The 72,089-nt window shown below is 41.1% G+C and overlaps 1 protein-coding gene and 1 pseudogene across 1 annotated transcript; one reads left to right on the top strand and one right to left on the bottom strand.

Annotated features, from left to right (window-relative positions):
• Positions 1–44,442: 44,442 nt before the first annotated feature.
• LOC114309265 (uncharacterized) lies at positions 44,443–45,030 on the bottom strand. The gene has a single exon (XM_028254974.2). The coding sequence runs from the start codon at positions 45,028–45,030 to the stop codon at positions 44,443–44,445; it is 588 nt and encodes a 195-aa protein (XP_028110775.2).
• Positions 45,031–48,938: 3,908 nt separating this feature from the next.
• LOC114309266 (DEAD-box ATP-dependent RNA helicase 35-like) lies at positions 48,939–61,050 on the top strand (annotated as a pseudogene).
• The last annotated feature ends 11,039 nt before the right edge of the window (positions 61,051–72,089 follow it).

Raw genomic sequence — 72,089 nt, 5'->3', positions numbered from 1 at the left:
TTCCCAACGTGCTGAAATTGTGCGAGGAAAGAAACACTCTAACCACGCTGAAATCATGAGAAGAGGTTCGAAGAAAAGCAATCAGGAGGGCACTTAGGCGCAACCTCAGATAAATTCCAAACACACTGAAATCGTGTGAGGAAAGGAACACTCTAACTACGCTGAAATTGTGAGAAGAGGTCTGAAAACAACCGCTCAGGTGCATTCCACGCAACTTGAGATAAATTCCAAACATACTGAAATCATGTGAGGAACGGAACACTCTAACCACGCTAAAACCATGAGAAGAGGTCCGATAACAACCACTCAAGTGCGTTCCATGCAACTTGGGATAAATTCCGAACACACTGAAATCCTGTGAGGAAAGGAGCACTCTAACCGTGCTAAAATTGTGAGAAGAGGTCCGACAACAAACCAATCAGGGGCGCACTCTCCGCAACCTGAGAAAAGCCTCAGGGGACAACAATCTTAAACGTTACTCAGCGTAAAAGGATAAATGATACAAGATAACACAAGATGCAAATATATGTAATAAGGGCGATGATATGATACGTGTGTAGACCTCCCCGAACGTCCCGGGAGGATGAGTCTCGTTCTGTTCGTATGGGCTCACTACAGTTCAGACTCTCAAAATGTCACGGTTCTTAATCTGAACCAAAGAGTACAAATCTGGCAAATCGTTTTTGAAAACAAATTTTTTGTAAGAAGTGCCAGACATGGACTGCTTTGCCAGATATAGAGCCGCCACCTAAATATTTTATTTTGGAAAATTTAGGAAACCCAAACTCATTTACCTAAGGCCACATGTCCATCATCACCAAAGTTGCCTCGGCTCGGGAACTTGGGTACGATTGGGGAAGGTCAGCTATGAGCACCCCCGCTTGCCCGATCCGAAGATCGGCCTCTACTAACCATGATATCAAGTTTTGAAAACATTATGCGTTCTTATTCCGGTTATTAGCCTAGATTTACTATGTGATGCACACAGCATATAAGTATAGACTGGGTCACCTGAATTGGAACAAAACATTTCATGTTTGTTTTGAAAACTATTTGCTACCCATGGGTAGGCTTAAAATGCAGATTTTGCCACCTTTGGGTGGCCTTAAAACTCACAGTCGATGCATTATTCCAATTCAGATAATCCAACCTTCACCCACAGGCATTCAGGCAGATATATCATATAACCACATAGCCTTATGGTAAAGCATGCTATCATGGCAACACTCACACGCATGCAAGGAAGCTAAAGCATAAAAGCTTACCGAGTACTCCAAGCCAAAACAAAAAACTAGTTAGTAATCATGCATGACCCTAGTTTATGTTAAAATGGCTAATGCAACGCATGAAAAATGCAACTAGAAATAGGCTCGGCTATTCTAAGAATGACATGTGAGATGCTACAACTAACACGTATTCAACTTAGAATTGAAATACAATGCAGTTAATATGATGCGCCGAGCCTGGTGCATGCAAAACGAATGAATGTATGCAAACATGCTATTATAAGTATGCTAATTGAAACACGCCATAAACTAACCATCGAAAGTTAGTAAATAAAAGGGAAGAAAGACGTGGGATTGGAAGACATACACACACTCACGCACACTTATTACACAATTGCCCTCACTCAGAGGGTCCGAATAAATAATACAGTCCGAATAAATAATTAACTACTCTAGCTAATTAAATATTACAAAACCCCTAATTAATTAACAAATTAATTACAAAGGGAGGCTGCCACAGCCCTGCCTCAAAATGCTTGGAAGATGCATGCTCGATTCTCCTCGCCTGGAAATCCGTACCATGCCACTGTTGCCTCTATTTATACTGTTCTGCACTTCTAAGACTTGCACAAATCCCAAGGTTGCTTCATGACCACCCCTTGATCAGCATGGGATGCCACCGGCCAAGGCATAAAATCACCGGCCATTGATAGATGGTCATCGACCATTTATGAAGCCATCGGCCAGATACTTTTGGTCAGTCGGCACTTCATATAGTCGGTCGGCCAAAACTCCCTACAGAATCTTGTTTTGACAGCAGCAGAGGGCAGACAGTGCATGGCATAGAATTTTTGAAGCAATGTGTGCGTGGCCACTCTCCCAGTCATGCTATGGGCTCAAGGGAGTGCGGCCCTTGGTACTCGGGCCACCAATCACGCATTCTGATACATGATGGCCAAAGATACCAAGCTTGCCAATCGATGTAAATGCATGCAACAAAACACATGAATGCCAACAACCTATCATGTTGAGATCAAGGGCATCGGCGACCGAGGAGTGAGGCGCGTTACGTCACTTCAAGTACGAACGCATCCCATTCCTCAGATTTGGTTTGACACCCCAAACCAAACCTAATGCACTGCATGTATGTCATATATAATGCAAAATGATACAACTTAATGCAATGCAATATGAGCATGCTAGCCTAATACAATGCAATACTACGAAGACATGCGAGCTAATCTAATGTCACATTAGTATGCCAAGTATGCAACAAGGTCATGTGATGCCATTAGCTAAGCAATATGCAAAAATCCAAACACGATATAATGCAGGCATGCAACTAATGTAAAGCAATATACATCATGCCAAGTATGCAATTATGTACAAGGGTGGCCTTAAACTGAAATGGGAGGCCTCAGCCATGCCCCAAAACAGTGGTCAAAGATGGTGCAAAAGAGCACCAATTATGCATGCAAGCATGCACACAACAAGGTTCATCATCTAAGCATGGAAGGGGACAACTCTACGCATACTTGAAGGCGATATACATGGACGTTAAACACTCATGTTAAACTCTGAAAAGCATGCGAAGAATGATGCCAAAACATGCTAGGGAATGGGTGCGAAATAGAAGGCATTCAAGGCTACAAAAGAGAGCATTGCTCAACACCTATCCCAAGAAAACATGGTATGGACTATGCAATCAAAAATAGAGTTACAATGCACCAAAATAAGTCCCAAAACCCACTGTTATGGCAGCTCAAATGACTCAAACACATAGGCATGCACAAAAGCCCAAACATGGAGCATGAGACCACACCTTTTCAAGGCATTGAAAGGAGAACAAATGTAAGCATGTAAGTATAAAACATGGACTGAAATGACATAATAAGTGATTCCAAATCACTGAAATAGCCAAGGTAATGCATGCTAATGACTCACACACCCGATGTCAACATGCTAGAATGCAAAAGGACTATACAAAGCATGAAAGGTATGACCAAATCAATACCTAACAGACCTCAAGCGTGATGAAACATGACCAAAAGCTTCACAAAGCTAGGCAAAAACATGAGAGCATGGTAGGCTAAATGCGTGATGCACTTTTAGGCAAAATAAGGGAATACAAAGTAAGTATATTAAGCATGCAAGGGGCCATTAATCTGACCAAAAATAGAGATATAATATGGCCAAATAACACCCAAAAACCTCTGAAATGAAGCCAAAAGCAACTAAGCATACATGCTACCCTTATGAGCCAAAAATACAAACAAAAGAGAGACAAAGGTAGAGGGGTGTCCCTCCCCTATGCAGGACTTCAAGACCACTTCTTCACCACCGAAAATACACTGGATTTCAGTGGTGAGAAGGTCAATACACAAAAGTCCCCAAAGCTTAACAAAGAGAGCACAAAAAGGGCCAAACAAGGCCTAAGGGGGAGAGGTCGACCCCCAACACCAAAGTGACCTTAATGAAGTATCTTAAGCATGAAAATACAAGACTTTTTTCAGTTATACACAAAGCTTAAATCAGTATGAAAGATAGGTTAAAGACAAGTGCAATATTGGGGAAAATAAAACAAAAGTGTTACCCTTGAAGAACACTTCAAGAACAGCAAGTGCAACCACCTTCTTTTGGTCAAAATCATCTCAAAACTTGAAGAACAAACCCTCAACACCTCCAAAGTCAAAGTATGGTGTAATACTATGTGTTCTAGTGCAAAACTAAGAACAAACTACACTTTTAGGCCCTCAAACACACACAAATCAAGAGAGAGAGGGAGATATATAGAGAGAGAGAGTGATATATATCAGAGATATATGTAATTAGGTCTGGTTTTGCTGAACCTCTTAAATGGAGAAGAGAGGTCTCCTTATATAGACAAGGCAATGGTGCTAAGCTTCTTAGAGAAGCTAATATAAAAGGGTCAAGGGGGTCAAGCTTCCAAGGGAAGCTAACCCAAAGGTCCAAGCTTCTTGAGGAAGCTAAGACAAAGGGTCAAGCTTCCTCAAGAAGCTAGACCAAAAGAGGTCAAGCTTCCATGAGAAGCTTGAGTAAAAGGGTGCAAAGGTTCAAAATAGCCACACACGTGTATGGGGGGGAGGGTCCGTGTACTCCAGTTGGCACAACTGGCTTGCACCATGCCTGAAAAAGGAAAAAAGGAGGTACCGGCCAGAAAAAGAGACAATTGGCCAAGTAAATGGTCTACTATAAATGGTCGGCTTGCTATTTTGCTGGCCGGCCGGCTAAATTGGTGGCCGGTACATGGCTTCCAAGGCCAAAAAGTGGTCGGTGGATGTCTACATTGAAGCCCCAAAAGTTAGTTTTCCATTGGCACAAACCTTACACTAAAATTCCTCCTGTGCAAAAAGTTATGCCCGTTTTGGTGAAGCCGCGCAGATTCGATCCAACCGGATTGATCCCCTACTTCAACCAACAATATCTCCCCCACCCGGACTTGGCTTTAGGAGATTCTTGAGCGCAAAATGAAGCCCCGGAAGTAAGATTTCCAATGGTGGTCGCCTCATAGCTAAAATCCAAGTGTGCAAGTGAATAAGCCCGATTCAGCGAGGGCTGTTCGACTCTCTCTCCTACCTGGATCCTTGCCGAACTTCTTCTCCAACTTGGTTTCTCCCCTCTTCTCCTCTTTTCTTCAATTTCAAACCGCTAAGCAAGGTGTTTTGAAAGAATTTTCAAAAATTTCATCTCTCTTTCATTTATTTCCACTTTGTCCTTGCTCGGTTTACCGAAAAGCGCAACATTTTCCAAAATGCGAGCCTCGGAACATCGCAGAAACTTTATTTCAAAAATGTTTTGAAAGAGAGGGTTTTAATGTCTAAAAATCATTCAAAATAGTTCTGGTCCAAAAGGAGTGTGAAGTTGGGATTTGGCTCTTTCCTTGCCGAAGAGATTGAACCTTTGCCCTGCACATCTTTCATCACCAAACAAACCATCAGTAGCGCCCAAGTCTTAAGGGCGGTGAAAAATGGGGTGCCTACGACATGTTACAAGTAATGTAGTGCATGATGCTTAGACAAAATGCAATAAACAAACAAAGTGGCGCTTTAGAAAGCACCTCATGGGGCGAGTGGCGATGAACCGCTCTACTCTTACGGGGAGCTCCCCTTTGTCTTCTTCGAACTCTTACTTTCAACTCACAATTCAATGGTCCTAAAATGCTGACAAGGGGGAACCTCTACATGTAGAAGCCACGGATGCCTCTTGTTTTCTTGATCATACTCACAACTTTCCCTATTCTCCAACGGGGTGACAGACTAGGTTGGTTCAGTATCCAGAATTGAAGCGCATACACGCTACCTCAACCAACGGGGCTTCCATACAGATTTCAAGCCAGGGATACAACCCTGGGTATTTAAACCAGACTTTAGTCACAGAAATTCCAAACCTTTGTGTTCTAGGCATCGCCATTCGAACTGTAGTTTCCACCGTCACAGTTGGTCTCCTAGGAACTCATTGCAAACACAGCCAAGATGCCTCTGGTAGGGAATGGTACTTGGGGAGAACACTACTGATCACCATTCTAGCTTGAAGTAGGCTTGAGCTTGAGCTTGAGCTTGAAGTAGAGGTACACTCATACTTCGAAGCATTGACAAGGCCTGAAAAGGTATATACGGAATGCAATCTCGGAACTTTCTAAAGTTGAAACAAACTCAGATGCTCTGATTTTCCTCTTTTCTTTTGCTTTGTAGTCTGGAACGTATATAGCTTCAGATAGGTCCTGGTTTTATTGGTCTCACATGACCTGGGTTGAACCCTGCAGCTTATGAACGAAAGAATCTTACTTTGCACATATGTGGAGAACGACACAGCACTCTGAGTACAAAATGATTTATTTTTGAAATTGAAATTAAGAAACGAGTTCATAACTGGGTATTCAGCCTACGACTGAACACAGCACACCACGACTCAACAAAGGAAAACGAAGGTGAAACAACCTAAACACATCTATTGACACTCGAAACGACTCAAAACAAGAATTGAGACAAACAAAATCACAACAAAACACAGCACTGTAGACACCCCATTTTTGACCGTCCTCAAGACTTGGACGTCACCGTTTGAACACTCGGTGATCATCCATGTTTGTGTTCGTTTGGAGTTCCCGGAGGTCTCGGCTGGCGCGCCTTGCCTCAGGATCTCCGAACTCGACCGTTTAGTGTCTGGTTTCACACCAAACACTTGTGTTTTGCCTTGGAGGGGCAGGGAATGCCTTGTGAGGCATCCTCACACACCACCGGCAGTGGCTAGAGGCCACCGGCTGGTTTTTGCTGCCATCGACACTATTTGTTGCCAGTCGGCACATTTTGTTGCCGGTCGGCACTCTTTTTTGCCAAAATGGCATTTTTGGCCGGCCGACTACTGTGCATCTGCTTTTGCAGATATTTTAAGACAACTGTCTTGCTCTTTGCTCCCCTCCATACACGTGTATGGAGGGATCTCCCTCTTATGAAGCTTGTCTTGTAAGCTTTACAAGACAAGAAGTTCTATAAAGAGAGGGGCTCTCTCTTGTTGCAAAGGTTAGAGACTTGAGATATTTTAGAGAGCTTAGACAGCCATTTTTAGGGTTTGAGTTCTAGGGTTAGGGTTTGATACACTTTCTATCTCTCTTTTTACCCTTGTGTGTGTTAATTTGTGTTTTAGTCCATACTATTGCACACAAACACCTAGTGTTTCACCTTCACTTAGCTACTGAGGTTCTAAGAGGTTGGTTTTGAGGTTTTGGTGTTGGATTCAAGCCAAGGAGGGCCATTGGAGCACCATTGTTGAAGAGGTCTTCAAGGGTAAGAATCTTACCCCTTTTTACCTTTTTTTTGCATTGTATTTTTACCTGTCTTAAATTCGTTTTTGAGCTTGGTGTATAATACAAAAGAGTTCTGTTTTTTAGTCCTCTTGATTGTTTATTAAGAGTGTTTTGTGGTTTGGAGGTGTTTGAGCCCTCTTAGGCCTTGAAAGGCCTCATTTTGTGCTATTTTGTGCTAGTTTCGGGACTTTGGTGTTTAGGCCTCTTCACCACTGAAATCTTGAGGGATTTCAGTGGTGGAGATGGTGCCTTGAAGTCTCCAAAAGGAGAGGGCCACCCCCTCTCCTTGTTGTCCTTAAAATGGACCATTTTGGCCTCTTGAGAGAGCATCATGTTAAAGTGTGTATTGACCATGTCTTGGCTACTTTCCATGCTTAATATGTTGTAATATAACTCTGTTTTTTGTTGGTTTTGGTACCCCATGCATGCTTAGCATACCTACCATGTAATGCCATGATATTGCCTCAATGTGCCTTAGGTTGTTAGCCCTTGTTGGAGCATGTTTTAGGCTTAGTCTTGTGAAGATTTTGTGCATATTTTGCCATGTTCTAAGTCTTTCCTAGGTTGTTTAGGTCAAATTTGGCATGCTTAATATAGCCCCTTTGCATTCCGGCTTGTTGGCCTTAAGTGTGTGAGTGTGTAGCATGACATTCTTGCATTGATTTGGTGATTTGGAACCATCCACCATGTCATTTCAGTCCTATTTGCATGCCTATATGTTTACCTTGGATGCATCTTTAATGCTTTGAAAGCTTGTCTTGCATGCTCCTTGTTTTGGTGATTATGCATGCCTTTGAATTTAGGTCATTTGGATGCCATCTAAGTGGTCTTTAGGCCTTGTCTTAATATGCTAAAACTCTGTTTTTAGTCATTTAGTCCATGCCATGTTTGGTCTTGCTAAGTGTAGTTCAATACGCTATTGGTTTGCTTTGAGCACTTGGGCTATTTGTTGCATGTTTGGCTTGAATTTGTTGCTTGGTTTGGCACCATCCTAACATGATTTTCAATGCTTATGTTGCATGCTAATTGTCCATGATACCCTTCTTTCAAATGTGTTTGAGAGTCGTCCAATTTGTGCCTAAGTGTTGACCTTTCAACATGTGTATGTGTGCATGTGTATTCGGTCCCTCATTATAGCACTTTGGCCATTGTTTTAGGCCTATTTTGAGTTGCCTAAATCATGTATAAGTCCATCTTTTCATTGGTTGGTATTGCCTCATGTTTGCTTGTATGCTTGCATAAGTACCTTGCCATGCCATGTTGCATCCTTAGCTTGCATGCCTAGGTTGCATTGCATATTGCATGCATGCCTTGTTCCTGGACTCGGTGATAGGAATTGGGCCTTAGTTTGTTTGTATGGTTTGCATTTCATTTGACATGAAAGTTGCACACTTGGTCACTTGGGCCATCATGCATGGAAATGCGTGATTGGTGGTCCGAGAATTGAGACACGTGTCCCTTTGAGTCACAACCATGATAAGGGACATGATTGGTGCATATATGCTTTGAATTGTGCTGCCATCCTTTGCCTTGCCCTCTGTTGCTGTCAATTGCAGATTCTGCAGGAACACTCTGCCGACCGGCAGTATATATTGCCGACCGGAAATTCCTTCTCTGCCGATAGCTTCACTAATGGCCGGTGGCCACATCCCACTGCCGGTGGCAATTCTATTCAGCCGGTGGTGTTCCCCGATGTCCAAGGAAGCAGTTCTGAGGTTTTGACAGCCTCCAGAGGAGTGAAGGAAGGAAAACAGAGGCAGCCTATGCATGGCGGCGCATTTCCCGAGGCGGTTTATCTGTTTTCTTAGCTTAATTTAATTTGCTTAGCTGATTAGGCAATTTGTAATATTTAATTAGCTCGCGTAGTTAATTAATTTATATTATTTATTTAGTCCCTCCGAGCGAGGGCAAATCTGTAATAAGTGTGGGTGAGTGGTGTGTATGTCTTCCGATCCCCGCTTCTTTCTTCCCTTTTATTTACCTGCTTATGATGGTAGATTAGGGCATGTTTAAATTAGCATACCTTATGCAATGCATGCGTGCATTCATACATTTGCTTTGCATGCACCGGGCTCGGTACATCACGCTAACTGCATCTGTATTTCAAATTCCAAACTGAATACATGTTAGTTGTGCATTTTCATATGTCATTCATAGACTAGCCGAGCCCATTCTAATGACATTTTGTATGCGATGCATTAGGCATTTAACATGGACTTGGATGATGCATTGATTACTAACACGTTCCTGTTTTTAGCTCGGAGTACTATGTAGTATTTATGCTTTAGCATCTCGCATGCGTGTGAATGTTGCCATGACAGTATGTTTGCCATGCGGCTAAATGCTTACGTGTTATTACTGTTTGAATGCCTGTGGGTGAAGGTTAGATTGTTTAAGTTGGAAAAACTCATTGAAATTCGTATTTTAGCCTACTTGCGAGTAGCAATTTCCAAAGCGCTTTTCAAAACAAACGGATATGCAATGCTTGTTTCCAAATTAGGCAATCTAGTCTATACTTGTTTGCTGCGCACACAACATAGTAATTATAGGCTAATAATTGGAATAAGAACACATAACGTTTTCAAAATCGGATATCATGGTTAGTAGAGGCCGGTCTTCGGACTGGGCGAAAGGGGGTGCTCATAGCTGACCTTCCCCGATCGTACCCAAGCTCCCGAGCCGAGACAACTCCGGTGATGACGGACATGTGGCCTTCGGCACCGAGTCAGGGTTTCCTAAATTCCCCCAAAAATAAAATATTTAGGTGGCGACTCTGTATCTGGCAAAGCAGTCCATGTTTGGCACTTCTTTCCTAAAATCTGTTTTCTCAAAATGATTTGCCAGATTTGGACTCTTTGGTTCAGATTAAGAACCGTGACACAAATCGAGTCCAAACTGTAATAGCGAGGGCCCCTCGCGGGCGCGTCTACAAGCACTCGAATATGTTACAAAGGCGAGAGACCTCTCGGTTCACAGGGAGCCCACAACTTCTCCAGGTAATGTTTTCCACCCTTTCTCATTTGTGATTCTCACATCACTTTGGCACTCAATCTTTTTTTCTCTAAAAAGCCCTTTTCTCACTTTTTCTCTCAACGCACATCTCTCTATTCTTCAATCTCTCTTATTTTTCATCGTTTCCCTGGGTGGTTGATGGATAAACAGGAAGTTGTGGGCTCTTGCCCCTGGTATTCTGCCAGATTCTCCTTCTTTCGCTCACAGCTAGTGAGCTTTCCCACAAAGGGGTTGTGATGTGACAGGACGTGCAGTAGATCCACAACTGACATCGGTTAATGATGCCCTTGGCCAGTTTGTATGTAATCAGACCTGTCCAGATGAGGGAGTGGAATACCCTGCTCCATTTTCAATTCATGCTTCAATCGGCTTAATACCTCGCTACTCGGAGGATGAGAGAGCCTTCGGCCCTTTGTTGTTAGCTTCAGTTGTGCCCTTTCTAGCGAATACGGCGCCCTTTCAAGCAAATATGGTGCCCTTTCTGGAAAATATGGTGCCCTTTCTGGCAAGTATGTTGACAACGGGGGCAAAGACAGAAAACCTAACTCAACTATGCCCCTAGTTCATCATTTTGACCATTTTTTGTTTTTAGCTTTCTACTAAAACAATTTTGACCAACATGAGAGTTAGATTAACATACTTGTTCGATTTTGTGATTCAAAATCATACAAGTCAGGTTATGAGCACTGAAAATTTTTCTTTTTTGGGTCCAAGAAATGGTCCAGTTTTGGAAAAATGGAATAATTTTTTAGAGAATTAGTCAACTTCATTAAAAATTCTCAAAAACTGTTTTTGCAAATGGCCATTGCTCGACTAACATAGAATTTACTCTTGAGATGCACAACCTCAGATCTAAACTTGAATTGTCTTGTAGCTGAATATTTCTCACAGAATAGGACAACCTAGTCTGAATGCAGATGATCATGAAGATAAGCCACTTCACATGGACAAGATAGCCGAGTTGAACAAGGATAAGCCAATCAACATGGATGAGCCAAGCAGGCTGAAAAGGATTGGGGCCGAACTTCAGGATGAAGTTGCCTACGTATCCCAAACATGGGAATCAGGCCTGACATAGTTCCGGGTGAGGTTCACTCAGGTATTAACACTCTTCTTTTACGCTCTAACTTTTGCCAAAGCCGCCCTTCCAGGTTTTCAACATTGCGAGATCTATTTTTCTTTTCTTTTCATTTCTTTTTCTTCTTTTCTTTTCTTTTTCTTTTCATTTTTGTTCTTTTTCTTCTCTTTTTCTTGCTCTAACTTTTGCCTGAGTCACCCTTCCGGGTTTTCAGCCGAACGAGCCTCTCAAGGATAAAGAGATTTAGTTTGTCCATGTTGATCGATTTTGAGATCTCGAAGCCATCTGCATCTAGGAGAATGGATGTTGTTCATTGATGATGTAAGAGTCCATCCAATCGGGTCTAAATTTTCCCCTAGTATTGCAGATAGGAACTCGATTGTCCTTCAGTAATAATTTTTTTTTCTTTTCTCCATTCTGGGATTTGGCATTCGTGCCGATCTTCATTGACTTGCGAAATGACCCATTTTTTTAAATCTTTGAGCACATCTGACATTTTTGCCCCTAGTTCAAGGGCTACTTCTGATCTAGCTTTGTAAGCTTCCTCTGATGACATCTGATCTTCTTGATTTGACATTTTTGCCCCTAGTTCAAGGGCAGCTTCCGATCCAGCCATACAAGCCTTACATTGTTATTGCCCGTTGAACATTCTGAATCAAAGTTCAAGGTTTGAAAAAAAAAGGGTCGAGTTTCGAGGCCGAGACTGCACAGTCTCAAGATCAATTCCACGCATGTCTTTACAGGACCACGAAAAACTTTTTTTGAAATCTTTTAAGAAAGCAACTAGTCGCTGAGGTCGAAGACAATGTAGAACCAATCCGGATTAAGCCAGGATCCTTCTCAGTACTCACATTAACAAACATGATCTCATTCATTAAGAGCTTAGCATGCCTCTTTTTCTCTCAATTGATCAAATTTAACAAATCTCGAGGAATTCCTCCCTCTTTGTGTGACGCCCCGAATCTATACTATTGGTTGCAGTCAAGGGAGAGTCACAAATGAGTCCTATGGTCAATAACCAAGTAAGATCCCAGATCGCCGGAGGAGCCAAATTAGCCTCCCTTCTAAGTCTAGCTTTCTTAGGCAGTGCACTACCCTTTTGACAGATCTTAAATGGTATTGACACAAGGTCTCATAAGCAACGATAAGGTTCATACATATATATATATATATAATATATATATTAGAATATAAGTACATAACAACTACGAATATCCTTAATTTCAAAAGCTTGTTTCATTATATTACATCCCAAAAGAAAATTTAAATCTTCATATGAGCTTTACAAAATATCAAAAGGGAAATTTCTAACTTTTCTAAGATAGCCAAAAATCTTCGAAGGTTTTAGGCTCGTCGTCTCCAGTTATAAGCTCCTCTTCGGCACCTGGCATGATACGCCGTGAGCTTTGAATGCCCAGTAAACACACACACACCCTGTCCCTTTTTCCCCAGTCCAATACACATCACAAATATGACAACAAGTAATAAAGCATGATACTCAACTAAATAAATAAAGGGTTACAAGGTTAGATATTAGTAAACTAGATATCCCCCAAAGAGATTCCGTCCTCCCAACCACAAGAATCGGACGCGGATTATTCGGTATGCCCCCTCTTTTGCTATTTTGTTGCAGACCTTACCTCGGATGCCTACCAACGGTTATGTACTGCATGGCGCCAACCACAGGGCCTTAAAAGAGACGGTAATAGGGGGCCTTGCCCAAATCCCTCCTCACACCAAACCACCTAGGGTCCGAATACAACCTCTCCATTCAAGGGTTCCGAAAATCACTTGTGCAAGATTTTAACTTCCAAATAGAGAATGCATCCCAACAATCCATACATCACATATTATCATCTTTTCAGTACTCAAGTGATCAAAACCCAATACCATCCCAATTAAGTTTTCCGTGGAGTTAAATGTTTTGAATCAAGGTTAGACCAACTTAACAAGATAATAATATCCACATAAGCATGCATCATTAAAATTAAGAAGATAAGGAACATAACCATAACACATGCAATATCATGCCAAGACATGATCATAAGCTAATAAGCATATTCATGAACACAAGAGCGTAAAACACCCATGCACGACAGAATTTCCAAATTCAATATCATTTAAAGATTAAAATAAAAAGGGCTATTTTAGATTTTTACCGTACTCGGCCTTCCTATGGTTCGTAGAGAATTTAATCTAGTTTCCAGAGCATATTTCAGAAATGGGATAGCTTTTCTAGATTCTTAATTATTTAAGAAACACTCCAGCGCTGTCCAGGTTCATCGACCGTTACGAAAATTTGATGTTCTTACAAACCGCTCACTGTTTTTCAATGAAACAAATTTTAGTTGAAAGCTAACTCCTTAAGGAAGATTTTGACATAAAATGGAGGTCCAAAATAATTTTTTACATTTTTCTAGAAATTTTGAAAGTTGGCTGTGAAAACAGGTTCTTAAGGCACAATACCAAAAACAAGAAGATTTGTGAGCAAAGAGATCAACTAAGGGAAAATTTTCATTTCTTTTGTGGTGAAAACATGCTAAATAACATATATTAAACTCAGAAAATTTTCTTGAAGGTGTGCCTTTGGAAAGTTTGAGAGATTGGTATGAAAAAGATAGTTTTGTACCAAAATGAGGGAAACTACAATAGAGGTAGAATCATGGCTCAACTCTTATCATTTTTAACACAAGGAAATCATTAATAACACATTTGAAAACAATGTTTAGAACCCTTAAGAGCATGTATTTGAAAAAGAAAAATGAAAGAGAGGGTTGTGTTGTGGCTTACTTGCTAGGCTTGAACAAAATTGCTCTCCTCTTCCTTCCTCTCCCTCTCAAGACTTCTCTCTTGCTCTCCTTTCTCTCCTCTAGGCTGAATGTATGTGAGTGTGTGTTGTTTGTGTATGCCATGCTAGGGGGTGGTTGTATTTATAGGCAATTTTGGTGTAAAAAGACATAAAGGCCCACTAGTTGGAATTGGATTGAAAAGTTTGGATTTACTTGGAGTCTAATGGAATAGGGAGTGATTAGGGAACTTAATCATGTGATTAGACAATATCTAGTTGGCCTCTAGTTGGAATGAAACTAGTGTTGGGAACACAACCCTAGATTTAGGGGTACTAGGTGCTAGGGTTTCTAGAATATCATAATTACAATTCTTGAAAATAGGCCCCTCACATTCTCCTAGGCTAGCCAGTCATGGGGAAGGGAGATGGGGAATTTTTTTATTCAATATAGGTACTATGGACACATTTCCCAATGTATATATATGTAGATCTCAAATTGATTTGATGGTACCTATAGTATAAAAGTACATGTACTAGTTTTGGGACAATTCTTGAAATTAATAAAAGAAGTGAGTGCTTGGAATTAAACTTATGTATTGGAACCTTACTTATGTAGAATTAAATTAAATTAGGCTAAGGAACCTAATTCGGCTAGGATATTCTTGTTTCAATAAAAAATAAAAATAAGAAAATGCTAACTGACAAGATTCGAAATAATTCAAGAAACCGAGGGGCTTCAAGGAAATGATTCAAACATAAGGGTTTTTAAAGAGAATACATTTTTTAGGGGCTTCACACTTTGTTTTCATCATAATGTAAAAAATTTTTTGAAAAACTTAGGTCAATGCGATGATTTCGAGGAGCGGAAAAGTAGGTGAAAAGCATTGTCATTTCATTCAAATTTGCTGGCACAACTGGCTTCGATGGTAGAAATATTGGAACAATCTTCTGTGTAAATAAAATAAATTGAAACTAAACGAACAAAATAAAATAAAAACTTACAGAATATATTTTGTTGAACCAAATGAAAAATAAAAGACCAAGTCGAGTGTGTGACACTCTGTCCTTAAGACAGATTCGCCCCGCTACGATGCTTGCGGTTGAGTGGCATCTATCTCCCAGGATACAATGATCTTAACCAATTTGTAGTAGCACTCCAAAACAAATTGTTCGGCAAACCAAACTTGTGTTCTAACTCTCTGAAATTTATTCAAAAAACTAAAATGAAGAATAATGCACCAAAGATAAAAGTTGGACAGCACAAAGGAACTTTTTAGACTGATTTTTGGATCCCTTAAACACTGCTGGAATATTGGTATTTATAGGCAAAGCTACTGTCCGAACAGGTACCAAAATTTGAATGAACAGATGTGAATTCAAATGAACAGGTGCAAATAGGAACTGAACAGATAACTGCTGCAGTTGCTCAACCTATTTGGGCAGTTATTCAATTTTGAATCTGTCCGAAATTAAACATGTTCGGGTTCAACAGATAAGACCTATTTGGACTATTTTAATAGTTGTGGAATTTATCTGAAAGATGCACAATATTATGAACAAAATATTTGAATTTCAAATTCAAATTTGGAATTAAATTCCCTTAATAATTTTGAAATAAATTCAAAAGAATTTTGTCAAAAAAATTAAAGTTAGAACCGAACCACAACCCACACCCGCGCTCGGCACGGCTCAGCTCAGCCGGACAGATAGCGGAGGCGGCGCGCACGTGTGTTGTGGTTTGGGCTAAGGTTCACTTTGTTCATAACTCCTCCCTTCTATAAATTTGGGGTGCCCCTTGGGGCCCAACCCAAGTGTTGTAGGCTAGAGCTTATAAACTCAACAAAACTCTCTTAACGTTTCAATGTGGGACAAGCCTCACAAGGAAACCCACATTAAAAACTTTAAATGTTCATTCCACGAACCCGAAAACGACGTCATGTTCCCATTCACTCATAAATGTTTTTAATGAACCGTCTTCACCGTGTGACTTGCCATGCGGCAAGGAACACTTCACCTTTTCGGACCCACCCCAAAAGACGTTTGGGGCCCACTCAATTTTGGGCTCAAAGTCGGCCCAAAATAAGTCTAATAAACCTAATTTTCCAACAAGAAACAGACGCAGAAGGGTGAAAATCATTACTGTTTCATTCAGATCTTCTGGCACAACTGACTCAATGGCAAAAACAGACGCAAAAGAAAGAGTATAAAAGACAAACACAAAACAAGCAAGTGATGTCCGAGGTGGCACCGCCGAAATCACCCGACTCTAACACAACAGGACTGACTCGATACAACAAGACAGACTCAACTGACTCAATATAAAAAGACTGACTCAATACAACACAACAAGACTGTCCCAATACCCAAGTCAGAAAGTAAAGTAAACAGCATTCGCAAAATGCTCAAAACAGTGTGTGCCATTCACCACATCTGGAGTAAACTGAGCATCATCAGCAGGTAGTTCATTCCCCGATCAACTGATCGCATTATCCCCTAAGTTCATTGATCCAGTGCCGATAGACTTTGCAAGACTTGGTGCAACGATGACCTCGTTATCAGTCAAATCTTGTATTTCATGGCAAAGACAAAAGCAAGTGTCAGTGCCATGTCCGGTTTGTTGATGAAAGGCATAGTACTGGGCAGCATCGTGCTTGGCTGGAAGGGGATCCAGGAGAGGCCGAGGCTCAAGGGGTTTGAGATGGCCCTTTTTGATCAACACACCAATAGCTTTGGATAAGGACATATAAACCAGGACGAAGACCCTCTGGCCTCGGGGTGGATACTTCGAGGTTTGTGAGGTTGTGTTAGATGTGTCGGCAAAAGGGTCGACAGGTGTTGATTGGGTTTGCTGATCTCTTCCGAGTGTAGGATTGGAGCTAAAAGGGGTGTTTCTAGTATGACAGCCCTTCTCCCGACTTGCCCCTTGATTCAGAATGCCCCCAACTTGAGCAACAAAAGTGCTATCCACATTCTTTACAATAACTGCGAGCACTTGCTATTTGTTCAACCCTTCCGCTAACAGCCCACTGAAGATGTTCATATGGACCAACGCCTGCCCCTACCTTGTTCTTGCCATTTGCCTCCACTTTGCCAAGAGATTGGCCTTTTCCCAATGCAGCATGTCCTAAGATTGGGGAGCTTTTTGACATGAAATCCCTGGTATGTGATGTGGTCGATGATGGAGTCAATATCCCAACGGCTAAATCTTCCACAGTTCTCTGAAGATCTTCAATCATTATATTTAGCTCAAAAGTAGTGGGTTCACGGGTTGGAGATGATTGGGGTTCGAGTGCATCCATCATGCACAATTTCGTGCTTTCTGGAATGAACAACTTAGGCTTGGGTAAATGGGCTGGGATGATGTATATGCTGGGGTCATAGGTGGATGGCAGTATATGGATTAGATTGAGATGTAGAGGTGACTGGCCAGTGGTGGCCTGAGGTCCTTTTGGTGGAGCTATGGTCTCTTCGTCAATAAGATCCGAAATGTTATAACGGAGGCAGATGCAGCGGTTTGTATCATGACCGTGTTGTTGATGATAGGCACAGTATTTAGCTGGGTCATATCTTGGTGGAAGAGGATTTGGAAGGGGTTGAGGTTGTAGGAGCTCTAGGTCCCCTTCTTCTCACAGCATTTTCAATGCTTGAGAGAGACTCATGTAAAGAGGATTGAAATTTCGAGCTTGGGGCCGATTTGAAGTGGTTGGTTTTTGGCCATTGAGGGGAGTGGTGATAGTGTTTACTTCTGAGCATTTCGCAGATGTGCTACCATCAGTAGTAGCATTGGAACTGCAAGCAACATTCTTCTTCAAAGGCTCATCTTCTTCCATTAAAATCCTTTTTCTGAGGGCATCCTTGATTTAAACCCCCATTTCATGAAGGTCTGAAAAGGTAAATAGAGGTAGAACAATCATCTTTTGTAGCAACTTGCCATGCAGATTTTGAACAATCATCCTGATCTGATCTTTGTCAGAAGGCCTTGTAGTCACCATCGAGGCCTTTGCTCTCTATCTTATTATGAAATTTGAGAAACCATCATTTGGCTCTTAGCGGGTGACTTCGAGATCACGAGTTGTGACCTTGATCTATGTGTTATAGGAGTATTGAGCAATAAAGGCCTCAGCCATCTCTTCCCACTTCTGTTTCACAGAGTTCTCCAATTTAGCATACTAGATTACGGTTATCCCAGACATGGTTCGGCCGAAGAGAGTCAACTTCTGGGCTGATGTCAAACCCATTGGCCTTAGGATATCAGAAAAAAGGTGGAGATGCACCATTGGGTCTCCGGAGCCATCGAAGCGGTCGATATACGGCATTTTAAACTGCTCTGGTAAGGTAACTACAGATTCAGTATACCTGTCCTCTAAATATGCGATGGAGTTCACTCCCTGTGCTCATTTGAATAACTTCTCCAGTTTATTGACCTTAAATGCAGTTGGGTCAATCTCAAATTCAAACGAAGCTTTGGTTTGATAGACAGGAACTTTGGAGGCCTGTTATGGGATTGGCTTCATCAGATTGCCTTGAATCTCTTGGACATTAGCAGTATGGGCAGTGGCTCCGGCTACCGAGTTACACGTGGGAGGTGTATGAAATGCAGAAGCCGCGACTGGTTGTGGCTGTTGTTGTTGTACCCAGGTTATCATTTTGGCCTGACGAGCTATGACTTCAGCCTGACGGACTACGTCCTATTGCAGTGCCTCGATTGTCTGTTGCAGGTGCTGTATCTGTTCTTCCACACTGGTTAGAGGATACTGAGTCGTGGGAATGGGTGATTGATCTCGTGCTGAGCTGAATGCAAACAACTGCTCTCAGACCATACTAGACCCGGGTAAATTGAAGTGTGACTGCTGTAGAAATTATAATGGGGAATTCTGCCTGAACCTGCCTTATCTTGTAACCAGTGGGGGTGAGGTAAACACAGGTTGCTTCTGAACCAATTCCGACCTAACAATGTCTATCGATACAAGTCCAATGTACCCAGGGGATATCGGAGCCATTTGAAGCTATAATTCCAGGACTACCTTGCAAAAGAGAAAATAGGCTATATCTTAGCCTAAGTTCACCAGAATAGATATGATCACAACTGAATGACTATGCTCTCTACTAAATTCTGCCCCAAAACAGATGCCAACCGGGCAATTGATATGCGCATCCCTGTATAATTTCACTGTAAAGCACATACCGGTTAAAGAGAGCCAAAACACCCCTATGATGTGGTAGGGTTTCCCTGTCCTAATTTCGTCATTAGCTAGGGATTCACTACGCATGCATGCAGTTTCATACAATCCTGCATTTGGGTAAGCAACCTGTCCTAGTTTGAAATAGTCTCTATGGCTTTCGATATGCAACTACACCAATTGGTCAAAAAGGGTGCCTCAGCAAGACCACCTAATATACCTCTCGCTCCCAACACCAAAAAGTGAGAGGAGAAAAATGGTATAGTGGTGATCTCGATCCAAGGTTTGCATTCCCATCGTGGTAGAGCCCTTAATCAGTCAGCCTTATGGCACACTTTTCCAAGCTAGCCTCCGACAAACCGTTCAGAAATAACATATGGCAAACACTATGACTTAAGCGCACCAATGCAAATACAACGCAAAGAAACACATAAGTGTAAATAAAACAACACATCACGAGTTCGAGTCAACTTCTCTAAATCTCCAGTAGAGTCGCCAGAAACTATAGCGCTCTATTTCCTTTGCGCGCCCTCCTTTCGAAGAAGGCACGAATTAGGTCCTACAGTTCGGACTCTTGTCACGGTTCTGAATCTAATCTCACAAAGTGCTATGTAAGACTAATAAATCACCAAAGAGTCCAATCCAGCAAACGCTTTGGAAAAATTAGATTTTAAATCAAATAATATCAAACTGGACTACTTTGCCAGATTACAGAGTCGCTACCTAAATATTTTATTTTTGGGAAATTTAGGAAACCCTGACTCGTGCCAAAGGCCACGTGTCCGTCATTACCAAAGTTGCCTCGGCTCGGGAACATGGGTACGAGATGGGAAGGTCATGAAATGAGCACCCCCGCTCGCCCGTCAAAGAATCGGCCTCTACTAAGCATGATATGTTTTTTTATAAACACATGTGTTCTTAGCCGGTTATTATCTAACTTTACTACATGATGCGCACAGCATACAAGTACAGGCTTTATCGCGGGAATTGGAACGAAACAACTCATGTTTGTTTTTGAAAATGGTTTGAAAGTGCCACTCGCAAGTGGGCTAAAACGCGAATTTGCCACCCTCAAGTGGGCTTAAAACATGATGATTTGCCACTTCGCAAAGTGGGCTTAAAACTCACATTTATAGAATTGTTCCAATTCAAGCAATAAAAGCCTTCATCCACAGACATTCATGCAGTTTAATCACTTAAGCAAATAGCCTCATGGAAAGCATGCTATCATGGAAACACTCACACTCATGCAAGTATGCTAAAGCGTAAAACTTATAGTGTACTCCAAGCTAAAACAAAAACTAGATAGAAAAATGTATGATCCTAACTATACAAGATGCCTAATGCAACACATGCAATAATGCAACTAAATAGGCTCGTCTATCTAAGATGGCATATGAATGCGACACTTTGATACATGTATTCAAAGAAGTATTGAAATACAATGCAGTTTGAATGATGCGCCAAGCCCGGTGCATGCAGTACAAATGAATGATGCAAACATGCGAGCATAAGGTATGATAATCAAAACATGCCCTAATCTAACCACCGAAAGTGGATAAATAAAAGGGAGAAAGACGTGGGGTTGGAAGACATGCACACACACACGCACACTTATTACAACATTGCGCCCTCTCGAAGGAGGATTCAAATAAATAAGCTAAGCTACACTAAGCTAAGCTAGTTATTACAAACCAACTAATTAACTATTCTAGCTAATTAATTATTACAACAAAATATGAATAACTAGCTATGTTAAGCTAATTAAAATATTACAAAACAGATTAAACTAATTAGTTGCAACACATGTAATAATTAGCTACAACTAGCTAATAAAGCAATGAAAATGGCCTCGCAGGCGAGGGAGACATCCATGCTCTGTTGTGTCCTCCCGAAATCCACCACATTGCCTCTAAATGTCCTTGTTTGCACATCTTTGGACCTCTTAAAATTATGCCAACCTCCAGATTGCTTCTGCTTGACCTCAAAAATACACCGATGGCTGATCGGCTATGATTGGTAGCCATCGGCCACTACTGGTTGCCGGTCAGCTAGTACATGTGGCTGGTTGGCCACTAATCTCTTGAACTTCCTCCTTTTGCTGCAACAGAGAGCAGACAGAGGCATGGCAGTGTATTTTTCAAGGGATGTGTATACTGCCACACTCTTTATCATTCCTTAAGCTCAAAGGAGTGTGACACTTGGCTCTCAAGCCATCAACCAACATTTTCAATGCATGATGGCTAAGGAGCCAAGCTTGTACAACGTTAACGAATGCACAAATAAGACTCAAACGGCCACCATCCTGTCATGCATGATCAAGGGTGATGGAGACAAAGAAGATTGGCTCTTTTCATCACTTTGAGTATGAAATGGACCAATCTACCTTGTTTTCAATATAACGTCTGATTGGACACAATGCAATGCAAGCACAATATGCTTATCTTGGTCATGTTTTACTTATCGAATAATTTTACACATTTTAGAATTGCCAATTAGTCCTTTAGCCTGTTAAGTCCAATGTAAAAGTCCTCTAATTGGAACGATGGCCTAAGCCACAAATGCCTTAAGCATGAAAGAGGTCTCATGCTATTGGTTAGTAGAAACCCTTAGGGAAAGATTAAAACCATTAGGCATGAGTGCCTCAATTTCATGTTCAAGCCAACAAGGGGCTCAAGACCACTTTCAAAAGAAAATTCAAAAGTGAAGAACAAAGGGAGATTGCAGACTATCAGTGCTGATATGGCATGATAAAGACACTAAATCATGCAAGCAACATATGCATGACATGCTATGGGCCTAAAAGCATTAAACTAGTGAAGAGCATTACACAAGACGAATGCAATATCAAGCTTAAATGACTAAACTAGCTCTAGACCGAGCTTAAACATGCCCAAAACAGTGGCTAAAATATGCTGAGATGGTAGCATAAAAAAGCAAGAAAAACATGCTCATTTGTTGGCTCACAAACAAGGCTCAAAGCACAACTCTCAAAAGCAATGAAAGACTAAAATATGTGAGAGTGTGACAAAGATATATACACTGAAATCACATGTTGAATGATGTTATAGCATGCAGTCATCTCAAGCAAAGCATGTTAGAGGCCTTGAAACACAAAGCTAGTGAAGGGATTTGGACTATAGCTATACAAAACATGGCTCATATGACCAAGACCACTCAAAATAGAGTTAAAGAATGCTAAATCAGTTGGAAAAACATGTTGAGATCAAGTCACAAATAGGTAGAAAAACATGTTCACATGCTAGGCCATCTACACACGCAAACAAGGCACAAGGAGGGGAGGCCACCCCCTCCTATTTTGGACCTCAAAACACACTTTTTACCAATAAAATTCCCATGTATTTAAGTGGTTTAAAGGCCAGAAAAAGTTTCTTTAAAAGGGTTTGAAAGATGGCACAACACTTGGCAAACAAGTTACCAAAGAAGATGGACCACCCCTAACTCCAAAAAGGCCTTAAACCAAAATGTTTAAACCTTAAAAACAGAGGTATTTGTAGTTGAAAACTATGCCAAACATATCATGCAAAGATGGCCAAGTAATGGATTAAAACAAAGCTTAAAGAAGGTAAGCTTATACCTTTGAAGCACAGCAGCAAAACAGGCACTTTTCTAAGCCAAAACCAGCTTTAGGAGCTCCAAACAAACCTTAAGGAACCTCAGCTCCAAGATAGGGGTATTTGATCAAGGGTCTCTTTGTAAATATGTAGAGAAATTCACTTTCAAGCACAATATATATATATATAGAGAGAGAGAGAGAGAGACAGAGACAGAGAATTCTAGAGAGAGGCAGAATTTTTGCTCCCAAAATTTCTAAACCTCCAAAAAGAGGAAGAGACCTCCCCTTATATAGAAAATGCAAGCCAAAGCTTGCTTGAATCCCTCTATACACATGTATGGTGGAGGCTATCAGTGTTCAATAGCTGGCACATAAAATATCTGAAAAAGGAGAAAAATGGTCATCGGCCATCATTGGTGGCCGACCAGCCATCAGTGTAGCCGACTGGCCACCACTGATGGCCAGCAGGCACAAGCCATGGCCGATGGACATTGGGGATGGCCGACAAGCCACCCTCTCCTCTAGATGCAAAGAACAAAGCTCTTGGTCCACAACCAAGCACAAAATAGACAGATTTCAAAAGCTCAAAGGCAAGGCACTCTGCCAAGAACTTCGGTCATTCAAAACGAACACAAACATGGATGATCATCGAGTGTTCAAACGATGACGTCCAAGTCTTGAGGACGGTCAAAAATGGGGTGTCAACAGTGAGTTACTATGGATTAAATTATTGTTGGAGACTTGGGAATCTATTAGAATGACCCCATGTGACTATACTGTGACAACAAGGCCGCAATCAACATAGCTCATAATCCAGTTCAACATGATCGAACTGAGCATGTGGAGATTGATAGGCACTTTATCAAGAAAAAACTCACTAGTGGTATCATATTTATTCAATTTGTGAAGACTGGAGACCAACTAGCCGATGTTCTCACCAATAGGCTAGGGAGCAAACCATTTCATGGCATTCTCAACAAGTTGGGCATGAGAGATATCTTTGCACCAGCTTGAGGGGGAGTGTTAGAATAGGAATTAAGTTAGAATCGGAAATGTATGATTGTGTGATTGTGTTTTTTTATATTATGCCTTATGACACTCCTGTAATTACTCGGTATTATCAATATAAAAGGGAATGAAGTCTAACTCATTCCCTAACTATTTGTCTTCTCTAAACTTTCAATTACATGATACGAAGCTTTGTAGTTTCAGCTTGTGATGACTTCTTTGTTCTTTGTTTCCTTTTTGAGCCCATATATTAATGTTTCAGTGATGAACTTACTTTTGTTTGACCCTTGCCAGAATCAAAAGTGATGTCAACACTGAAGGTTCAAAGGAAGATCATGCTAGCCATGATCACGATCACACTCATGATCATGATCACCCCCATCACTATAACCACAGGCATGGTAAATTGCATTTGATCTTTGGAAATATCTGTGATAGAACAAATTTTTTCATTGCATGCTCAAAATTAATTTGTTAATTTCAGCAATGTTGTGTATTAAACAAGGATGTGGCTTTCATTCAGCTATGTTTTGTCAATTTTTTTTTTGTCAAACTTAGACTAAATTGTCCACACCTAAATAGCAAGTCCATCATATCTTCCCAGTTACAATTTTCCAATTCCTTTCCTCTTTGTTGTATGAAGTGGTGTATTTTCTACTATACATGCACAAGCAAGGATAGAAGAAGGTGGAGCCCTTGCCCCTCCAAAAATTAGAGGAAACCCTCTTTTAGATGAGTGTGCAACCCTCTATGATTTGGAGAGAAAAGAAAAGAAACAGAGTGAAATAGATTTCAATCCCTTATTTGGATTACCAAATACGAGAGAAATGAAGAGAAACACATTTCTATCATAACTCCTATTTTTGATCTCTGCAAAAGTGGAGAGAAACGAAACAACTAAATAATATTTTGTTATAATACCAAAACTACCATTTTAGATATAAAACAAATAAAAACACTGACACCTATAAAAATGGTAATGTGGTAATATAACATTATATCATTTCTTTTCTTTTCTATTATATAACTTAACTAAACAAGATAGGAGAGAAATAATATCATGTCTTTTCTTTTCTCTCTTACCTATCCAACCAAAATGGAAAGAAATTACAATCTTTTATTTTCTTTTCTCTTATAAGTTATAACTTACCTAATCATTTCTTTACTTTTCTCTCCCAAGTTACCAAACATAGTGTAAATATGGCATTCCCAAAAATTTTGGAAAGCCCATTCTGTGTAGGGGTTTTCCTTTAAAATTTAATGGATCATGTAATGACCCTAAAAAATTTAATTTGGCCTTCGGCATTTGGTAATTGCATGTTAAAAAAAAACTTTTAAAAAGTAAGAAATATTATCTACTTTTTTTTTTTTGTAACTAAAAATATAGTCTATTGAAATCATATTAAAGACCAAAAATTTCTCAAATGAGAAAAGAGATTTATTTCTTATGTGGGATATTATAGTTTCTTTATTTGGACCACTTGTGAAGCTTTATGAACCTAAAAACATTGAATAGGAATAATATTCAAGTAATCACATAGGCTTATAAGAGTGGAGCATGTATAGGTTGAGACTACTCTTCTATACTTCTTTATTACGCTAATTAGCCTATATCTAGTAATATTTTAATGATTATTTAATCTAGGTTGAGACTAGTCTTCTATAGTTCTCCAATGGAAGAGTCTTGGCTTCGCCCTGCGCACACATGGCAAAATTTGGTATTCTACACAGTGGATTTTATTGTTTTAATCCATGATTGATTATGTAGGAAATATGTTGAAGTGAAAACCAAATATCAATGTAATTTTCTACTAAACAACTTGTATCAGCTCCTTGAACTTCTCTCTCTCTCTCTCTCTCACACGCACACACACACACAAACACAAACAAACTCAGCACTTACACCCCCACACACACATACACTAGTTAATCATTTATTATTTTTGAACTTTTTTCTTTGGGGTGGTTTTCTGTGTGTTTTTATATTAATTTTATAGAGCATTAAGTCAAACTTTGCCACTTTAATTCAATTCCTGAACATACTTCGGAAGTATGAGCCGAATCCATCATGTGTGTTGGATTGGATCGACTTAGAGGTTGATAAGGATGCTTCATATGAGGAGAGGCCGGTGAGAATCTTGGATACTCAGGACCAAGTCTCACAAGGCAAGAAAATTCCCTTGGTTAAAGTATTGTGGAAATATCACGGGATTGAGGAAGCAACTTGGGAATGGAAGTTGGAGGCCCGTGAGAAATATCCAGACTTGTTTGTTGATGTTTGAGTATGTATTTTGTTATGCTAATGAAATATGAGAACATTGTACATGTAATTCATGTTTGGGGAGCATGGACTCAATATAAGCATTGTATATGTTTTGAGAATATGGAAATATTGTGTATGTTTTGAAAAACACGAGTTAATTATGAACATTGTATATGTTTTGGAAAAATGTAAACTGCACTTTCAATATTGAAACTTGTGTATCGATTTGATGAAATTGAATGACCGAAAAATGGGTCATCGCATTGAAATTGATAGATTATCATCATTATAAATAGTTTAGTAATGATTTTGCACTTGATTTGAAATTTTGAGGACGAAATTCCTTAAAAGGGGAGATTACAGTGATTCCGATTTTGACACGACCTTTATTGTACTTCAAACTCGGGTTTCATGGTTTAGTGTTGTTATTCATCTCTTATTCCCCTTTTCATCCCTTCAGTTTGTGTTTTGGATTGTTGTGCTTGTGTTTGGAATAGGTTGGTTGCTTGGTTTCCAAACTCTTGTTGCCAAGATTTTTGTTCCTCCACTCGAGCATCACTTCTTGTGCTCGATTGGGCTTTGCAAACTCTTAATACTTTTTCAGGTTTGCAAAACAACTAGGCAAGTGTATTCTATGCTCGAGCGGTTCTTTTGCCTCCTGTGCGGTCTTAGCTCGAGCGACCATTTCTTATGCTTGAGTGGTTGGTCTATTGTCTGTAAAACTGCTGGATGTGTGTATTCTACGCTCGAGCGTCACTTCTTGCACTTGAGCGGTGATAGTCTTCTTCATTGTGCCTTGGCACTCAAGCGTCACTTCTTGTTCTTGAACGAAACAACTTATTATGTGTGACGTTCAAGCGTCACTTCTTAAGCTTGAGCGGACTATGCGTATATCAGATTGCGAAAGTGACTTTTACATCACTTTTTCATATCTTTTTTCCTCAAAACCCTAGATTGGGACCTTCTCTCTATAAAACACTCTCTTTGTCTCTCTACATTTTCACCTAGTTCCAATGATTTCTCCACCCACTTGTCTTTGTTAAAAAGAGTGAGCATCTCAAGATCTCCATTTTGATCAAAATAGAGTTGGGTTTGAGCATCTTTGAAGTTTTATCTTCGCCTTGCTCTTCTTCTCTCTTCGAGGTAGGGATCTTCTACACTTTCATATGGTTTTTAACTTAGTTATTGGTTGTTGTGTAACAATGGTGGGATTTGGGAGTACTTTGGACAAACCTAGTGTTTGGGATTTAAAATCAAAAGAGGGGTTTCTAAGTGAATGTGGTATAAATGGTTATGGGGCATGAAAATGAGGCTATATTGTGACAAAATAGTTGGTGTTGGCATTTGAGTTGATATTTGAGATAGAGGGAAGTTTGTCCTAAAATGTTTCAAATATTTATTTTGTATAAATAAATGAAATTGGTATTGTAAATATGAAAATTGATGGATGTTGATATAAATGGTGGAGTTGGATATGTATTACCTCACACCTATGGAAATTTGAATGAATTATCTGTCTTGAGATTGAATATCTATTTAGAAATATCTGTATTGGGCTATCAGTGGAAGATAGCTATGATTGTTGTAGAAATTGCATAAGAATTTGGTGAATTGAAACTAATCTGTTGTTGGTTGTCATTGAATATGATTATGTTTTTAATACATTGTATATGTATGTTGTTTCGGAGAAGAAAGAGGATGTACTCCATGTTTGGGAGGAAAAAAGGGATGTACTCCATGTTTAGGAGAAGATAGGGGATGGACTCTATTGAACTAAGTTGGCCTGTGTGTCCAGGGTGAAAGTCCCAAAACCGCGCGTATATACGGGGCCGATCCTGCAGAAGAAATTTTCGTAAAATGGCAAATTGAAGTGTTTGTGTGATAGTTGTGTTGATTTGAGAACCACTGAGTTGTAGTCTCAATTGTGTTGTCTAGAAGATAATAAAATTGGCTCATGAATTGAGATAAAATGAATTAACTTGAACTGAATTGAAGGAAAATGGATTAATATATGAAATTTGGCACTCTATGATCATGTAGGATATGAATATTTTGTCACATGCATTGTATATGCACATTGTACTTATAGTTTTGTTAAGATTCATATATTGTATTAGATTGTTTCTACTGGGCTTTGGCTCACCCTATTTGGGAAAAACCATTTTCAAGTGTTGGTGCTATGTTTCCTCCAAGGCAATAGCTTAGAAGGACTTTGGAGCAAGAGCTTCCTTTTGTTGTATTCTCCTTTGTATAGCCAAGGGCTTTATTTGTATTGGGCGAGTCTCATTTTTGTTGTAACCAAGCAATGACTTGGAAAGATGTAAGCCTTTAGGGCATATAAATATCTGTTTAGCTTTCATTCTTCTTTGCTACTTGTAACACATGTTGTAGATTCAGGATAAACTATTTATGAATGTATATCACATATGTCACTTTTTGTATATCAATTTAGATTCATGAAAGTTTATTATTTCGATTATGTGGTCTCGTATTAATTATGTTGGGTCGGATTATTGTAATTATTTTGGGGCGTTACAACTTGGTATCAGAGCGCACCGAGTGTGAATACTTTGGGTACGTGGGAAGTGATTATTACCACAATGGGTTTATCTCGCTTAGCAGAGACGTTAGTATGTATTGTATGCTTCTGTGATAACATGCTTATAAGATTATATAGGTATAGGATTTAGTTCCTAAGATATTGATTGGGTCTACAGGTTTCTAGAAGTCTTATTAGAAGAGCACTTGATCACTGCTGTTTCTAATTGGTATTTTGGCAACGCCGTGGGATGGTCATTTTCTAGGATGGAAATTCATATGTGTTTATGTGATTACGTGCTTATGTGGAGTGAATTACTGTTGTACATCGTTATAGGACGCAAGTGAGTTAGCTTTGGCACATTTGTAAATGTGCTAATCTCTTTTGTTACCTTCATTAGGATGTCAGGACGTGGACGTGATGGTGGTAGGCGTAGTAGGCCGAGAAGGCATGAAGTGCCTTTATCAGATGATATTTTGTCACAGGACGAAGGGGTTGGTCAAGCCAATGTGGCTGAACCAGTTGATCAATAGGCCATAGACGCCTTAGCCTGAGAAATGGCCGGAGCATTGCTGGAATCCGTGGACATTCTCAAGGCTAAAAATCAAGTCTAAGCCCAAATAGCTGAAGTAGGGCCATCTTTTTTGAAGATAGATTTTTTTGGGTCAAATCCGGACAAGTTTTTATGTGATCCCAAAGAGCCACTGAAGGCAGATGAGTTGCTAGATCAGATAGTGAAAATGTTCGAGATACTTGGCATCGAGGATGACCAACTGAGAGTGACCTTGGCAACCTTCCAACTGAAGGGGTATACGGGTCAATGGTTGAAGTATGCGCGTGGGCGCATTGGGGTTACTTGCAAGGCATTCATCAACACCTTCTAGGATAAGTTTTTACCTCCCATAGTTAGAGAGAAGTTGAGAGACCAGTTTCTAAGTTGGTGCAATTGAACACACCAGTGGTAGAGTTTGAGGCCACATTCACCAATTTGTCGAGGTTTGCACCAAAACTCGTGGCGACTGAGGAGCGCCGTTGTTTGGAGTTTGAGAAGTGGTTGAGGACCAGACTCATGTTCCGAATGGCCGGGTACATGATTAGAGATTATGGGACCCTTGGGAAGGTGGCAGCCTTATGCAGATAGAGGAGGAGAGAATGAGGGGCTCCAAGAGGAGTTAGGATAATTAGGGGGATAGCAAGAGGCAGAGGGGTTCTAACCTCCAGTCATCCCAAGGAGCGTAGTCGAGGTCCACTTTTCTAGTACCGAGTTTTGATTCTAGGAGAGGTGGTCAGAGAGATGTGACTTGTTAAAAGTGTGGTCAACTGGCCACAAGTCTCCAACTTGCCCGTAGAGAGGAGGAGGGGAACAGTCTGCACCATCTTCGACTCATTTTTATAGCCAAAGTCAAGAAAGAGGGCAGCCACTCACTTATTACCAATGTAGGTAGGCGGGGCACATGAAGAGATTTTTCCATCAGTTGGGTAACATGTCTGGTGTGTCTGGTTCGAGGCAGACACAGAGCCACTAGCCTGCACAGTCAGCACTGGCCTCGAGGACCAATCTGGGAGCCTCTTCAGCTCAGTCTGTTCATCAGGCATATGCTCCGAGGGGTGAGCAGGTTGAGCAGAGACCCACCGGGCATGTGTATGTTATAGAGCCAGATCTAGTACCAGCGCTTTCGGTAGTGAGAGGTACCTTCTTGTTTTGCAATTCTGATTCCAGTGTGTTGATTGATATGGGTGCATCCCATTCATTTATCTCGCCTGTATTTGCATCGGTTTTAGGATTAGAGTTGGCTCAGTTAGTATCTCCTATCTGTGTAGAGTCACCTATTAGTGGTGAGGTTATTTTGAAATAGGGGTGTCGGGGTTGTGACATAGAGATTGCCGGTTGCCAACTTCCGCTTGCATTTTTATTGCTTAACATGTCTAGCTTTGATGTTATCTTGGGTATGGACTGGTTGTCGTCATACCGGGCTTTTATAGATTGCTTCCGTCAGAGGGTTATTGTGTGTACCTTGAGCGGTGAATGCTTTTACTTCTTGGGGGACCGGGTGGATAGAGTCTTATCACTAATATATGATCCGGGTGGACAGAGTGAGCTTAGTTGTCTCCTTGCCAATTTCTTGGGCAATGAGTGTGATGCAGTTCAAGTTGTATTAACAAGGGTAGTTTGCGAATACGCGGATGTTTTGCTCGAGGATCTTACTAGTTTGCCACCTCACTGAGAGATTGAGTTCTCCATTGACTTAGTGCCTAGTATTGCATCGATTTTCATGGCACCATATAGATTTGTGCTTACTGAGTTGACTGAGTTGAAGATTCAACTCCAGGAATTGTTAGATAAGGGTTTTATTCGCCCTAGTACTTCACCTTGGGGAGCACCGGCTCTCTTTGCTAAAAGAAAAATAGAGCGTTACGACTTTGTAATGATTACCGGAAGTTAAATCGGGTAACTGTTCAGAACAAGTACCCAGTGCTTCGTATAGATGATTTGTTTGATTAGTTGAAGGGGCTTGTTGCTTTTCTAAGATAGATCTGAGATCAGGTTATCATCAATTGAGAGTAAGGGAGAAGGACATCCAGAAAACGCATTTTATACACGGTATGGCCATTTTGAGTTCCTAGTGATGCCCTTTGGGCTAACCAACGCATCAGCGGTGTTTATAGATTTGATAAACCGGATCTTCCGTGAGTTCCTAGACCGTTTTATCGTCGTCTTTATGGACGACATCTTAATTTACTCACCCTCTGAGGAGGAACACGAGAAACACTTATGAGTGGTGCATGAGTTGCTTAGAGCCCACAAGCTATATGCTTAGTTTGGGCAGTGTGAATTTTGGCTGAGAGGGGTTAAGTTCTTATGCCATGTGGTATCCGGAGAAGGGGTGACTGTAGATTCATCCAAAATAGAGACAGTGCAAGATTGGGCATAACCTAAGAATGCTTTTGAGAACCGTAGTTTCTTGGGGTCGGCCGGGTATTATCGTAGATTTGTGAAGGATTTCTCTAGACTAACCTCACCTTTGACTAGATTGATGAGGAAAGGGATCAAATTTGTGTGGAGTGAGATTTGTGAGAAGTCATTTCAAGAGCATAAATTTAGACTTACCATTAATCCAATTTTGATTATTTCGGAGAGGGATTATGGGAAGGCTTGGGTTGTGTTTTGATGCAAGAGGGGAAGGTAGTAGCCTATGGCTCACGGCAGTTGAAAACACATAAGAGAAACTACCTTACCCATGACCTAGAGTTAGCGGCGGTGATCTTTTCCTTGAAGATTTGGAGGCATTATCTGTATGGGGAGAAATTTGAAGTGTTTTCTGATCACAAGAGTTTGAAGTAGCTGTTTACACAGAAGGACTTGAATTTGAGGCAGAGGAGGTGGATGGAGTTCATAGAGGACTATGATTTTGAGTTGCATTATCATCTGGGGAAGACCAATGTTGTGGCTAATGCCTTGAGTAGAAAATCTATTAACAGTGTAGCTTGTATTGCCATCCGGGAATGGGAGATATTGGGTGTTCTTGGTGAGTTTGACTTGCACCTTGGCGAGTCCATTGAGTCTGCAGCATTGTTTACGGTAGCTGCATAACCCACACTTGTGAACCGAATGTTAGAAGCACAGAAGAGTGATCTTGAGGTAGAAACCCTCCGGGAGAAGATCTTCTGTGGGAAGGTGGAAAAGGGCTTGAATGTGTATTCTGACTCGAGTGTTAGATATTGTGACCGTCTTTTCATGCCGACGCCTTACCGAGAGGAAGTACTTCAAGAGTTTCACCATTTACGCCTTACAGTGCATCTGGGAGGCACAAAGGTGTATTACAACCTGATTCACCAGTTTTGGTGGAGAGGTATGAAGAAGGATGTGGCCGTGTTTGTGTCAAAGAGCCTTACTTGTCAGTAAGTGAAGGCCGAGCATCAGAGACTAGCGGGTTTATTGCAAACCTTGCCTATAGCCGAGTGGAAGTGAGAGTATGCCATGATGAATTTTGTTATGGGCCTTCTAAGGACTCGACGGGGTAGTGATGCTATTTGGCTGGTAGTTGACCAGTTGACCAAGTCAGCGCACTTTTTACCTATGCGCGTGAGTGATTCGGTAGACTATCTTATCGACCTTTACATCAAGGACATAGTGAGGTTGCACGGGGTCCCTGTGACGATTGTTTTGAATAGAGATCCACGTTTTCTCGGTTGTGGTAGAGCTTGCAGAGTGCCTTGGGCACTAAATTGACTTTTAGCACCGCGTTTCACCTTCAGACTGACAATCAATCCGAGCGTACAATTTAGATCCTTGAGGATATGCTTCGAGGTTGTGTCCTTGACTTCAAAGGGTCGTGGAAGAGACACCTGCCTTTAGTGGAGTTTGCCTATAACAATAGCTTCTAGTCAAGTATTGGCATAGCACCATTTGAGGCCTTGTATGGCTGGCCATGTAGATCTCTAATGTGTGGGCCGAGGTGGGTGATGCACCTTTGTTAGGGCCAGAGTTGGTTCAAAAAAACGATAGAGAAAGTGGCACTTACTTACAGCTTAGAGTCTCCAAAAAAGTTATGCCCAACGTAGGAGAAGGCCTTTTTCTTTTGAGGTAGGAGATCATATCTTTTTGAAGATATCACCTAGGCGTAGTTTGATGAGACTTGGGAAGAGTGGCAAGTTGTCCCCTCGGTTTATTGGGCCTTTTGAGATTCTTGAGTGGGTCGGAAAGGTAGCTTACCATTTGGCGTTGTCGGCACAGCTTTTTGAGGTTCATGACGTATTTCATATTAGCATACTTCAGAAGCATGAGCCAGATCTATCGCACGTATTGGATTGGACCGACTTAGAGGTGGATGAGGATGTCTCATATGAGGAGAGACCGGTGAGAGTCTTGGATACCTTGGACCAAGTCTTGCGAGGCAAGATAATTCCATGGGTTAAAGTATTGTGGAAAATCACGGGATTGAGGAAGAAACTTGGAAGCAGGAGTTGGAGGCCCGTGATAAATATCTGAACTTGTTTGTTGATGTTTGAGTATGTATTTTGTTATGTTAATGAAATATGAGATTATATATGTCATTCATGTTTTGGGAGCATGGATTCAATATAAGCATTGTATATGTTTTGAGCATATGGAAATATTGTGTATGTTTTGAAAAACATGAGTTAATTATGAACATTGTATTTGTTTTGGAAAAATGTAAACTGCACTTTCAATATTGAAACTTGTGTATCGAGTTGATGAAATTGAATGATCGGAGAATGGGTCATGGCATTAAAATTGATAGATTATCATCATTGTAAATAGTTTAACTTAGTTATTGGTTTTTGTGTAACAATGGTGAGATTTGGGAGTACTTTGGACAAACCTAGGGTTTGGGATTTAAAATTAAAAGAGTGGTTTCTAAGTGAATGTGGTATAAATGATTATGGGGTTCGAAAATGAGGCTATATTGTGACAAAATAGTTAGTGTTGGCATTTGGGTTGATATTTGAGAAAGAGGGAAGTTTGCCCTAAAATGTTTCACATATTTATTTTGTATAAATAAATGAAATTGGTATTGTAAATGCGAAATTTGATGGATGTTGATATAAATGGTGGAGTTGTGTGACGCCCCGATTCTACACTATAGGTTGCAGTCAAGGGAAAGTCACTAGTGAGTCCTATGGTCAATAACCAAGTAAGATCCCAGATCGCCGGAGGATTCAAAATAGCCTCCCTTCTAAGTCCAGCTTTCTTAGGCAGCGCACTACCTTTTTGATAGATCTTACAAGGCATTGACTCAAGGTCTCATAAGCAACGATAAGGTACATACATAGGATATAAATACATACTAGCCATAATTATACTTGATTAAAAAGATTTTTCCGTTACATTATATCCCAAAAAGAAGTTTTAAGCTTCATATGAGTCTTACAAAAATATCCAAAAAGAAACTTCTAGTATTCCTAAGATAGCCAAAAGTGTTCAAAGGTTTCCGGCTCGTCGTCTTCCGCTATGAGTTCCGCTTTGTCACCTGGCATGATATGCTGTGAGCTTTGAATGCCCAGTAAACACACACACACCCCACCCCTTTTTCCCAGTCCAATACACAATCACATTTATAGCACCAACTAGTAAAGCATGATACTCCAATAAACAAATAAATACATTAAGAGTTGAGTCAGATGTTAGTAACTAGAAAACCCCCAAAGAGATTCCGTCCTCCCGACCACAAGAATCGGATGCGGATTATTCGGTATGCCCCCTCTTTTGCTGCTTTGTTGCAGAACTAACCTCGGATGCCTACCAACGGTTATATACCACGCAGCGCCAACCGCAGGGCCTCAAAAGAGACGGTAAAAATAGGGCCTTGCCCGAATCCCTCCTTACACCAAACCACCTAGGGTCTGAATACAACCGCTCCGTTCAAGGGTCCCGAAAACCACTTGCTCAAGTTTTAACCTCGAATAGGGAACGCATCCCAACAAACCATATATCACATTTTCTCATTTTTTCATTACTCAAGTGTTGGAAAACCCAATACCCACCCAATTAGGTTTCCCGTTGAATTAAGTGTTTTAAGTCAAGGTTAGTCTAACTAAACGATAAAATAAAATTCACATAAGCATGCCTCCTCAAGATAAGAAGATAAATAGCATAACATACCCATACAACATTATGCCAAGATATGATAATAGGCCATTAAACATTTTCATGAATACAAGGGTATAAAACATCCAAACATAACAAATTTCCAGATTTAACATCACATGAAGGTTAATATGGAAGGACTACTTTGGTTCATCCACCGGACTCGATTTTCCTATGGTTCGTAAAGAATTTGATCTAGTTCGTAGAACACTTTTCGGAAATGGGATTGCTTTTCCTGATTTTAAGTTATTTAGAAAATAGTCCAGCACTGTTCCAGAATCTGCCCAGATCTGTCGACTGTTACGAAAACTTGATTTTCTTGCAAACCACTCAATGTTTTTCGATGAAACCAATTTTAGTTGAAGCTAACTCCTTAAGTAAGGTTTTGACATAAAATAGAGGTTCAGAATATTTTTGTACATTTTTCTGGAATTTTTGAAAGTTGACTGAAAAAAATAGGCTTTAAGGTGGAATGCCCAAAACACGGAAATTTATAAAAAAGGGGGTTCCACAATAGGAAAGTTTCATTTCTTTTGTGAAGAAAATATACTAACTATCAAATGTTTAACTTAGAAAATTTGTTTGAAAGGGTACCCTTAAAAAGTTGAGAGATGTGTACAAAAGAAGATGGTTTTGTGCCAAAATGGGTAAAATACATGAGAGATGGAAACAATACTCAAATCTTAGTATTTTCAACATAGGAACTTGATAATAACAGATCTGAAACTTTATTTAGAATCTCTAAAAACATGCATTAGAAAGGGGAATGAAGAGAGGGTTGTGTTGGTGGCTTACCCTCCATACTTTGCACAAGAAACTCTCTTTTCTTCCTCCTTCTTCTCCTCTAGATTTCTCTTCCTTCCTCTCCTCTCTCTCTCTAACCAAAATGTGTGTGAGTGAGTGTGTTGTGTGTATGTTTGCAAGCTAGGGAGGGTGTGGTATATATAGGCAAATTCAGTTAAAAGGACATAAAAGCCCTTTAGTTGGAATTGGATGGAAAGTTAGGATTTTGCTTGAATTTTAAAGGAATGAAAGGGACTTAGGAGGTGTGTTCCATTGGTTTAGGCCACCTCTAGTTGTAATAAAACTAATTCTTGGATTTTGTATCCTAGGTAGGTCACTAGGTTGTATTTCTCTAGGATTTCATAATCATAATCTTAGAAAATTGGCTCCTCTCTCCCTTTCCTAGGAGGGCCGACCTTGGGGAAGTGCGTTGGGTGACTATTTTATTAATTTTGGTCCTAGGCACATCCCTCAAGGTGTATATACACATATATATATTGTGCAAGATTGATGGTATACCAATGTACAAGGTACAAGTACTAATTTAGGGTAAGTTTAAAATTTAAATAAAGAGTGAGGGCTTGAAGTTAATTACATGCAACCTAGGTAGAATTAAATTAAGTTAGGGAAACTAATCTGGTTAGAGAAATTTCTATTTCGATAGAAAAATAAAAATAGAAATTGCTAACCGACAAGATTCGAATTAATTCAAGTAAATGAGGGCTTTAAGAAAATAATTCATCATTAAGGTCTTAAAAGTAAATACATATTTTAGGGGCCTTACAACCTATCCCCCTTAAAACAATTTCGTCCCCGAAATTCAGCTACATATTGCTTTTGAAAAGCTCGGGGAAATTTGCCTTCACCCAATCCTGGCGCTCCCAAGTAGATTCCTCAATTCCCCGGTGACGCCATAACACTTTCACCAAGTGAACCATCTTGCCTCTGAGGTTCTTCTCTCGACTGTCCTGTATTGCTACTGGTCCTTCTTTAAATGTAACATCCTTGTCAAGGCTGATATCTTCCCATTTGAGGACGTGTGATGGGTCAGCGATGTATTTTCTCAACATAGACACATGGAAGACGTTGTGGAATCCTGCTAACTACGGGGGTAGAGCTAGTCTATATGCTACTTCGCCCACTCTTTCCAATACCTCAAAGGGTCCAATATATCGTGGTGACAGCTTCCTCCTTCTCCCAAAGCGTACGACTCCACGCCTGGGTTGCACCTTTAGGAACACGTGGCTGCCTACTTCAAACATCAACGGTCTCCTCCTCCTGTCTGCATAATTCTTCTGACGGCCCTGAGTAGTCTTCAACCGTTGTCGGATCAATTTGACCTTCTCAATAGTTTCTAGGACAAGTTCGGGTCCTACTAGATTTTTGTCACCCACTTCCGTCCAACAAATCGGCGATCTACAAGGTCGTCTGTATAATGCTTCAAAGGGTGCCATACCAATGCTAGCTTGGAAGCTGTTGTTGTAGGCGAATTCAATTAGGGGTAGGTGTCGTTCCCAACTTCCTTGAAAATCCATTGCACAAGCTGTCAGCATATCCTCAAGCATCTTGATAGTGCGTTCAGATTGTCCGTCTGTCTGCGGGCGAAAGGCGGTGCTAAAACATAACTCCGTACCAAGAGCTTCCTGCAGGCTTCCCCAAAATCGAGAGGTGAATCGTGGATCACGATCTGACACAATAGATACCGGAATCCCATGTAGTCGATTGATTTCCCCAATGTAAAGTCTGCACATAGACTCTAAGGTGTCGGTCATCATATAGGGTAAGAAATGTGCTGACTTGGTAAGACGGTCCACTATTACCCATATAGCGTCGTGCCCTCTAGGTGACTTAGGCAACCCTGTCACAAAATCCATCATCACATACTCCTACTTCCATTCGGCTATTGGTAGAGGTTGCAACATTCCTCTTGGTTTCTGATGTTCCGCTTTCGTTTGTTGGCATGTCAAACATTTTGTTACGAATTTAGCCACTTCCTTCTTCATTCCATTCCACCAATACTGCCTCTTCAAAACTTGGTACATTTTAGTCCCTCCTGGATGTACCGCAAATGCAGAATGGCGACATTCCTTCAGTACCTTTACAAACAATCTACCCTGGTATCTTAAACTTCCATCGGGGTGAATTACCCAATCGGGCATGGGCTCTCCTGATTCCAGACGTCCCTTGATGTAGGCTACCTCTTGATCGTGCTTGTGGGCCTCCATGACCTCATTCCTCAACTTAGGCATCACCTTATGCACATTAAGACGTGCTTTTGTATCTTGAGATTCTACTTGGATCCTGAACTCACTAAGTGTCTTAACCATATCCCATTCCTTGACGGAGATCTTAGCCACCATCCCTCTGCTCTTACGACTTAGAGCATCTGCTACTACATTGGCCTTATCGGGGTGATATGAGAGAGTCAACTGGAAGTCCTCAATATACTCCATCCATCGTCTCTATCTCAAGTTAAGGTCCTTCTGTGTGAATAGATACTTCAAGCTCTTATGATCCGTGAAAATCTCAAATTGTTCCCCGTACAGGTAATGTCGCCATTGCTTTAGGGCAAAAACCACGGCTGCTAACTCCAAGTCGTAGGTGGGGTAGTTGCGCTCATGAGGTTTCAACTGTCTAGATCCATATGCGACCACCTTTCCATTTTGCATGAGCACACAACCTAACCCTTCTTTAGATGCATCGCAATACACAGTGGACCCCTCTTCTCGTTCTGGGATGGTCAAAATTGGCGCACTGGTTAACCTCTTCTTCAGCTCCTGGAAGGATTTTTTGCAAACTTCGTCCTACTCATACTTTACTCCCTTTTGCGTCATACGAGTCATTGGTTTAGCTAGTTTGGAGAAATCTTGGATGAACCTCCGATAATAACCGGCCAATACTAAGAAGCTGCGGATTTCTGACACAGTTTTTGGTTGTCTCCAATCTAATACTGCCTCCACCTTGGTTGGATCCACCGTAATCCCATTTTCCGATACCACGTGCCCTACAAATTTTACTTCATAACCAGAACTCACATTTACTTGCCTTGGCATATAACTAGTTTTCCCTAAGAACTTGGAGGACAATCCTTAAATGTTGCTCATGCTCTTCTTCAGACCTTGAATATACCAAGATGTCATCAATGAACACTACTACAAACTGGTCAAGGTATGGTCTAAAAATGTTATTGTAGACGCGCCCGTGGGCCTCATGCTACAGTTCGGACTCGATTTTGTTTCACGGTTCTTAATCTGAACCAAAGAGTCCAAATCTGGCAAATCGTTTTGAGAAACAGATTTTTGAAAAAGTAGTGCCAAACATGGACTGCTTTGCCAGATACAGAGTCGCCACCTAAATATTTTTTATGGGAGAATTTAGGAAACCCTGACTCGGTGCCGAAGGCCACATGTCCGTCATCACCGGAGTTGTCTCGGCTCGGGAGCTTGGGTACGATCGGGGAAGGTCAGCTATGAGCACCCCCTTTCGCCCAGTCCGAAGACCAGCCTCTACTAACCGTGATATCCATGTTTGAAAACTTTATGTGTTCTTATTCCATTTATTAGCCTAGAATTACTATGTTATACGCGCAGCAAACAAGTATAGACCAAATTGCCCAAATTGGAACAAAACATTCTATGTTCATTTTGAAAATGGTTTGCTACTCGCAAGTAGGCTAAAATGCAGATTTTGCCACCCTCAGGTGGGCTTTAAAACAAATATAGTTTTAACGCATTATCCCAATTTAAGCAGTTTGACCTCCACCCACAGGCATTCAAACAATTTATCTCATGCAAACACTTAGCCGCATGGCAAGCATACTTTTATGGCAACATTCACACGCATGTTGGATGCTAAAGCATAACCACTTACATTGTACTCCGTGCCAAAACAATAAACTAGTTAGCAAATGCGCGTGTCCTAGTTCATGTTATTTTGCCTAATGCAACACATACGAGATGCAATTTTAGTTAGGCTCGGTTAACCTAAGTATGGCATATGATATGCAACCAACTGTTTCATGTATTCAATTTTGGAATTTGAAAATACGAATGCGGTTAGTATGATGTACCGAGCCCGGTGCATGCCAACAGATGCATGAATGCACGCATGCATATCATAAGGTATGCTAATCTCAAAAATGCCCTAATCTACCATTATAAGCAGATAAATAAAAGGGAAGAAAGAAATGGGTGTTGGAAGACATACACACACTCACCCACACTTATTACATGTTTACCCTCACTCAGAGGGTTCGAATTAATATTACAGTCCCGAAATAATGAACAAACAAAGTTATTACAAAACTTCCCTAATTAATTAAAAGAAAGGGAGCAAAAGGAAAGAAGAGGGTGGCCACAGCCTCTGCCTCGGGGTGCGCGAGTGATGCATGCTCGGATCCGTCCTGCCCGAAAAACCCGTACTATACTCTTGTCGCCTCTGTTTGTACTGCCTTGTCTTTCTAAAAAAAAAATTGCCAAAGTACTGGAACAAGCTCCTTGCATCCTGCAGAGCACCACCGGCCAGACAGAATTGCCACCGGCACTTCTAAATTCCCATCGGCACTTTATCGGATTCATCGGCATTCCAGATAGTGCCGGTCGGCACTAAATTCTGCCGGTCGGCAGAAACTTCCTGCAGAAGACAATTTGACAGCAAACAGAGAACAGACAGTGCACAGCATGGGGTTTTTGGACACATGTAAGCATGGTCCTACTTCTTATCATGTTTTGAACTCAAAGAAGTATGACTTTCGATCCTTGAACCATCAATGGTACATGGTGGGTCAAAGGATCGAATTTGCCATTTGATATGAAAATGCATGCAACAAACAACATGAAAACCGGAGCCTTATCAAGTTGGAGTCAAAGGTCCCGATGACCGGGGGTCGAGGCACATTGCATCACTTGAAGTATGAATGGTCCTTGATTCCCAAACTTAGTTTGACACCCCAAACCAAGTAAATGCAATGCATGTAATGCTCAACAAGGCTCAAATGTACCATGCCATCAAGATGTAAAGCACAACAAGCATTATGCAACCAACACGACAAATGTACAATGCCAAGCATACAAAATATAGACATGATGCAAACATGGACCAAATTGGCCATGGGATTGATGTGCTACAAAGCTTAATGGAACACCTATGCAACAAACATGGAGCAAGCATGCAAGAGGGCTTAAAATGGCAAATGGGAAGACCCTTACCCTCCTCAAAATAGTGGCCAAGAGTGTCCGATAGATGGACCAATGTTCATGCCAACATGCAAGCCAAAAGTCCTATGGTTAAGGCACAAAAGGGAAACACTTCACTCTCATCAACATGACCACTCATGGCATGGTTAAAACAAGTAAAAGCAGAATTTTTGCATGCAAAATAGGACCACAAAACTCCTAATATGGCAGCTAAAGTACCTCCCATGAAACATGTGCACTAAGGCTCATTCCTAGGCATAAGAGGACACATCTTCAAGGCATGAAAGAGATCATGCATGCACACATGTAAGCATGATTCTTGGACTAAAAAGAAAGTCCTTAGATGATATTAAACCATGAGGGTAGTCACAAACATACATGCTAGAGGCCATCATGCTCAAAGCTTTTAAGCTAAAATACAAAGCAACCCTCACAAACATGTCAAGCATGGCTAAATGGATAACCAATAAACCTTAAGCATGGAAAAACAATGCTAAATGCTTCATGGAACTAAGCCAACTCTCACAAGAATCATGGCCTAACCATGATGTGCACTTCTAAGCAAAGTAGAGCAATACAAAACAAGTATTACAAGCATGCAAGGAGGCACAAATTTGACCAAAAACAGAGATTATATATGACCTAACATGCCTAAAAATGCTGAAATGAAGCCAAGAAACAACAAGCACACATGCTATCCTCTTGAGCCCAAAAAGCAAGGAAACAAAACCATAAAGGGAGAGGGGTGTCCCTCCCCTATGCAAGACTTCAAACCAACTTTTTTGACACTAAAATACACTGATTTTTAGTGATGAAAAGATCAAAATGCTGAAGTGAACAAAACCTTATCAAAGAGGCACCAAAATAGACCAAACAAGGCCTATGAGGGTGAGTTTGCAATCTAACCACAAAGTGACCTTAATGAAAGTGTTAGGGCAGGAAAATATGAGCCTTTTTTATGTTATACACAAGAGCCAAAACAATAAACAAAATAGGTAGAAAACCAATGCAAGTTTGGGGAATAAAAGGGAAGATGCTCACCCTTGAAGAACCCTTGAAGAACAAATGGTCTAACCTCCTTCTTTGGATCAAAACCAGTCCAAAACTCAAGAAACAACTCCTCCAAGTCCTTAAATCTCGGACTAAGGTGTAATGGTGTGTGTAATGGTGCAAAAGTAAGGTAAAACACACCTTTTGGGCCAAGAAACACACACAAGAAGGGAGAGGGAGAGAGGTATAGAGATAATATGTATCTATATCTCTAAAGGCTGATTTTTGCTTCTTTTTTTCTAACCTAGAACCAAGAGGAAAGCCCCTCTCTTATAGGACTCCCTCTTGCAAAGCTTATTCAACAAGCTTGGCTAGAGGGAAATCCCTCCATACACGTGTATGGAGGGGAAAGGAGTTGGTGCCAGCTATCACAGCTGGCACAAAATATCTCCACAAAGTGGAGGAACAGTGGTCGGCTGCCCAAAAAAGCTATTTCGGCAAAAAACAGTGCCGACCGGCAACAAATTATGCCGACCGGCAATAAAGTGTGCCGACCGGCAAACAAAAGTGCCGATGGAAGAAAAAGACCAGCCGGTGGCCTCCAGCCACTGCCGGTGGTGTATGGGGATGTCTCACAAGGCATTCCCTGCCCCTCTAAGGCAAAACAAAAGTGTTTGGTGCAAAACCAGACACTAAACAGTCGAGTTCGGGGATCCTGAGGCAAGGCGCGCGAGCCGAGACCTCCGGGAACTCCAAACGAACACAATCATGGATGATCACCGAGTGTTCAAACGGTGACGTCCAAGTCTTGAGGACGGTCAAAAATGGGGTGTCTACACTTATTCATTAGGCTCATGAATACTGCTGGTGCATTGGTTAGTCCGAAGGGCATTACTACAAATTCATAGTGGCCATATCTAGTACGAAAGGCAGTCTTTGGTACATCCTCCTCCTTGACTCGTAGTTGATGGTAGCCTGACCTGAGGTCGATCTTTGAATAGTACCTTGTGCCCCTAAGTTGGTCAAAAAGATCATCAATCCTCGGGAGTGGGTATCGGTTCTTAATCATGACTCGATTGAGTTGACGGTAATCGATGCATGGCCTCAACAACCCATCTTTCTTCTTAGCAAACAACACGGGTGCTCCCCATGGCGAAGTACTTGGCCTAACGAATCCTTTCTCGAGCAATTCCTGTAGTTGTGTCTTCAATTCTCGTAGTTCTGCTGGTGCCATGCGATATGGAGCCATGGATATTGGGGTAGTTCCAGGTTGTAGCTCGATGCCAAGTCTACTTCCCGGGTTGGTGGCAATCCTGGCAATTCCATGGGGAATACATCTGCATAATCGCACACTACGCGTGGAAGCTCTAACTCTCCTCGACCTTCCTCATTTAGAATCAGGCTTGCTATCCTACCGACAGGTTGATCGCGCCACTGCATCCGATGTTTTGTCGAAACCATGGGGTCTTGTCTATCCCCCTTAAACTGGAAACGTGCTCCATCTTGTGTATGAGCTACCACTTTCTTTTGCCGACAGTCGATCACTGCTCGATGGGCGGACAACCAGTCCATGCCCAAGATGATATCGAAGTCCGACATTTCCATAACACGAAGGTAGCAAGTTAAGCGTAGGTTCGACATTCCTATCTTACAGTCCTTACATATCAATCCTACCCGAATGCATCCTCCCATAGGTGACATTACACTTAGGACAGTTTCTAAAGGTTCACATTCAAGTTCTAATGACTCAACACAAGCAGAGGATATAAAAGAATGTGATGCACCGGTATCAAATAAAACATGCACCCAAGAATTGTATAGTACTAAATTACCCTCAATTACAGACGGGTCCGCCTCTTCCTCTTGCAGGGCAAAGATTCTGCCGGTTGCCTTCTGGTTGCCACTGGTCTTGGTGTTCTGAGTTCCTCTACTCTTCTGGTGCTACTGCCCGGTAGATCCGGTCTTGTTTGTCTAAGGCTTCTGCCCACCTAATGCCAGGGCATTTGCTCCGGAACCTCCTCCTTAGTATCCAGATGGGGGAGTTAGGGGCATTCGCTCCTTTTGTGCCCTAATTGTTGGCAATGAAAGCACTGGATTTGTCCCGCCGGCCTTTGATAGCCTCCTCTCTGAATCTGTTGCTGCAGTTGCTATCGTTGCTGTTGTGGTTGTGATCTGGAGTAGGGCTTTGAGGTCATGCTTCCCTTCTGGTTCCTTTGGGGTCCAATAGTCGCCTGACTTCCTCTTCTCTTGTTCCAAGCCTTTCTGGCGTCGTTCACTTCCCTTTCAGATTCTAATGCCGTCTCCAGCACCTCGGCATATGAGGGGAGTCATTGCAAAAGGACTCTTCCCCTGATTGTAAGATCCAGTCCCTACTCTAACATCCTTGCCTTTTCTTCATCATTTGCCACGAGTCTAGTTACATAGCGGGCTAGCTCTTCGAATTTTGCAGTATACTGGGTCACGGTCATATTTTCTTGTTCCAGTTTCTGGAATTCCTTGACTCGTTCTCGACGGATAGTACTTGGGAAATATTTATTTAAGAATAGTTCCTTGAACTGGTTCCATGATAGGCTTGCTACGTCACGAGTGTTCTTCATCAACTCCCACCAATGGTCAGCCTCATCATCAAGCTCGAATGCTGCCAAAGCTATTCTATCAGCAGCCTTGGTGATGCCCATGGTGTCTAGCATTTTCTCTATCTGTCGAAGCCAATTCTCAGCTATTTTCGGGTCCGGTACACCTGTGAACTTTGGGGGCCTCTGCTTCCGAAACTCAGAAAAGAGTCGAGTCCTCTCATTCTGCCGATTGTTCCTTATTTGCCCTAGTTCCTCCAAAATCTGATGACCTAGGTTATTGGGGATGTCAGCCCCTGCGGGGATGGGTTCATGTTGATGCCTGGGACGGTTTCGTACATTGTTGCTGGTTTCGGTATAGCCATTAGCTCGTGTGCCTACCATTCTGTTCATGGCATGAGGTGAGTTGGTTTCCAGTCTTAGAAAATCTTACTACTTAGATTGAAATAAAGGTTCAGTTTCCTTAGGGTGCACTAAAGCAAGTAACAATCAATATCAACACATCATTTATATATAATAATAGGCATCATTACAAAAGGGGCTCCCATCTCGGAGTTACGTTCAAGAGCATCTACGCACACAAGTTCAAGCTATCTTATTCTAGGGATCCTCAGCAGCGGATCTTACAAAAGTCTAGTTTTACTACCCCTCAAATTAGTTCTCGTTTCTCGACCAATCAAAGGCTTCGTCTGGGTCTTCATGAGCAGAGTCGGTGGCTTGCCCCGGAGAGCGGGGGGTTGTACATTGGTGAGGGGGGATTGTGTTCAGATGATATCTCTATAGGGTGGGCTAGGTTCGCTCCCTGCTGCTCTGGTGGGGGCTCCATATCCATTGGTTGATTGTCACCTGGCCCGTGGTAACAAGATTCGTGGCTTTCAGCCTGAGTCGGTGCTATGGTGGTCAGAGCTCGGTGTATCAGGGAGTCCATCTTCTGTTCGTCTTGTTCCATTGGGACTGCCTTCCTTGTTGCCCGGCTTAGAAATTGTAGGCGGCACCTCACCAAAGACCTCTTCTGCGCCCTCGTATAGTGGGGGTATTCTGTCTCCACCTTACGTATCTCAGTGTTGATCATTTCCTCGGCGGTGATTTCACAGCGTCAGCGGCTAAAGTAGGGGCTGACGGACATGGCCCTCCTTTATTGCATACGAAAAACACCCCATGAGTCGGTACTGACGTAGCCTCCCGATGACATCCTAAGGTGGAAAAGATTTTTGTTAGTCAATCTTCTTATAATAGTGTGATAGAATAAAATAAGATAAGGGGTAAGGGCTTCTAGAGTCGCGTATAGGGTTACGAGGGTTAAGGGTTGAACCTAAGCTCTGATACCAAATTGTGACGTCCCAATTCTACACTATAGGTTGCAGTCAAGGGAAAGTCAATAGTGAGTCCTATGGTCAATAACCAAGTAAGATTCCAGATTGCCGGAGGAGTCAAAATAGCCTCCCTTCTAAGTCCAGCTTTCTTAGGCAGCGCACTACCTTTTTGACAGATCTTACAAGGCATTGACACAAGGTCTCATAAGCAACGATAAGGTATATACATAGGATATAAATACATACTAGCCACAATTATACTTGAATAAAAAGATTTTTCCGTTACATTACATCCCAAAAAGAAGTTTTAAGCTTCATATGAGTCTTACAAAAATATCCAAAAAGAAACTTCTAGTATTCCTAAGATAGCCAAAAGTCTTCAAAGGTTTCCGGCTCGTCGTCTTCCGCTATGAGTTCCGCTTTGTCACCTGGCATGATATGCTGTGAGCTTTGAATGCCCAGTAAACACACACACACAACCCACCCCTTTTTCCCAGTCCAATACACAATCACATTTATAGCACCAACTAGTAAAGCATGATACTCCAATAAACAAATAAATACATTAAGAGTTGAGTCAGATGTTAGTAACTAGAAAACCCCCAAAGAGATTCCGTCCTCCCGACCACAAGAATCGGACGCGGATTATTCGGTATGCCCCCTCTTTTGCTGCTTTGTTGCAGAACTAACCTCGGATGCCTACCAACGGTTATATACCACGCAGCGCCAACCGCAGGGCCTCAAAAGAGACGGTAAAAATAGGGCCTTGCCCGAATCCCTCCTTACACCAAACCACCTAGGGGTCTGAATACAACCGCTCCGTTCAAGGGTCCCGAAAACCACTTGCGCAAGTTTTAACCTCGAATAGGGAACGCATCCCAACAAACCATATATCACATTTTCTCATTTTTTTCATTACTCAAGTGTTGGAAAACCCAATACCCACCCAATTAGGTTTCCCGTTGAATTAAGTGTTTTAAGTCAAGGTTAGTCTAACTAAACGATAAAATAAAATTCACATAAGCATGCCTCCTCAAGATAAGAAGATAAATAGCATAACATACCCATACAACATTATGCCAAGATATGATAATAGGCCATTAAACATTTTCATGAATACAAGGGTATAAAACATCCAAACATAACAAATTTCCAGATTTAACATCACATGAAGGTTAATATGGAAGGACTACTTTGGTTCATCCACCGGACTCGGTTTTCCTATGATTCGTAGAGAATTTGATCTAGTTCGTAGAACACTTTTCGGAAATGGGATTGCTTTTCCTGATTTTAAGTTATTTAGAAAATAGTCCAGCACTGTTCCAGAATCTGCCCAGATCTGTCGACTGTGACGAAAACTTGATTTTCTTGCAAACCACTCAATGTTTTTCGATGAAACCAATTTTAGTTGAAAGCTAACTCCTTAAGGAAGGTTTGACATAAAATAGAGGTTCAGAATATTTTTGTACATTTTTCTGGAAGTTTTGAAATTTGACTGAAAAAAACAGGTTTTAAGGTGGAATGCCCAAAACAAGGAAATTTATAAAAAAGGGGGTTCCACCATGGGAAAGTTTCATTTCTTTTGTGAAGAAAATATGCTAACTATCACATGTTTAACTCAGAAAATTTGTTTGAAAGAGTACCCTTGAAAAGTTGAGAAATGTGTACAAAAGAAGATGGTTTTGTGCCAAAATGGGTAAAATACATGAGAGATGGAAACAATACTCAAATCTTAGTATTTTCAACATAGGAACTTGATAATAACAGATCTGAAACTTTATTTAGAATCTCTAAAAACATGCATTAGAAAGGGAAATGAAGAGAGGGTTGTGTTGGTGGCTTACCCTCCATGCTTTGCACAAGAAACTCTCTTTTCTTCCTCCTTCTTCTCCTCTAGATTTCTCTTCCTTGCTCTCCTCTCTCTCTAACCAAAATGTGTGTGAGTGAGTGTGTTGTGTGTATGTTTGCAAGCTAGGAAGGGTGTGGTATATATAGGCAAATTGGGGTAAAAGGACATAAAAGCCCTTTAGTTGGAATTGGATGGAAAGTTAGGATTTTGCTTGAATTTTAAATGAATGGAAGGGACTTAGGAGGTGTGTTCCATTGGTTTAGGCCACCTCTAGTTGTAATAAAACTAATTCTTGGATTTTGTATCCTAGGTAGGTCACTAGGTTGTATTTCTCTAGGATTTCATAATCATAATCTTAGAAAATTGGCTCCTCTCTCCCTTCCCTAAGAGGGTCGGCCTTAGGGAAGTGCGTTGGGTGACTATTTTATTAATTTTTGTCCTAGGCACATCCCTCAAGGTGTATATACACACACATATATATATATATTACAAGATTGATGGTATACCAAGGTACAAGGTACAAGTACTAATTTGCGGTAACTTTAAAATTTAAATAAAGAGTGAGGGCTTGAAGTTAATTACATGCAACCTAAGTAGAATTAAATTAAGTTAGGGAAACTAATCTGGTTAGAGAAATTTTTGTTTCAATAAAAAAATAAAAATAGAAATTGCTAACTGACAAGATTCGAATTAATTCAAGTAAACGAGGGCTTTAAGAAAATAATTCATCATTAAGGTTTTAAAAGTAAATACATATTTTAGGGGCCTTACAACCTAGATATGTATTACCTCACACCTATGGGAATTTGAATGAATTATCTGTCTTGAGATTAAATATTTGTTTGAGAAATAGCTGTATTGGACTATTGGTGAAGGATAGCTATGATTGTTGTAGAAATTGCATGAGAATTAGGTGAATTGAAACTAATCTCTTGTTGGTTTTTATTGAATATGACTATGTTTTTAATACATTGTATATGTATGTTGTTTGGAAGGAGAAAGGGGATGTACTCCATGTTTGGGACGAGAAATGAGATGTACTCCATATTTGGGAGGAGATAGGGGATGGACTCCATTGAACTAAGTTGGCATCTGTGTCCAGGGTGAAAGTCCCCAATCCGTGCGTATACATGGGTGCCAACCCCGCAGATGAAGTTTCCGTAAAATGAAAAGTTGAAGTGTTTGTGCGATAGTTGTGTTGATTTGAGAACCACTGAGTTGTAGTCTCAATTGCGTTGTTTGGAAGATATTAAAATTGGCTCATGAATTGAGATGAAATGAATTAACTTGAACTGAATTGAAGGAAAATGGATTGAGATATGAAATTTGGCACTCTATGATCATGTAGAATATAAATGTTTTGTCACAGGCATTGTATATGCGCATTGTACTTATAGCTTTGTTAAGATTCATATATTATGTTAAATTATTTCTACTGGGCTTTGGCTCACTTATTTTGGGAAAAACAATTATTAGGTGTTGGTAATATGCCTCCGCCAAGGAAATAGCTTGGAGGGACTTTGGAGCAAGAGCTTCTTTTTGTTGTATTTTCTTTTGTATAGCCAAGGGCTTTATATGTATTGAGAAAGTCTCATTTTTGTTGTATCCAAGCAGTGACTTGGAAAGGTGTAAACGTTTAGGGCATATAAATTTGTTTAGGTTTCATTCCTCTTTGCTACTTGTAACACATGTTGTAAATTCAAGATGAACTATTTATGAATGTATATTGCATGTGTTACCTTTTGCATATCAATTCAGATTAATGAAAGTTTATTATTTCGATTATGTGGTCTCACGTTAATTGTGTTGGGTTGGATTATTGTAATTATTTCAGGGCGTTACAGCGGGGACAATAGTGGTGGTAGTGGTAGTGGTGGCGGTAATGGTGCTGTCATGGTGGTGGTTACAGTGATTGTAATGGTAGCTCTAGTGGTGGTGGTGAGAAGTTAATAATAGTATATATCAATACTCGTGTTTAATACTTATAAATTCACTTAGAATTAAATAAGTTTCATATCCTTTATAATTTTATTAAATCTTGATATATATTTTTAAAAAGAATTTAAATTTTTAAATGATATTAATTATATTATCAAATAGGTTTAATTAATTATCACTTAATCAATTAATTTTTCAGTACTGAACTATGTTATCTTGTCCCCCTTTTTCTTTATCGATTGTTCTCTTTCCACAAACTGTTTTCACGTTGTTTTCCTAAAACCCTTCTGTTTTTCAAACACGACTCAGACGATCTTCTCTGCCCTCGAAGACCATCCCGCGAACACAACTCTGCCCTCGACTTCGCCTTAAGGTCTCTCTCTCTCTCTCTCTCTCTCTCTCTCTCTCTCTCTCTCTTTGCAACTTGTTTCTCTCCCTTTCTCCATCCCCATTCTATGAAACCCTAGACCGAAATTCCCTTTTGTTAACCCTATTTCCTTTCCTAATTCTTGTTTCCCCTTCTTCGAAACTTCCCCTTTCACCTTTGTGAACTCATTGGGTTGCTTTCTAAAATTAGGAAAATGTCATTTGATATGAATAGTTTTGGGTTTTTTTATGTTTGTTTGATTTGGTAGTTGTTTTGATTCCATATATCTATACTATCTATTAAGTGAAGCCCCAAAATAGTCTCTTGAAACTTTTGTCACTTGGAAATTATATAATTAAAAAAAAATTAAAAACAAAAAACTTACACATGCACTGTTTAACTGCCATGTTTTGTACCCTCACCTTTTATTGCTCCACACCTACAACTTCTCTTATTTAACTACCTAATTAGATTTTTATTTTTATTTTTTTTTCATCCCTATACCTACACGTTCTGTTCTTGTACTTTAACTTTACTTCATCCCTACCCTACACCTACATGTTCTATTCTCTCACTTTTATTTTATTGTTCCACAAACTTTTCAAAAATTTCCTTCCCATCAAATCAATGACAGGTTTGCACATTTCTATTGTCCTTTTCTTACTAAAGTTGCTCATTTTAATTTTCTTAATCAAGCTATTGTTTGTATTTTTAACCTCAACCATTTTGTTAATTTTAGAAGCAATTATTCCTCAGGTAAAAATATAGTTTTTTTTTTCATACAATTTATTTTTATATTATTGGTATGTAAAATACTGATTTAGTATTCTAGTTTTTTTTTTTTCTTCTTCCAGTTCTTTCTAAATTTCTTTTTATCTGAAACCCTTTTTTTCAAATTTTTTTAAAATTTTATTACTCTATTATGATGTATCATAAAAATTCTAATCAACCAATTCAAATGGTGGCCTACGTGATGACTTTTTACCACTTATTTTTAATTTAGAAATTAGAAATGTAATTGGCTTTTTTCCTTAAGTGTTCTATCAGTGTTTGTATATTTTTTTAGTATAAATTCTATAACTATTTAGTCAAAAAATTATTATTATTATTATTATTATTTTTTGTTTATGTTTTGCATTTTATCAGAATATGAAAGTAAATTTGGATGGTGTTGTGTGTGGGTAATATTATTCAATACGTACATAATATAATATTCTCAATTCCTTGAATATTGTTAATAGAATTCTTAAATGTTTACGTTCTCTCTCTCTCTCTCTCTCTCTCTCTCTCTCTCTCTCTCTCTCTCTCTCTCTCTGTGCTCAATCGATTAAAAATCACAATTTTTACTCAATCAATATGAAATAATGATATCAATAATAACTAATTAAATGACACCACTAAATTAACTTTCTAGCTACGCTACAAATGACAAACATTACAAAGGCATTCAAACAGCAGTATCACTCATTAGAAATCATAGTTGGAGTGTCATGCGATTTTGTTAGTAATAATGTTTGAGATAATGGCAACACAACAACATAATTAGATGAAAATGGCGACCGATCAACCGATCAATTATTGTTCAAATCCTGGACTAAATTAATAATAATAATTAGGCTTTTGACTACTATTGAAAACTAAGAATAAGTTGGCAATTAGTTGGTTTAGTATGGCTTATGATCAATTACGTTTATTATATAAAGGATCCCTACAATCAATTATGATTGTTGAATCTCTCTTATATTCTAATGGATTGTACAATCGATTAAATAATAATAGTACAAACCCATACTAATGAATTATTCAATCAATTGTGATCGCTCAAAATTCCATTGATTTACAATGGCCACTAGTCGATTGTACAATCAATTATGGTCTTTCAATCCAAACGATTTTGCAATTAATTATGATTTTCCATTCCCTCTTTCTTGTCAATCGAATATACAATGGCTTGTGCTATAATGATAAAATTTAGGACAGTGTTATGATATTTGTGTTATATGCTATACCAATAATTACACAATCAATTGTGTTTGAAATTTTAAAAGTCATGTTGTTTTGTTAATGGTGTAATGATTTTTGAAAAAAAGTTACAACCAACGTTCTATGGCTATGATTCATTAATAAAAGTTATGATATTTTGTTAATGTTATTATGATTTTGAAAAAAAAAAAGTTACAATTATGATTCGTTAGTGAAAGTTATGATTTGTACTAACAAAAGTTAATGATTTGTTATGGTGAATTTTAATAAAAAAATCTTATGATAATTTGTTATAAATAACTACATTTGTTATAAGTTGTTGTCCTATTGTTATGATTAATAGTGTCTTTGTTATGATTCATTCTAATAATTGTTATGATATTTAGAAAAAAAATTATGATTATTTCATGTAACCTGATAGATGACGGGCTTAATAGGTCACTTTTTATGATGTAACACAACATGGACAATAAGTACATATCATATACTCTTTTAGAAAGTGCACATTGTACATTTTTTTCCAAATTAATACACTACTAGTTATCATATTAGGTTCACCATTAGAGATAAATTTTTGCATTCATCGCTAACTCGCCACCAATGTTTAGAAACTCGGACCGGATCGACCGAATCAGGAACCGGGCCGTGTTATAGTTTGAAAAACCTTCTAAACTCAGACAAAGAGCAAAACCGCTATAAAACAAAAGAATCGGAAGAATCGGTGGTTGAACTGGTAAAACCAGCGAACCAGTCCTAGTTCTCAACCAACCCAGTGGTTTTTTTTTTTTTTCTTGTTTTGTTAATATTTTTCTTCTTTTTCTTTCTTTCTTATATATATATATATATATATATATATATATCAAATCTTTACTAAAGAATCTTACTCCAAGAGTCTCTTCTTATAAGGAGGAGTCTCATTGGAAGTTTGAAGAAATTATGAAAATCTATTCCTATTTATAGGAAAAAATTTGTTCAAAGAGAACCTAAAAATTCAATGTGGGATTCAATCAAATTGTTTGAATCATATTTGATTGAAGGGAGAGTTAAAAATTTTATTTCCCTCCAAAAGTAAATCAAACATTCAATCAATTTGTTTGGAGAGAATGTTAAATTTTTTAATTTCTTTAAAATTAGTGACTATTTTTTAATCAATTATGACTTTATTAAATATTATGTAACACTTTTTTTTTATTATTTCAATAATTATATATATTTTCAATTGTTTATAATTTATAATTATTCTTTTAATTATATAATATTAATTATGACATCAAGGTTCGACCGCTTTGACCTGACTGTTAAACCAGTGACCCGTCCACTCAATACCTTTTTTTAATTTGCTCACCGGTCCGATTTTCAAAACATTGCTCACCACTCTCAATTGTTCGAAAACGAAACTCAAATATTTTGGTGAGTTTTCTCAAATCATTTTCTTCTTCTTCTTCTTCTTTTTCTGTTTTTATTTTATTTTTTTATCAATTTGATTTAGTGTGGGAAATCGTGATTTTTTTTTACTTCGATTTTTTTTCTCAGACTCTCAATCGTTCAGCCATAGCTTTAAATTGCCAAAAACTTTTCCTCAAGAAGCTACTTTTCACTTCCAAACCCGATTCTCTCCTCTCACACGTCATTCTGGTACATATTCTCCCTCCCTCCCTCTCTCTCTCTCTCTCTCTCTCTCTCTCTTTCTCTCTGTGTCTCTCACTCTCAAGGTTTTGTGTTGATTTGCTTAAAAAAATTAGCACTTTGTTTGATTTCAAAAAATTTAGGATTTTGTTTTGTATTCTTAAACTCCATGTCTCTCTTTCTATCAAATTTTCGTTCTTATATGATTGTTCAAAATTTCTTTACATATTTTTTGTATTGGCCCAGTCATACCCATAATTTATTTTCTTTTAGGGTTTACCATATTGGCGATATCGATAGCCACGCCCACACCCATGCTTTGAGAAAATATCTTGTCTTTTATGAATTCCAACTAGGCTGTGTACCTTCCAATTCTATTGGTTGCTTTATGTAATACATATGAGAAAAAATAGGAAATAGTTGGTATGTGACGAATATAATTGCAAGGGTGTGCCATGTAGGATATGGAACGGACCTATGTGATAATTTTTCCCGTGCTTCGTAGTCCATATCCCTAAAAAGAGCATACCCGGTGCACGTAGCTCCCTCTTAAGCGGGGTCTGGGGAAGGGTAAATGTACGCAACCTTACCCTTATAAGTGGAGAGGCTGTTTTCGCGACTCGAACCTATGACCACAAGGTCACCAAGGGGTAGCTTTACTGCTACGCCAAGTCCACCCTTCTTTCGCAATCCATATCCCTATATCACATAAATACTTTCTTACTTATACAGACATGATAATGAGAAAATACAATCATTTTTTTTTCTACCTAAGTGATAGAACAATAGAGTGTTACTTTTTCCAATCCTTCATTACTTTAAAATGTCATTTGGTAATTGCAGGAGATAGAGGAAGAGGGTGATTATGAGGAATACGTTCCAGTGGCCAAACAAAGAGCAATGGAAGCACAAAATATTCTTTAGTGGAAAGGAAATCCTCAGCATTTGAAGAGGAAACTGAAAAGTCAAAACTTGCTATAGCAAAACCCAGTTTGCTTGTCAAGGCAACTCAGCTTAAGCATGACCAACCAGAAATTAGTCCCACTGAACAAATTGTGCAACAGGAGAAGGAAATGATCGAACACTTGTCAGATCAGAAGACATTGATGTTTGTCCGTGAACTTGTGAAAGACATAACTTATAAAGAGCCATTGTTGATGGGATTGAAGCTTCCTTTGAGAATTAAAAGGATGTCGATGAAAGACTGATTCCATTCAAAAGCAATGGCATTTTATCGTTGATGGTGAAGACATCCTCCTACCAATCAAAAATTTTAACGAAATTAGGTTTCTAGAGCCAATTCTGAGCAAGTTGAAAGCAAAGGGAATTGTACAACCAACACCTAATCAAGTGTAGGGACTTCCTGTTATCTTGTCAGGAAGGGATATGATAGGGATTGTACTTACAGGTTCTGGTAAAACATTGGTTTTTGTGCTACTGTTGATCATGGTGACATTGCAAGAAGAGTTGATGATGCTGATTGTTCCCGGGAAAAGGCCATTTGGATTGATAATTTACCCATCTAGGGAGGTTGCTAGGCAGACTTATGAGGTTGTGGAGCAATTTTTAATTCAAATGAAGGAGTATGGCTTTCCGGAATTAAGTCCATTGCTTTGCATTGGTGGGGTTGATATGTCGTCACAATTGGAGATTGCGAAGAAAGGTGTGCATATCGTCGTTACCACCCCTGGAAAGTTGAAGGACATGCTTGCGAAGAAGAAGATGAGCCTTGACAATTGTAGGTAAGCACTTCTCAATCCAATTTTGTTGAAAACCATGTCATATGGTAATAATCTCTAATACTTTTATCTAGCAACTATAATTTATATGGACCATGCAACCTCCTGTTTTGACATATTGGCTTATGTCAATAATCTGAGTCTTCCTTTCTTTTTATGTTTGACTTTCTCTATGCCAATGAAATATGACTAGAATTTGTTGTATTCATAACAATATCCTCATAGGGCATCAAGTTAAGAAAAAAGTGGTTTGTTCTTATCTTTCAATAAATATTTAAACATATTTAGCTTGTGAGATGTCGTGTGCACAGTTTGTGATGTAGAACCGGGAAGGAGAATAGGAGAGAGAATGAGGGAGAGAAGCACACAATAGCCATAACCATAATCTTGCAAAGGCCACACCACAGCCTTGAACAACTCTCAAATTCATTAATTCAAGGCTACCTAATACAATGTCAATGCTTATTATTTATAGGCTAATAATTTTAATAAAATAGGAAACTAGGAACTCTATAAAATAGGAAAACTAAAATAATAAGAAAACTAAAGGTCAAATAATAGATGACATTATTATTAATTAATAAAATTGTAAATTAAGTCTCCATGTAATGGAAAGTTGCTGCATGTGAGCTGAATATTAGAACTATACATTTTGCATCAATTTGTCTAAAACACCGGGGTAAAAAGCTATCTAGTTAAATTTTGTGAGTTTGAATTACGTCTTTTGGTTGATGCTTGACATTTCATATTATGTGAATTTCTTGCTTTAAATTTGTTGTTTAATCTTGCATGTTTAGATTATGGTTCACTATAGACACCCCATTTTTGACTGTCCTCAAGACTTGGACGTCATCATTTGAACACTGGATGATCATCCATGCTTGTGTTTGTTTTGAGTTTCTGAAGGTCTCGACTGCGCGCCTTGCCTTGGAGACTCTCAACTTGTTTGTTTTGTGCTTGGTTATGGACCAAGAGCTTGTGGTTTGTTCCTGAGGGAAGCGGGTGGCTTGTTGGCCATCCGTACAACCCATCGGCCAGGCCCTATGCCTATTGGCCTTTCTTTCTTTCCATCGGCCATCAGTGTTGGCCGGTCGGCACCTTTTTTGGCCAATCGGCACCATTTTTGGTCGATCGGCCATTTTTTTGGCCGAGACCCCTTTTTCTGCTTTTGCAGATATTTTTCTTCCAGCTGGTGCCAGCTGTTGGTCACTTTGTGTATCCTCCATACACGTGTATGGATAGATTTTAACAAGCTCCTAGCTTGTTCAACAAGCTTGGGACTTGATTTTCTATAAGAAAGAAGGCCCCTCTCCCTTTCCAGAGGTTCTAAAAATTGGTTGAGAGATACATATCTATCTCTCACTATATTTCCCTCTCTCTCTCTCTCCCTATATATTGCTTAAAAGTGTGTTTTGTCTTCACTTTTACACTACAACACCTAGTAAAGCACCATTTTTTTGTTGTTGAGGTACTAGAGGACCTTGTTTGGACTCTCAAAGTTTCTTTTCTTTGGCTTAGAAGTGTTGGTTTGCTGTGGTTCTTCAAGGGTGAGTTGTTACCCCGTTTAAGCCTTGTTTTGCTTAAGTGTTTGGCTCTATTTGCATGATGTTTTAGGCTTAACTTTCTACTGCAAAAAGCTTCATTTTCAAGTGTTTGAAATGTTTGTTTAAGAATTCTTCGGTGTTGGGAGTGGTCTACCCCCTGTGCCTTGTTTGGCTTTGTTTTGTGCTATCCTTTTAAGCTATTGGGACCATCTCTTTTTGACCTTCTCACCACTGAAACTTAGAGGGATTTCAGTGGTGGAAAGTGTGTTTTGAGGTCCCAAACAGGAGGGGGTTATCCCCTCTCCTTGTGTCTTGGTTGCTTGCCTTGTTGGCTCATCAAAGTAGCATGTTTTTCTACCTCTTTGAGGCTCCATCTTAGCATGTTTTTGGCATTATTTCAGCATGTTATAACTCTTTCAAGGGTTGGTCTGATAGCCTCTTGCATGCTCCTTGCACTTGTAGTGCATTTCCATTCACTAGCCTAACATGCATCATGCTTTTGACCATCATTCTAGCATGTTTTTGGCTCCACTCCAGCAATTTTTTCTTCATGTTTTTCCATGCTTAACCTTTGTTTTGTGTTGTTTTGGTCATGCATGCCTTGCTTTGCATAGCCATAGTGCATTCTAGCTCACTAGCTTTGAGTTTCCAAGTCACTAGCATGCATTGCTTGGGCTATTTGCATGATTTGGCATCATTTGATATGTGATTTCAGTTCATGTAGTGTCGCTATACACTCACATGTGTCACTTTTTTAACGCTTTGGAGGGGTTGTGCTTTGTGCCTTAAATATGAGCCTATATGGATGCCTTATTGCCTAAGCTTTTGGGCTGCCATATCAGTGCATTTTTGGTGTTATTTTGACATGCCATAACTCTGATTTTAGTTAGTGAAGTCGTCTCATGCTTGGTTTTGGTGGGTGTAGTGTAATCCTCTTTGTTGGCCTACTATGCTCCATACTTCATGCCTTTAATTCTAGCTTGTGTTGGCTATGTTTAAGCATGTTTTTGGCACTGTTTTGACCTGCCTTGGGACTATTTTGAGTCACATTGGCCCTTTGGGGCTTGCTTGATATGGTCATGGTGCAAGTCCCTTGGCTAGTGTGGGGGCCGAATATTGCGAGTCGTAAAGAGGCTAAATAGTTGGACCTGGAGAGTCGAAATATATATAGCACTCGGCCCTGTCTCACACATTCAAATCCTACACTATTTGGCCAAATAGGCGGCTGAGCAAGGGGCCGAGTGAAAAGCGGTTTGCTACAAAGGAAGCCGAATGGCAAATTGAAAGTGGGCCCAGTCTCGAGGCCCAAGAAAGAAAAGATATAAATAGAAGAACATCAACCAGAAAGAGGTATGTGAGAACTAGTATGCTTGACTTAAAATACAAGTAATCCAGAGAGAGTAGAGACTGACTTGTCCGTCGAAGTGCTAATTTTGGCACCCCTGACTAGAGTGTTCATTTCTTTTCAAGTGTCTATTTGAGGATCACGAGCGTCCCCCAGGAGGTGAAAATTATTTCCAAACCACTTCCCCACAATTGGCGCCGTCTGTGGGAACACTCAAATACATCCATGGCGGGCGTAACGGAAGACCCTCCGATAGTCACTGACAAAACTACACAGAGAGACAACCTCACTCCAACAAACATGCTTGGACCAGAGACTTTCGCCGCAAGACGCGCCTTGAACTTTGCCTCACCCTCGACCTCAGCGCATGAGACAATGCAAGCGATTATGGAACAAGCAAAGCAAAACAAATAGAGGTTGGACAACATGATCGCTGAGAACGAACGTCTCCGTCAGGATTTGTCTTTGGAAGTGGTGAAGTCCAAACAAGGTGCACACCAAGATCCGGAATGGCCTCTGAGGGCAGGTGGTCGACGACCTTGAGCCCGACAACAAGACACTCATAGCGAATCCGACTCATTATCCCCAGAGCCCAAGAAGAAGGGACGACCCGAACTTACCAGTTCCTCTGAAGAGAGTCCACGTATAAGGCATAAGCGAAGAAGAAACAGTTCAGACGAAGAAGACCAACACGATCCCTTTGTACGACGGATTGCAAGGGCAGTGCTACCTAAGAAATTCAAAACACCGTCATTCACCTTGTATGATGGTAAATCAGACCCCACCAATCACATCTGCCATTATAAGCAAGCCATGACACTGCATGCAGACAACAAGGCTCTCGTGTGCAGAATATTTCCGAGCAGTCTGGGACCACTGGCTGTCAAGTGGTATTATAAACTGGAGCCGGCTTCAATCAAGAGTTTCCACCAACTCCAAAAATCCTTCAGAGCAAGGTTTATCACTAATGAGGTCCAGCCAAAGCAAGCCGATTCCCTCTGGGCAATGCAGATTCAACCGGGGGAAACCCTTCGTGCGTATTCGGTGTGGTATTGGGAGTGTTTTAATCTGGTAGATGATTCTTACAACGACTCCATGGCCATTACCACCTTTAAGATCGGGCTGCATCCCGGCAGTGCCCTCCGTAGCACTTTGACCAAATGGTCCCCCAAAACAGTCTAGCCGTTGATGAAGAAAGTTGAAAAATACTGTAAAGTGGAGGATGATGCCTTACGGATTAAATTCGAAAATGTGGCCAACAAGACGGCTCCTTCTGAGATTGCTCAGCCGTTAAATTCTGTACCACCTCAGAGCCCTAAACCACGGCATAGGGCTAAACGAGATAAGAGACGGGATTCTCGCCGATCAAGCGACCAATGCTCCAACCGAGCTAATGAACAACTGCAAGTCGATAGCAGGTGCACAAGGCACGCCGACAAGAAATATATGGAGTTGTCAGAGCCGATCAGCACGGTCATGTCCAAAATCCAACATCTTCCATTCTTCAAATGGCCGTCGAAAATGGTGGGACCTCTTGACATGCGAAGACGGGATAGGCGATGCGAGTATCACAAGGATCATGGCCATGATACAGAGAGTTGTTATGCATTGAAGGATCTCCTGAAGGAATTGGTACAAGATGGTCGGCTACAACAGTATGTCCGAAAAGGCAACTCAACCAAAGCAATAGCTTTAAGACAGGATTCACCTCCACTCGGCGTGATCCACATGATATACAGCCTGCCAATGTCATCTGTGGTGCATACAATTTAGTCGAATCCCGACCCTCAAAATTAACTCACTCCGGGTAAACGGCCCCATGAAGCTACTAACATTGCTTTCGATGATTCAGATTTGGTCGGAGTGATACTTCCCCACATTGATCCCTTGGTAATCGTGTTACGCGTAAATTGATTCACCGTTGAGCGTGTACTCATTGATCCGGGGAGCACATCAGAAGTTATGTATTATAAGACATTCACCAAACTCAGCTTCTCCGAATCGGATCTTTCTCCGGCTCCTTATCCACTATTCGACTTCAACACCAATCTAGAATACCCGTTGGGAAAAATCACACTACCCGTTCGAGCGGGCTCCCGAATAGGGGATGTGGAGTTCTTAGTCGTCAAACTGCCATCGCCGTATAACATCATCATGGGGCGAACTTGGTTGTATACTATGCAGGCCGTGCCAAGCACCTATCATCAGTTGCTATGCTACCCGACAGAATGCGGCATTGAGTAAATCCGTGGCTCCCAGAAGTCAGGACAAGCATGCTATCTCCTTGTTGGAAAGACGCCAAAGGAGTTACAAGTGAATTCTATCGACGTGCCGAATCGGGAGAGCCTCGACGATGTTGGGCGACTCCCAAGTGAAAAGGCCACGGAAGCCCTAGATCGAGTTGAAATCGACGGAAACCCAAACAGGTTCTTCATGGTCAGCGCCTCCCTGAATCAAGCCGACAGACAGCATCTAATTTCCTTCCTGCTCAGCAACCTTAATGTCTTTGAGTGAACTCCATACGAGATGCCAGTTATAGATCCGTCTGTTTCGCTACACCGTCTGAATGTGGACCATAAATGCAAGCCGATCATTCAGAAAAGTCGGCGGTCAGCTGCAAAGCATACAGCCGCCGTTGTTGAAGAGGTTGACAGGTTGCTTGACGTCGGGGCAATCAGGGAAGTGACCTACCCTACATAGCTCTCTAATACTGTGGTTGTGAAGAACAAAAATGGGACTTGGCGAGTGTGCGTTGATTTCATGGGCCTAAACAAAGCCTGCCCCAAGGATTGTTTTCCCCTACCCAGAATTGACCAGCTTGTAGATGCGACGGCACACCATCAGCGTATGAGCTTCCTCGATGCTTACAGAGGCTACCATCAAATCGCCATGCATCCGGAGGACCAAGGCAAAACTACATTCCTCACCCTAAGAGGAACCTGCTGCTATAAGGTTATGCCTTTTGGGCTGAAGAATGCAGGGGCAACTTACCAAAGACTGGTCACTGCCATGTTCAAGGAGTAACTTGGTCACACTATGGAAGTGTACATTGATGACATGGTGGTCAAGTCCAAAGAAGAGCAAACTCATCTAACCGATTTGGAAGAGACATTCGGCATTCTACGCAAATACAAAATGAAGCTAAACGCTTCCAAGTGTGCGTTTAGGATCGGCTCTGGCAAATTCTTGGGTTACATTGTCAACCACCGTGGAATCGAAGCCAACCCAAGGTAAATCACAGTAATCTTGGAGCTCGGCTCCTCTCATTCTGTAAGAGAGGTTCAAAAGTTGATGGGGATAGCCACCGCACTCAACAGGTTCATCAGTCGGTCTACAGATTGCTGCCGACAATTATTCCATACACTACGGTAGGCCAAGGCTTTTGAATGGTCCACCGAGTGCAAAACCTCTTTCAACGGCCTCAAAGCCTACCTCCGATCAGTTCCACTCTTGACAACACCATCGGCTGGCGACCCGCTCATTTTGTATCTGGCAATTTTCGATCGGGCCGTCAACATCGTACTGATAAAGGAAGATCTGGGGGAGCAACAGCCAGTGTATTATGTGAGCAAGGCAATGGTTGACACCGAAACACGCTACCTTCCACTGGAAAAACTCATCCTAGCCCTAGTCATGGTGACAAGAAAACTGATGCATTACTTCCAGGGGCATAGCATCGGGGTGCTAACAGATTATCCCCCCCGATCAGTACTACGTAGTGCAGAAGCATCAGGACGTGTTTCAAAATGGGCTCTTGAACTCGGCTAGTACAATATTCAGTTTCTACCTAGAACCTCAATCAAGGGACAGGTGCTTGCCGACTTTGTTGCCGAATTCACTGGGGGTCTTACCGACTTCAAGTCTGATGAAATTCGACCGAAGCCAAACTGGAGAATTTATGTTAGGGACATTTGGCAGTTGTACTGTGATAGATCATCCAATCAGCGGGGCAGTGGAGCCAGAGTAGTAATCATGGCTCCCGACGGCGCAATAATTGAGCAAGTCGTCAAGCTCAGCTTTGAAGCTTCAAATAAGGAAGTCGAATACGAAGCCCTTCTAACCGGTTTGCGGAATGCACATCTTCTGGGCGCAAGGCGTTTGCTTGTATTTTGCGATTCAAAATTGGTGATCAATCAGCTAAAGGGGAAGTACGTAGCAAGAAACGACCGTATGGCGGCTTACATGAAAATGGCTAACTCCTTGCTAGCAAAATTTAACCATCATGAATTAAATCAAATAACACGTGATCAAAACACACATGAAGATGCCCTGGCTTGCCTAGCCTCTGCCATTAACTCAGAGATTAAACGGACCATTGAAGTAGGTTTCATCCCAGAGCCGAGCATTGGCTCTTCGGAGGAAATCCAGGTCAATGTCATAGAATCTGGACCGAGTTGGATGGATCCCATTGTTGCATTCCTGTCTTCCGAACAGCTCCCAGAGGACAAGAAAGAAGCGCACAAGCTACGAATAAATGCCGTGCAATACTACTTGGATCTGCAAGGAAAGCTTTATAAAAAAATCCCTTTCTGGTCCATATTTGGAATGCGTGCAACCGGACAAAGTGGAAGAGCTTCTGACTGAAATACATGAAGACAGTTGTGGCGCCCATTTTGGCCGGTGCTCTTTGGCTCATCGAGCCGTTACACAGCGGTGTTACTGGCCGACAATAAAAACAAACGCCGAATGTTATGTGAAAAAATGTGAATAATGCCAGAAGTTCTCCCCCTTAACCTATCTGCCTGCTGAAGAGTTGAGCTCAATTACCAGCCCCTGGCCATTCGCTCAGTGCGGACTAGATATCGTCGGACCATTTCTGAGGGCCCCAGGGAACAAACGATACTTGATTGTCGCGACAGATTACTTCACAAAATGGGTCAAAGTGGATGCATTAACGCACATTCGAGATGCTGATGCTAAATGCTTTGTATGGAGAAATATCATAACACGATTCACCATTCCAAGAGCACTAATCTCACATAATAACACCCAATTTGATTGCGGCGTCTACCGAGATCTGTGCAGCAAGTACGGTATCTGGCCTTACTTTCCCACGTCGGCTTACCCACAAAGCAATGGTCAAGCTGAAGCCTTTAACAAATCCATCTTGGACATCATCAAGAAGAGGCTAGAGAAAGGCAAATGGGTAAAAGAATTGTCGAGTGTCTTGTGGGCTCATCGAACTACGCCGAGGCAATCCACTGGGGAAACGTCGTTTGCTTTATGCTTTGGAACCCAGGCGATTATACCCCTGGAGATTGGCCTTCCAACATTGAAATCAAAAGTTTTTGACATGGGCCAAAATGGCATGATGCTGGCCTTGGATTTGACTCTGATTGAAGAATGAAGAGACCGTGCCCTTGCGTCCATGGCACGGTATCAACAGCAGCTTACTAAGACATATAATCAACATTTTCAGCTGCGCCGCTACACACCAGGAGAGTTGGTCCTGAAGAAAGTACTCCCAGCTGCTAGAAAACCGGCTGATGGAAAATTGGGTCCAAACTAGGACGGCCTATATCGGATCGATTTGATCGCTGGAGTAGGGGCATATCGGCTCAAAGACATGTCTGGAAAAAGTCTGCCACGGCTTTGGAATTCAATGCACTTGTGTCAATTTTATCATTAAACCCGACCTGTGGGGAATGATACTAGTTTTGAATGGTTCATCATATACATATTTCACTCTTACAATGCAAAGTCTCTCATTTCCTCATTGCGCAATTCAGTTCCAAACTCTCCGGCTATGGAGCCCCATTGATGCATGACACCTTTGGGCCGATTAAGCCTCCGGATTCGGAGCACCCTTCGTGGATATCACGATTGGCCAAATTAAGTCTCCGGATTCGAAGCCCCATCGGTGCATGACACCTTTGGGCCGATTAAGCCTCCAGATTCGGAGCGCCCTTCGTGGATATCACGATTGGCCAAATTAAGTCTCTGGATTCGGGGCCCCATCGGTGCATGACACCTTTGGGCCGATTAAGCCTCCGAATTCGAAGCGCCCTTCGTGGATATCACGATTGGCCAAATTAAGTCTCCGGATTTGAAACCCTATCGGTGCATGACACCTTTGGGCTGATTAAGCCTCTGGATTCGGAGCGCCCTTCGTGGAGATAACGATTGGCCAAATTAAGTATCCCCATCGGTGAATGACACCTTTGGGCCGATTAAGCCTCCGGATTCGGAGCGCCCTTCGTGGATATCACCATTGGCCAAATTAAGTCTCCAGATTCGGAGCCCCATTGGTGAATGGCACCTTTGGGCCGATTAAATCCTCCGGATTCGGAGACCCATTGGTACATAATGCCTTTGGGCCGAATACGACTCCGGATTCAGAGTGACCTTCGAAGTTATCATAATAGGCCAACAAAAAGTCTCCGAATCTGGAGCCCCAGTCGTGCATAACACGTTTGGGACGATTAAGGCTCCATATTTGTAGCGCCCTTTACGACAAAGGTTAAGGCATAAAAATATTCAAAATGGAATGCTTTGTTAAGCTAAAACCGTTGACACTTTGAAATCATAAAAACATTGAAAATGAAATGCTCAAATAAGTTGGGCCGGCTCAACTGCATAAACAAAATTAAAATATGCAAACATTCAAAACGAAATGCCTAATCAGGCATGTAACCATTCAAAATCAAACACAAACATTTAAAATAAAATATTTTATTAAGTTATCTAATAGATACATAGTTGACGCCCAATCTGTGTTGGAACGCTTACAATATACATTTAGTTCTATTCGGCATCGCCCTCGTCATCGCTCTTCTCTATTTCGAAAGCGTCAAAAGGAAAGTCGTGACGATGATATAATGGCGACGCTGATTCAATTCCCTGCTCCTTGAAGTGCCTCTGAGGCTTAGAGGGCCTTAATCCACCCGTGCCTAAACCCCGATTCTCGCATCAGCACACCTCCTCAGCGAGTTTCTCTTTGGTCTTGTCTATCCCGACTCTTTGGCCGTCGTGGAAACCTTTTTCATTGTCCACGGTCCTTCCATTTTCCACGGCAAACATGCTTGCCGTATCCCGATCGGCTATCGCATGACTTAACAACCGTTGGGTCACTCTCTCCTCCATGATTGGATTAGATTGACCTGCCACACGCGGCTCGGTGGTTTGAGCCTTCCTAAGTTCCCCAAGCTCACGCTCGGCCTTCTTCGCGCGAGCCTCAGAGTTCCGAATTCGTTTGTCCTTTTTCTCTATTTCTCGCCACGCGGTGTGCAGGCGCATACTGACTCATAAGCGGTATACATCCCTTTTACCGCCCCGTGGATGCCCTCTCGAAATACTTCGAAATCCTGTCGACCAACCATCGACTGCTGGACTTCCAGTGGGAAAATCTGTCGAGCAAACTCGACTGCTACACCTTGGTCGTTGACAATGGAGTCCGTCTCCATCATCGGTTTATTCCCCTCAAAAACCGCAAAACTCAACGGTCGCGGCGTCGTGTCGGCCTTATTCTCGGTCACGGTCGTAGGGAACTTCCCCATTGCTATTTTTCCTTCTGGAGTGATCTACTCCGACGACTTGGAGGCTAATATTTTTCTCGTTCTTTGGACGTCCTACCTCCCGCACGGGTGGATTCGCTGCTGCGAGTCATTGCAGTGTCAAGCTCAGGCAATGTTCGCGCTTCTCCTCTACTGTTGAAGAACAATCTCTTTGACATTCGTACTTATCTAACCTTACGCAACAAATTGTTTTAAATCGAGTCTGAACACAATAAGTGGAGTCACAGGCGCGAAGAGTTCACCCTATTTATTTCTAATGCTTGCAGCGCCCCCGAGGCGACTTTATTAACTCTAAATTCTGAAAGCCCGCTACCGATCGACATGCGCCGCAACCATTCCATGAACTAGTCATAATCGAATTCTGAAGCTCATGCACTGGTTGGGGCAAGGGCAGATTTATTAATCTAATCGGCCAAGTATCTAAACCCAATGCCGATCGATTAATGCCACAGCCATTCCATGAACTAGTCATATTCGGCTTCTGAAGCTCATGCACTGGCTGGGGTAAGGGAAAATTTATTAATCTGATCGGCCAAGTATCTAAACTCAATGCCGATCGATTTATGCCGTAGCCATTCCATGAACTACTCATATTCAGCTTCTGAAGCTCATGCATTGGCTGGGGCAAGGGCAGATTTATGAATTCGATCGGCGAAGCATCTAAACCCAATGCTGATCGATTTATACTGCAGCCATTCTGTGAACTAGTCATATTTAGCTTCTACAGCTCATGCACTGGCTGGGGCAAGGGCAGATTTATTAATCTGATCGGCCAAGTATCTAAACCCAATGCTGATCTATTTATGCCGCAGCCATTCCACGAACTACTCATATTCAACTTCTGAAGCTCATGCACTTGCTGGGGCAAGGGCAGATTTATTAATCCAATCAGCCAAGTATCTAAACCCAATGCCGATCGATTTATGCCGCAGCCATTCCATGAACTAGTCATATTCAACTTATGAAGCTCGTGCACTGGCTGGGGCAAAGGCAGATTTATTAATCTAATCAGCCAAGTATCTAAACCGAATGCCTATCGATCGATGCCGCAGCCATTCCATGAACTATGATACTTAGCATTGAAAACAAAATTTAGCCATTTGACAATTGAATGCAATACCATTCATCAATAACAAAATTTAGCACAAATAATAGCAAAGTAAAAAGGAAATTTTCATTAGTAAATTGGGCACAAATTGTAGCCATGTTACATATGAAAACTACTAAACAAAAAGCTACAAGTTCGCATGAAAATGCCTAGCAAAAAACTATGACTGTAGCAATACATGAAAACTACTAAACGAAAAGCTGTAAAAATACATTTAAAATCCTAAAACAAAAACAAGTGTCAACCAAATTAGTCCTCGGAGTCAAACTCCAGCGGCTCAACATCCACTTGCTCATACGGAATCGGCATAGCTAATGTCACATCAGCAACAGCAAGGGCTTTGAGCCAGCCGTGTTTGAATCCCCGATTTTCAAATTTGGGGACTTCTTCCACATGGTCGGCAAGAGCAGCACTTTTCCCGACCTCGAATGCCTTGGAAGCCTCCAAGTCGGCTACTTCCTTCGCCTTCTTTAATTCTTCCAACGCAACCTTCAGTTTGGCGATCGCCTCGTGGGCTAACTTGAGCGCGTCTTCGCTCGCGTCCACCCTCTTCTCAGTGACCAATCTCAGTTGATCCGCATTACAAGTCCTCTCCATCTTGGCCTCGGCCCTGGCGCATTCCATTTTTTCCCTCGCAGCCTCGAAATCAACCCTGCTCTTTTGGCCCTCTACTTCTGTTTGTAAATGGCCAACTCGTTCAACAGTGTCGTGCTGGCGACGACCTATCTCGACTATTCTCCCGACCGTCTACGAAACAGGAAATTAAAACCAAAACAATATTTTCATAAAAGGGAAAGACAAGGTCAAGGTATATACTAGGACAGCCGATTGAACAGCTAGTGCTATCGTCAGCAGATCCGACTCTGCACGAAAAACCGCCTTGTCAGCCAGCAATGAGACAGACGTAGCCATGCTGAGTGCGATGGCAGGGTCTTAAATTACCGAAGCATCAGAGGAGATCGGCATGTTCTTTATCTTCGGTTGAATGACAAAAGGCACAATCACATCTGATTCCTCTAAACGAGGCCGTTTGTCGACACAGTTTTCTTCTGAGCTGCCTTGACCTCAGCGGGATGCTTGTCTGCCCTTTGCTCAGCCTCTCGATCGGCTTGCACAACCACCTCAGACTCAGCACTTCGGTTTTAGGTCATTTCCTCCTCAATAACGGGTAAGGAGGGCTGAGATTCAGCAACAGGCAGGGAGGGCTGAGATTCAGCGACAGGTGACACTTCAGATCGAATGGCCTCAGCTCTTCACCACACGGCCATCCGTTCCATGTTTTTCCTTTTGGCAACTTGTGTGAGGCGTAACCTAGCCATGTCTTTGGGATATGCGCTGGGAAGGTCCTCTAAACCGTTAAAAATGTCGTCAAATAGAAGCTCCCCTCGGCCCGAAGTGGACGGAGGGTTGGCTGAACTGAGGCCGGATTCCGCAAAGGCCAACTTCAAAGCCTCGTCTAATTTTGCTTCGGACTGGTCTGAGTCGGCAACCTCAGCTACTTCCGCCCGCTCCGAATCGGACCCCTCGAAACCAACTTGCCACAAGTTTTTGATGTCGGTCAAAATAAGAGCAGTAAGAAACTCTTTACCCTTCGAAATAGGGATGTTTTCTGCCACCGAGAAGGTCATATATGTCGGCTCGTAGCGAAGTAGAATGTGGGCCGCCCTCCCCTGTTTTTCAAGACTCGGACGGCAGAAATATTTGAGCACGACTTTGATTTCTAAAAGAACGGCGTCGTCGGTTGAAGTCAGAACTTTCTTCAAATCATTTCCTACAGAAGCAAAACCATGAGGTCTCAAAAATGAAGCTTTATAAATATAACAAAAAATAAACACAAGAAGCTATACGGCCACCTGGTTCACCCCTCCGTCTAGGAATAGGATCGAGGCAATCCTCGCCTTCTCCGAATTCCTAGTTACCTTGGACAACGACCATAACATCATCGACTTGCTTCCCAGAACTGGAAAGAATAGTCACTAATTGATCGTTGGTATCCTTGGCTCTAAGGAAATATCGTCCGTGCCGACCAGAAGACTTGGCCAAGACATAACAATGCCGAATAGCGGGAATACCGAGGTTAATCCTAAGGCGATGGTTTAGCTCTATAATCCCCATTACGATTCTAAAAAAGTTGACATTGGGTTGGGTAGGGATTAGACCCCAATGGCAAAGCACAGCCCTAAGGAATGGGTAAAGGGGGAAACGGACTCCACCCTTGGTGATTGATAGGAGAGGGAAGACGATCGTGGATTCATCAGCCCTCTCCATATCGAGGGTGCCGTCTATCACGAGTGACAGACGAATGTCATCAGGAATAGAGAAGTGGCATCGAAAGCCAGAAATTCGATCCGAGGATAGGAGATCTTTCAAATGTTTTGCCATTTCCTTCAGCCTATAGAAATATGCTAAACCAAAAACAAACCAGGAAAAAGGATTCAAAGTAGAGAGGGAGAGAACTTACAAGAGATGAAGAGGACAGTGAAGGAAAAGAAATTACAGAGGTAATTCGAAAGGCAGTCCAGTGATGAGCACCTAAAAATGTGTATGTATTTGAAAAGACGTCAAAATTTTAACTCACAATAAATAGAAGTGTACAAAGGGGCAGGAAGTTGAAATGATAACCGAGAAGCGTGCGCTCATACATCTGCCTTGGAATGAGGTCAGCCACCGAATTTTGGCTCTGACTTTTCGAGTTCGAAACCAAACACTCCAGCCAACTGTCATTAGTGGAGTGCTTGGGAGGCAATTGTGGGGACCGAATATTAGGAGTCGTAAATAGGCCGAATAGTTGGACCTGGAGAGTTGAAATATATATAACACTCGACCCCGTCTTGCACATTCAAATCCTACCCTATTCGGCCAAATAGGCGGTTGAGCAAGGGGCCGAGTAAAAAGTGGTTTACTACAATGGAAGCCGAATGGCGAATTGAAAGTGGGCCCAGTCCCGAGGCCCAACAAAGAAAAGATATAAATAAAAGAACATCAGCCAGAAAGTGGTATGTAAGGACTAGTATGCTTGACTTAAGATACAAGTAATCCAGAGAGAGTAGAGACTGACTTGTCCGTCGGAGTGCTAATTCCAGCACCCCCGACCAGAGTATTCATTTCTTTTCAGGTGTCTATTTAAGGATCACGAGTGTCTCCTAGGAGCTGAAGAGTATTTCCAAACCACTTCCCCACAGCTAGCTTTAAGCTTTGAGCCCACTAGCATGCTTTATTTGTCATCTGTCCATGATTTAGCATCCTTTGGAATGTAATTTTAGAGCTTACTTCATCGCTACACTCTCACATTTGTCACTTCTTCATCATGTTTGACAGTTGTGCTATTATGCTTAGTTCACGGGCCAATGCATGAGCATGCATTTTTCTTGCTTTTCATGCCATCATTTCAGCATTTTGGTCACTGTTTTGGACCCTCTTAGGTCTGTCCATATGCGATTTAAGTCCATTGAGTGTTACATTACATAGCCCTTGTGCCTTGTCCTTCACTTGCCATGCTTATATTGTTTGCATGTCGTCATATTTGCATGTTGTTAGCCTATGGTTGCATGTTCATATTGTTTGCATGTTGCATCATGTTCGCATGCTTGTTGCATTGCATTGTGTTTGGATCGGATGTTGATCCAAACATGAGGGACGGGGGGCTTTTCATACTTGAAGTGATGAAACACAGCTCATTCCTTAGGTCACCGACACCTTTGATCATGTATGATAAGGTGGAGGTTCATTGAGTCCTATGTGTTATTTGTGTGCATTCATTGTCATTGATTTGTGCAACTCGGCCTCTTTGGCCATCATGCATTGAGATGCGTGATTGATGACTCGAGAGCCGAGCACTACACTCCTTTGAGCTTTAGACATGATCAGGAGTGTGGTTGCACACACATTTTCTTGCAAATACACTACCATGCCTCTATTAGTGCCCTGTCGTAGCAAAGGGAGAATTTGCAAGAAGCAGTGGCCGATCGACCACTTAGTCTGCCGATCAGCTGTCAAAATTGGTCGATAGCCATAAACTCTAGCCGATGGCCACTCCTCTTGGCTGACCACTTCTCGGCATGTCCATAAGGTGGATCAGAAGCATCTTGGAGGTTGGCACAATTTTCAGAAGTCTAAAACAATGCAAACAAAGGCATCATGAGGCATGGTAGTGGATTTCTGGGAGGACGCAATCGAGCATGCATCATTCATCATTCCGAGGCAGAGCCGTGGTAGCACATTTCAGTTTCTTACTTAGCTGGTTTAGTAAATTAATTAATTTGATTAATTAGTTAAAGTTTCATAATAATTAATTAGCTAAGTTAGTTAATTAGTTGTTTGTAATAATTAGTTTAATTAGCGTAGCTAGTTAGCTAAATTCATTCAGACCCTCCTCCAAGAGGGCGATGTTGTAAATAAGTGTGTGTGTGTGTGATGCATGTCTTCCAACTTTTATTACCAGCTTTCGATGGTTAGTTTAGGGCATGTTTCAATTAGCATCCTTATGCTAGCATGTTCACATTCATTCATCTGTTTTGCATGCATCGGGCTCAGCGCATCATTCAAACTACATCGTATTTCAATTCCTACTTGAATACATGTATCAATTGTTGCATTCTTATGCCATCTCAGAATAGCCGAGCCTATCTTAGTTGCATTTTTGCTTGTGCATTAAGCATTGTTAACATAGCTAGGATCATGCATTGGTTACTAACTAGCTTCTTTTTTTCGCTCAGAGTACACTGTGAGTGTTTATGCTTTAGCATCTTACATGTGTGTAAATGTTACCATGATAGCATGCTTGCCATGAGGCTTACTGCTTGTATGCCTGTGGGTGAAGGCTTGATTGCCTGGATTGGAACAACTCGATGATTGTGAGTTTTAAGCCCACTTGAAGTGGCAAAATCATGTTTTTCTAAGCCCACTTGAGGCTGGCAAATCCGCGTCTTAGCCTACTTGTGAGTAACAACTTCAAACCATTTTCAAAAACAAACATGAGTTGTTTTGTTCCAATCAGCGTGATTGAGTCTATACTTGTTTCCTGTGCGCATCACGTAGTAAAGGTTAGCTAATAAATCGGAATAACGACACATGTGTTTTCAAAAACAACATATAATGTTAGTAGAGGCCGATCCTTT

This window comes from Camellia sinensis, chromosome 4 (genome assembly GCF_055761805.1).
Source record: "Camellia sinensis isolate YWXY chromosome 4, ASM5576180v1, whole genome shotgun sequence".
Classification (NCBI taxonomy): Eukaryota; Viridiplantae; Streptophyta; class Magnoliopsida; order Ericales; family Theaceae; genus Camellia; species Camellia sinensis.
Note: the sequence above shows the minus strand (reverse complement) of the source record. Positions and strands in the feature narration are given on the sequence as shown.

Bases quoted from the DNA above. Each gene is read 5' to 3' on its own strand.
- LOC114309265 (XM_028254974.2), bottom strand. From the start codon at position 45,030: ATGGTAGGCACACGAGCTAATGGCTATACCGAAACCAGCAACAATGTA.